Raw genomic sequence first — 57,847 nt, 5'->3', positions numbered from 1 at the left:
TCTCAAATGTACACGGGACATTCTTGAAGATAGACCACATGATAGGACACAAAGCAAGTCTCTACAAATTCAAGAAGATTGAAATCATATCAAGCATCTTCTCAGATCACAATGGCATGAAACTAGAAATCAATTACAGCAAAAACATTCAAACACATGGACGCTAAACAGCATGTTATTAAACAAAAAATGGGTTACCAAGGAGTTCAAGGAAGAAATTAAAAACTTCCTGGAAACCAATGAAAACGAACGAATACAACAACACAAAATCTATAGGATGCAGCAAAAGCAGTCCTGAGAGGGAAGTTCTTAGTACTACAGGCCTACCTCAAAAAACAAGAAAAATTCCCAATTGACTTTCTAACCCTACAACTTAAAGAACTAGAAAGTAAACAAAAATAAAAACCCCCGAGAAAGTAGAAGGAAAGAAATAGCAAAGATCAGAGCAGAAATAAACGACATAGAAACTAAAAAAAAAAAAAAAATCAAAAGATCAGTGAAACAAAGAGCTGGTTCTTAGAAAAGATGAACAAGATTGATGGACCCTTAGTCAGACTTACCAGGAAACAAACAGAGAGGACCCAAACAAACAAAATCAGAAATGAAAGAGAAGTAACGACTGACACTAAAAAATTACAGAGGATCATAAAAACATACTACAAACAATTATACACCAACAAATTGGATAATCTAGGCAAAATAGACAAATTTCTAGACACACACAGTCTCCCAAAACTGAACCAGGAAGAGAGAGAAAACTTGAACAGACTAATAACAACTACGGAAATTGAAGATGTAATCAAACCTCCCTGCAAACAAAAGCCCAGGCTCGAATGGCTTCATGGGGGAGTTTTATCTAACATTCAAAGAATATCTAACACCCATTCTCCTCAAACTATTCCAAAAAATCCAAGAAGATGGAAGAATTTCAAACTCATTTTATGAGGCCAACATAATCCTAATTCCACAACTGGATAAAGACACTACAAAGAAAGAAAACTACAGGCCAATATCCCTGATAAACACAGATGCCAAAATCCTTAACAAAATATTAGCAAATCAAATCCAGCAATACATAAAAAAATTATTCATCATGAACAAGTGGGATTCATCCCAGGGATGCAAGGATGGTACAATATTCGCAAATCAATAAATGTGATACACCACATAAACAAAATGAAAGATAAAAACCATATGATCTTATCAATAGATGCTGAAAAAGCATTAGACAAAATCCAGCACCCATTTCTGGTAAAAATGCTCAGCAACGTGGGAATAGAAGGATCATATCTTGACATAATAAAGGCCAAATATGAAAAACCTACAGCCAACATCATACTCAGTGGGCAAGGAGAAGTATATAATTTGAATAGACCCATATCTACTAGAAAATTAAATCAATAATTCATATTGTTTCAAAATGGAAAGCACTAGGTCACCCCATAGGTTCACTAGTAAATTTGCCATACATTTAAGAAAGAAATTTACACCAATTCTCTATAAGGTTTTCCTGAAAATAGAGGCCAACATTATCCTAATGCCAAATCCAGGGAGAAAAAATTACTAAAAAGGAAAACCAATGTCGCGTTGGTCTCATGAGTGACCAATATCGTTCATGAAATAGTTGTAAAAGTACTCAACAAAATATTAGCAAATCAGTGTATATAAAGAATTATACATCATAACCAAGTGAGCTCTGCTCCAGATGCAAAGCTATTTCAACGTTTGAAACCAATTTATTTTATTACATGCTAAATAGAAAAAATCATATGATCATATCAACAGATACAGAAAAGGCTTCTGACAAAATTCTACATCTATTCATGATAAAAACTCAGTAAACTAAGAATAGAGAGGAACATCCTCAGCTTAATAAAGAACATCTACAAAAAACTTACAGCTCCATCATATGTAATGGTAATAGACTAGATGCTTTCCCCCTTAAGATTAGGAACAAGGCAAGGAGTACCCCTTTTACCAGTCCTATTCAACATTGTACTAGAATTCCTTGCTAATGCAATAAGACAATAAATAGAAAGAAAGAAAACAGTCTTTGTTTGCAGATGACATAATTGTATATGAAGAAAGTCCTAATGAACCAACAAAATACCTCCTGGAACTAAGCAAATACAGTAAGGTTGCAGGATATATGACTAATATAAAGAAGTCTATTGCTGTCCTGTATATCAACAATGAACAATTGGAATGTGATATTAAAAACACAACACCATTTACATTAGCACCAAAAAATTAAATATTTAGGAATAATAAATGTGTACAAGATCTATATGAGGAAAACTACAAAACTATGATGAAGAAATCGATGAAGATCTAAATAAATGCAGAGAGGGTTTCGGGTCAAGATGGCAACATAGGTAAACTCGGTACTCACATCCTCCCACAACCACATCAAATTACAACTAAACTACAGAACAACCATCATTCAGAACTGCCTGACATAGAGCTGTAGTTCCACAACTACAAAATTAAAAGCAGCCATATCAAGATTGGTAGGAGGGACGGAGTTATGGACAGGCTGGTTCCACACCCACCTTTGGCAGATGAAAATCAGGAGGATACCTCAGCTGTGAAGTTCCTCCCTGAGGAGAGAGGGGTCCCTGTCCCACACCAGGCCCCCCAGCTCAGGGTTCCAGTGCCAGGAAGAGAAGACCCCATTACTTCGGATTGTAAAACCAGCAGGAAGTGAGGCTGAGGGAGGCTGAGGGTACTGGAGCCCCAAGCAATTCCTCTTAAAGGGCCTGCACATGAACTCACCCGGACTTGCTCCTTCTGGGCTCCAGCTTTGAGGAGGCAGCTTGAAAAGCACCAGAGACATATGGGGAAGAACTAAATTGTTTGGCACTGAGTTGGGAGCTGGAGGGGCAGCTTACTCCTGGACAGACTTGCTGTGGGAGGCCTTTGTTCCTTTGGTGAGACCTTCCCTAGGGCAGCAGATGGCAGCCATATCTGGGACTCCAACAACCTGGCTTACTCTGTTTGCCCCACCCTGGTGATTCCCTGAGGCCCCGCCCCACTCAACCGTCAGGCCCACCAAGCTTTTTCCAGTGGCTTTACCATAAGTTTGGCCACTGCTTCAGATTTTGGATCCTGCTTCAGATTTTCCTAAATCTCTGGTCTCAGCAAGCCCCATACCTCTTGTTAAGTGGCCCAACGCCTGGCACTAGAAGCAGCCGGCCTTGGTTCACAACTTGGCTTTTCCTGGACACTTCCAAGTACAGCACAAGAAACAGTGTCTGCAGATCACTTTGTAGCTTATGCCAGGTGGCCCCAGGTAGAACACAGGCAGAGATTAACCTTGCCCCAGAGCTAGCACACCCAGTGGACAGCTTTGACCACATCAAAGCACCACCACCCAACCACCTCTACAAGTGACACACTCAAGGAGTGGACTCAGTGGGTACCAGAGCCCTGCTGAAGTAAGTCTTGCTCTGTGTACTGGGCCCCTACACAACTGATCCTCCAAGGGAGTCAGAAGCCAGTGGTCATTGGGCACAGCCAGTCCTTGCAGCTGATCAGTCTGAGTAAATCACTCCCACTGATGTGCCAACAGCAATCAAGACTCAATTACAACAGAAGGGTGTACAGTCCACACTAGGTGTGCACCTCTGGGGCTCAGCTGGGGTGATCGGGGAGGCTGTGCCATTGGACCCTACAGGACACCTACAACAATAGGCCACCCTGCAGAGCCTAGGAGACATAGCAATTCTACTTAACATGTAGAAACAAACACCGGGAAGCAGCCAAAATGAGGAGACAAAGAAACATGTCCCAAGTGAAAGAACAGAACAAAATTCCAGGAAAAGAACTAAACAAAATGGAGATAAGCAATCAATCAGATGCAGAATTCAAAACACAGGTTATAAGGATGCTCAAGGAACTTGGTGAGACATTCAAGGAACTTAGTGAGACCTCCAAGGAACTTAGTGAGAACATCAACAACATCAAAAAGGACCAGTGAGGAATGAAGGATGCACTAACTGAAATAAAGAATAATTTACAGGGAATCAAAAGTAGAGTAGGTGAGTCCAAGAAGCAAACCATCGATTTGGAATATAATGAAGCAAAAAACACCCAATCAGAACAGCAAAAAGAATTCAAAGCAAAGAGGACAGTGTAAGGAGCCTCTGGGACAACTTCAAGTGTACCAACATTCACACCATGGGGGTGCCAGAAGAAAGAGAGAGAGAGCAAGAAATTGAAAACGGCCCTGGCCGGTTTGGCTCAGCGGTTAGAGCGTTGGCCTGCGGTCCAGAGAGACCCGGGTTCGGTTCCCGCTAAGGGCACATACCTCGGTTGCAGTTTGTCCCCGGCCCTGGTTGGTTGTGTGGGTGGCAGCCACTCGATGTGTACCTTCCACGTTGATGTTTCTCTCTCTCTCTCTCTCTTTCTCTCTCTCCCTCCCACTCTATCTGAACAAAAAAAAATGGGAAAATGTCCTCGGGTGAGGATAAAAAAATAATAATAAAAAAATAAAAAATAAAAAAATAAAATAAAAAGAAATTGAAAACGTATTTGAAAAAATAATGACAAAATTTTCCTAACTTGGTGAAGGAAACACATACAAGTTCAAGAAACACAGAGAGGGGCAAACAAGATGAACCTGAAGAGGTCCACACCAAGACACATCATCAACATGCCAAAGGTTGAAGATGCGGGAATCTTAAAAGCACCAAGAGAAAAGCAGTTCGTTATCTACAAAGGAGCTCCTATAAGACTGTCACCTGATTTCTCACAAGAAACTTTGCAGGCCAGACATGTGGGGCAAGAGATATTCAAGGTGATGAAAAGCAACGACCTACAACCAAGATTACTCTATCCTGCAAAGCTATCATTTAGAATCAATGGACATATAAAGAGTTTCCCAGAAAAGAAAAAGCTAAAGGAGTTCTCCACCACCAAACCAGTGTTATATGAAATATAAAGGGTCTTCTTGAAGGAGAAGAACAAAAATATGAACAATAAAATGGCAATAAATACATATATATTAACAATTCAATCTACAAATAAAATGAGAAAGCAAAACAAAAACGGACTCATAGATACAGTGAACTTTTTGTTGCTTGCCAAATGGGAGGGGACTGGGGGGATCGGTGAACAAGATGAAGGAATTAAGAAGTACAAATTTGTTGTTAGACTGATGAACCTCAAAGGGAAGAAAGGAGGGAAGGCAGGAAGAGACCAACCAAAGGACTTCTATGCATATATGCATAACCAATGAACAAAAACAGTAGGGTGGGGAAGATAGGAGGGGGGCTGGATTGGAAAAGAGGGGGTCAATGGGGGAAAAGGGGAGAATATCTGTAATACTTTCAACAATAAAGATAAGTTTTTTAAATAACTAAATAAATAAATGCAGAGATATTCTATGTTTCAATATTATCAGTTCTTCTCAATGAGATCTATCTCAGCAAGTTATTTTATGAATATGAGCAATCTAACTGTAAAGTTTATATGGAAAATTAAGAAATCCAGAATAGCCATTACAATATTTAAAAAGAAGAACAAAATTGGAAGACTGACAGTATCCAATTTAAAGATGTACTATAATGCCACTATCATTTAAAACATAGAATGAAAGTTTTGATTTTATAAATAGATCAACTTTCTAAAATATTTAACTTAATAAATGTATGATTTCTAATCCATACATTTTCTATTCTTGCTAGACATGTACCATATATAATATAAATATATTTGACTTTGATAACTCCATTAATTTTTTCTATAATTTAAAGTATACATACTAATGAATCTTTCTGTTTTAATGAACATTAACAACAGGGAATTTTTAAGGGAAAAAAAAGACACTATAATCAAGACAGTTTAGTATTAGTGAAAGAATAGACAAACAGATCAATGGAATAAAATAGAGAACCCAGAAATAGATCAACAGAATTATCTTTAATAAAGGAGCAGAGGAAGTTCAATAGACAAAACATATTCTGTTTAACAAATGATGCTGAAACACTGGACACATACATGCAAAAAATAAACATCCAAACTCAATTAATATAATACAGCACATTAATAAAGACAAAACTCGAGTTCTCATCTAATTAGTCACAGAGAAAACATTTAACCAAATAGAAAACTCATTCATAATAAAAGCTCTCAACAATGCAGGAATAGCCCTGGCCGGTTTGGCTCAGCGGTTAGAGCGTCCGCCTGCGGTCCGGAGAGACCCGGCTTCGGTTCCCGCTAAGGGCATGTACCTCGGTTGCAGTTTGTCCCCGGCCCTGGTTGGTCGTGCAGGTGGCAGCCACTCGATGTGTCCCTTTCACATCGATGTTTCCCTCTCTCTCTCTTCCGCTCTCTCCCTCCCACTCTGTCTGTACAAAAAATGGAAAAATGTCCTCGGATGAGGATTAAAAAAAAAAAAAAAAAAGACAAAAACAATGCAGGAATAGAAAGGAATTTTCACAGCCAATAGTAGGTATGTTTAACGGTGAAAGACTAAATGTTTTCCCTAGTACTGGGAACAATGTAAGAATTTCCATTATCACCTTTTTTATTCAAGACTTTTTTATTCATTATTGGAGGAGAATAATAAGTTCCAGTTTTCTGAGTTTTATGAATTTAACTTTGGTATTGCTTACTGAAAATGTGTGCTATAGACATATGTGCAATAATTAATGATAAACATATAATAAAAATAAGTAAAAGTGCCTAAGGTAGAGCCTATATAATGTAAATGATCATTATGAACCCTGACTGTGAGGATAATTTTATGTTGTAAGGGTAAACTCTCAATGAAGATATAATCTATATAAATCTTAAAAGTTCGCATAATTTAGCCTCAAACAATATAGCATAAAAACTGGTAGAAAAAAAGTATATGTATGCATATATGGCAGAATAGAAAAACATACACTTGTTAGGAGAGTTGTTGGGAGAATCTCACCCACCTCTCTTACAATGATACTTCATGTAAAGAATGTAGAATACATTATAACTGAATTAATACATATCTCTAGAACTTGACACCCCAGAATGTTTTATCAAGTTGGCAAACTAAACACAGCTTTGCCCTTCTGCCCCAAATCATAGAACTGTTATTACATATATTCTGTAATTGGAGTAGATTTTAAAAAATTGGTAATTTTTCTAAGACAGAAATTAAATAAGATAGAATTAAAGATGAAACCTCAAACACCAAAACTTTATTGCAATAAGTGAAAATAGCTTCAGGGTATCTTTTTTCTTTTAATCTTTACCTGAGGATATTTTTCTATTTATCTTCAGACAGAAGGGTAAGGAGGGAGAGAGAAAGAAACTTTGATGTGCTAAGGACAAATCGACTGGTTGCCTCCTACACGACCCAAACCAGGGCTGGAGACAAACCGCAGCCAAGGTATGTGCCCTTGACCAGAATGGAATCTGCGACTCTGGTTCACTGGCTGATGCTCTAACCACTGAACAAAACCAGCCAGGGCGTTGCAGGGTATCTTAAGTAGTATATTCAGGGTGGTACAAAAGTAGTTTTACAGGAGATTCCAAAAAGGTGGCGGAGTGAATGTAAGCTACACAGACAGTCTCCCATACTGGAATTACAACAAAAACAGACAAATCAACAGGAAAAAGCAACAGAAAAGCAGCTTGCGAGGAACATATAACCAGGGACACTGACTTGATCCTGGTAGGATTGCAAAGGTGCGAGAGGGGGGCTGGGAGCCTACAAACAGCAGCGGCCTTAACTGTGACCAGTGCCCTCGGGTTAAACTCCCAAGCGGTTCCACAGCGCAGAGCTGAGAGAGGCTAAAATAGCCACAGCCACTCGCCTTGGCAGAGGGAGGGCAGACTAGATGGGAACTGTGTGGGGACACTTGGGATTTGGAGGGTGCTCAGGGCTTTTGCTGAGTTGCAGCCACGCAGGACAGTGGCCATCTTACTTCTTCCCCAGGGCTCTGGGGAGAGGCAGCAGCCCCTCCCTTGGAGATTCAACCCCACCCTCTGGGCCACTGAAATGCAAATTGAGGTGCACTAACAACCAATATCTGCCCCACCCTGGGGAAATCCCCTTACGCTGAGCACCTGAGGGAGGTTTTCAATCAACTGACAACCCAAAACTCTTCAAGTAACCTTAACTGCTAGACTCCATGCAAAAAGCTAGAGGATAACAGTACCATTCCTGGGCTAGCAACTCTAACCAGGAAAGTAAGACTTCACAGTGGTGTTTAATGTGGGTTCTCCCTCGCTCATCTAAACTCAGGAGAGGGAGCCACAAACAGCAGAACACCAACACCCACAGGGAAAACTTGGGTGTCAAAGCCCACTGTGATAGCCAAAATGGTGAAACACAGAAACAAAAGCCAAATGAAAGAACAAGAAACCTCCACCAAAGATGAGATCAATGTGGAGCACTTAGGCAAGTTAACAGAGCTAGAATTCAGAGCCATGATCTTGAGGAAGCTCAAAAGCATGAGTAAGGACAGAGAGATGCTGAAAATAAGCCAATTGGAAATTAAAAATCATCAAGAAGGGATAAAAAATGACATATCAGAAATGAAAGACACGTTGAAGGTAGAGGAAGCTGAAGACCGGATCAGTCAATTAGAAGCCAGGGTGGAAAAAATCAACCAATCAGAAAACCAAAAGGAAAAAATGATTAAAAAACAGGAAGACAGCTTTAGAGAACTGTGGGACAACTGGAAACGTAATAATATTCGCATGATAGGAGTCCCTGAAGAAGAAGAAAATGAGCAAGAGTTAGAGAATATATTTGAAGAAATAGTCACAAAAAACTTCCCCAATTTGGTGAAGGAAGAAGGCATTCAAGTTCAAGAAGCACAGAGAGCCCCAAGTAAGAAGAACCCAAACAGGCCCACACCAAGACACATAGTAATTAAAATGCCAAAAGTTAAAGACAAAGAGAGAATCCTATAAGCAGCAAGACATAAGCAACAGGTTACCTACAAAGGAAACCCCATAAGGCTCTCAGCTGACTTCTCACAAGAAACACTACAGGCCAGAAGGGAATGGCATGAAGTAATCAAGGTCATGAAAAACAACGATCTGAATCCAAGACTACTCTACCCAGCAAGGCTATCATTCAAAATAGAAGGTCAAATAAAGAGCTTCCCAGACCAAAAAAAAGGCTAAGGGAATACATTAGCACCAAACCAGCACTGCAAGAAATGTTAAAAGGACTGCTGTAATTAGTAGAAGAAATAGGAAGAAAAATATAACCAAACTAAACAAAAATGGCAATGAATAAGTACCTATTAATACTCACCTTAAATGTAAATGGACTGAATGCACCCATAAAAAGACACAGAGTAGCTGATTGGATAAAAAAGCATGACTCATCTATATGTTGTTTACAAAGAGACCCACCTCACAACAAAAGACTCACATAGGTTGAAAGTGAAGAGATGGAAAAAAATGTTCCAAGGAAACGGAAAGCAAAAAACCTGGGGTAGCAATACTCATATCTGATAAAATAGATTTCAAAATGAAGGCCATAACTAGAGACAAAGAAGGCCACTACATAATATTGAAAGGATCTATCCAACAGGAAGATATAACCTTGATAAACATATATTCACCCAATATAGGAGCACCAAAATATATGAAAAATCTTCTGGAGGACTTCAAATGAGAAATCGACAGCTATACAATCATAGCAGGGGACTTCAACACCCCGTTGACACCACTAGATAGATCTTCTAGAAAAAATTAGCAAGGAAACAGACTCTAAATGAAGCACTAGACCAAATGGATTTAATAGATATCTACAGAGAATACACCCCAAAACTACAGAATTCACATTCTTCTCAAGTGCACATGGGACATTCTCAAAGATAAACCAAATGATAAAACACAAATTAATCTCTACAAGTTCAAGAATATTGAAATCATATCAAGCATCTTCTCAGATCACAGTGGCATGACACTAGAAATTGACTGCAACAAGAACATGCAAAGACATTTCAACACATAGAGGCTGAATAGCATGTTATTAAACAATGAATGGGTTACCAAGGAGATCAAGGAAGAAATTAAAAACTTCCTGGAAACCAATGAAAATGAACACACAACAACACAAAATCTATGGGATACAGCAAAAGCAGTTCTGAGAGGGAAGTTCATAGCAATACAGGCCTACCTCAAGAAACAAGAAAAATTTCTAATTGACTGTCTAACCTCACAACTTAAAGAATTAGAAAGCAAACAAAAAGAAAACCCCAGAGCAAGTAGAAGGAAGGAAATAATAAGATCAGAGCAGAAATAAATGACATAGAGACCAAAAAAACCATTCAAAGGATCAATGAAACAAAGCTGGTTTTCTGGGAGGATAAACAAGATTGATGGACCCTTAGCTAGACTCACCAAGCAACAAAGAGAGAGAACCCAAATACACAAAATCAGAAATGAAAGAGAAGACAACTAACAACTAACAACTAACACCACAGAAATACAAAAGATTGTTAACAGCTACTATAAACAATTATATGGCAACAAATTCGACAATCTAAACGACGTGGACAAATTTCTACAAACACACAGGCTCCCAAAACTGGACCAGAAAGAGATAGAAAACTTGAACAGACCAATAACAACTAAGGAAATTGAAGAGGTAATCAAGACTCTCCCAGCAAACAAAAGCCCAGGCCCAGATGGCTTCACGGGGGAGTTTTACCGAACATTCAAAAAAGAACACCCATTCTCCTCAAACTATTTCAAAAAATTCAAGAAGAAGGAAGACTTCCAAACACTTTCTATGAGGCCAGCAAAATTCTAACTCCAAAACCAGAAAAAGACACTACAAAGAAAGAAAACTACAGGCCAATATCCCTGATGAACATAGATGCCAAAATCCTGAACAAAATATTAGCAAATCGGATCCAGAAATATATCAAAAAAATGATTCACCATGACCAAGTGGGATTCATTCCAGGGATGCAAGGCTGGTACAATATTCGCAAATCAATAAATGTGATACATCACATAAACAAAGTGAAGAATAAAAACCACATGATCGTATCAATAGATGCTGAAAAAGCTTTGACAAAATCCAGCGTCCATTTCTGATAAAAACGCTCAGCAATGTGGGAATAGAGGGATCATATCTCAACATAATAAAGGCCATATATGAAAGACCTACAGCCAACATCATACTCAATGGGCAGAAACTAAAAACATTTCCATTAAGAACAGGAACAAGACAGGGATGTCCACTTTCGCCACTCTTATTTAACATTGTACTGGAAGTCTTAGCCACAGCAATCAGACATGAAGAAAAAATAAAAGGGATCCAAATTGGAAAGGGGGAAGTGAAACTGTCATTATTTGCAGATGACATGATATTATATATAGAAAACCCTAAAGACTCCATCAAAAATCTACTAGACTTAATAAACGAATTTGGCAAAGTAGCAGGATACAAAATTAACGTCAAGAAATCGACGGCATTCTTGTACACCAATGATGAACTCACAGAAAGAGAAACTGAAAAAACAATCCCATTTACCATGGTGCCAAAAAAATTAAGATACCTAGGAATAAACTTAAAAAAAGAAGTAAAGGACCTATTTGCAGAAAACTACAGGTCATTGAAAAAAGAAATAGAGGAAGATATAAAAACAGTGGAAGCACATACCCTGTTCATGGATTGGAAGAATTAACATCATTAAAATGTCCATACTATAAAATGTCCAGCGATCTATAGATTCAATGCAATCCCCATCAAAATACCAACGACATATTTCATAAAACTAAAACAAATACTTCAAAAGTTCATATGGAACCAAAAAAGACCCTGAATAGCCACAGCAATCTTGAAAAAGAAGAACAAAGTAGGTGGGATTACAATACCAGATATCAGGTTATACTACAAAGTGACTGTAACCAAAACAGCCTGGTACTGGCACAAGAACAGGCATATAGACCAGTGGAACAGAACTGAAAACCCAGAAATGGAGCCAAAGCAATACGCTCAATTAATATTTGACAAAGGTGGCAAGAGCGTACAGTGGAGTAAAGGCAGCCTCTTTAATAAATGGTGTTGGGAAAATTGGACAGCTACATGCAAAAAAAATGAAACTAGAACATCAACTTACACCATACACAAAAATAAACTCGAAATGGATAAAAGAGTTAAATGTGACCCGTGAATCCATAAAAATTCTAGAAGAAAATGTAGGCAACAAAATTTCGGACATCATACGGAGCAGAATTTTCATTGATACATCACCTAAGGCAATAGAAACAAAGGAAAAAATGAACACATGGGACTACATCAAACTAAAAAGCTTCTGCACAGCAAAAGAAACAATCATCAAAATGGAAAGGCAACCCACTGTATGGGAGAACATCGTTGCCAATGATGTATCAGATAAGGGGTTAATTTCCAATATATATAGAGTGCTCATACAACTCAACAAAAGGAAGACAATGAACCCAATTAAAAAATGGGCAGAGGAGCTAAATAGACACCTCTCCAAACAGGACATACAAATCGCCAAGAGACATATGAAGAAATGCTCAACATCACTAATCATCAGAGAGATGCAAATTAAAACAACAATGAGGTATCACCTCACACCTGTCAGAATGGCCGCCATCAACAAATCATCAAACAACAAGTGTTGGCGAGGGTGTGGAGAAAAGGGGACTCTAATACACTGCTGGTGGGAATGCAGACTGGTGCAGCCGCTGTGGAAAACAATATGGTGCTACCTCAAAAAAAATTAAAAATTGAACTGCCATTTGACCCAGTGATCCCACTTCTAGGAATATACCCTAAGAAACCTGAAACACCAATCAGGAAGAATATATGTACCCCCATGTTCATAGCAGCACTGTTTACAATAGCTAAGATCTGGAAACAGCCCAACTGTCCATCAGTAGATGAATGGATAAAAAAGTTGTGGTACATATACACAATGGAGTACTATGCAGCGGTAAGTAAGAGAGATCTCTTGTCCTTTGAGACGACATGGAGGGACCTGGAAGGTATTATCCTAAGTGAAATAAGCCAAGCAGAAAAAGACAAATACCACATGATGTCACTTATATACGGAATATAATGAACATAACAGTCTGAGGAATACAGTAGACCCATTAACATGGAAGTAGGGCACAGACTGACATCCCTCAGAAGAGGGGGCGGGGGGGTGGGAAGAGATAAACCACAGAACTTATATGCATGTATGCATGATCAATGGACTTGGACAACTAAGCCGGGGACGAGACGGGGGTGGGGTGGGGAGAGGGTGCCAATGGGGTAAAAAAGGTAAAATATCTGTAACAAAAAAATAAATAAAAAATTAAAAAAAAAAAAACTTGAATAATGAAAAAAGGCAAGAAAGGAAAAATAAACAAAGAATAAATAGGCCAAATAAAGAATAAGTAGGAAGATGGTAGCTATAAGCCCAACAATATTTGATATTTGATAATTACTTTAAATGAAAAAGGATTAAAAACTTTGACTAAAAAAAAAAAAAAAAATTTCAAGAAGAAGGAAGACTTCCAAACTTGTTCTATGAGGCCAGCATAATTCTAATTCCAAAACCAGAAAAATACACTACAAAGAAAGAAAACTACAGGCCAATATTCCTGATGAACATAGACGTCAAAATCCCATACAAAGTACTAGCAAATCGGATCCAGCAATACATCAAAAAAATTATTCACCATGACCAAGTGGGAGTCATTCCAGGGATGCAAGGCTGGTACAATATTCACATATCAATAAATGTGATACACCACATAAACAAAATGAAGAATAAAAACCACATGATCATATCAATAGATGCTGAAAAAGCATTTGACAAACTCCAGCACCCATTTCTGAATAAAACACTCAGCTATGTGGGAACAGAGGGATCATATCTCGACATAATAAAGGCCATATATGAAAGGCCTACAGCCAACATCATACACAATGGGCAGAAACTAAAATCATTTCCCTGAAGAACAGGAACAAGACAAGGATGTCCACTTTTGCCACTCTTATTTAACATTGTATTGGAAGTCTTAGCCACAGCAATCAGACAAGAAGAAAAAATAAAAGGGATCCAAATTGGAAAGGAGGGTGTGAAACTTATTATTTTCAGATGACATGATATTATACATAGAAAACCCTAAAGACTCCATCAAAAATCTACTAGACTTAATAAATGAATTTGGGAAAGTAGCAGGATACAAAATTAAGGTCAAGAAATCGACAGCATTCTCACACACCAATGATGAACTCACAGAAAGAGAAACTGAAAAAACAATCCCATTTACCATCGTGGCAAGAAAAAATAACATACCTAGGAATAAACTTAATCAAAGAAGTAAAGGACCTATTTGCAGAAAACTACAGGACATTGAAAAAAGAAATAGAGGAAGATATTAAAAAAGTGGAAGCACATACCCTGTTCATGGATTGGAAGAATTAACATCAATAAAATGTCCATATTATCCAAAGCAATCTATAGATTCAATGCAATCCCCATCAAAATACCAACGACATATTTCACAGAACTAGAACAAATACTTCAAAAGTTCACATGGAACCAAAAAACACCACGAATAGCCACCGCAATTTTGAAAAAGAAGAACAAAGTAGGTGGGATCACAATACCAGATATCAGGTTATACTACAAAGAGACTGTAATCAAAACAGGCTGGTACTGGCACAAGAACAGGCATGTAGACCAGTGGAACAGAACAGAGAACCCAGAAATGGACCCAAGGCAATATGCTCAATTAAGATTTGACAAAGGTGCCAAGACCATACAGTGGAGTAAAGACAGCCTCTTTAATAAATGGTGTTGGAAAAATTGGACAGCTACATGCATAAAAATAAAACTAGATCATCAACTTACACCGTACACAAAAATAAACTCAAAATGGATAAAAGAGTTAAATGTGACCCGTGAATCCATAAAAATCCTAGAAAAAAATGTAGGCAACAAAATTTCGGACATCATACACAGCAGAATTTTCACTGGTACATGCCTTAGATGATGTATCACCTAAGGCAACAGAAACAAAGAAAAAAATGAACACATGGGACTACATCAAACTAAAAGGCTTCTGCACAGCAAAAGAAACAACCATCGAGACTTCCGGTCAAGATGGTGGCGTATGTAAACGCGGTATCACGTCCTCCCACAACAACATCAAAGTTACAACTAAACTACAGAACAACCATCATTCAAAACTACCTGAAATCAAGTTGACTGGAAATCCTACAACTACGGAATTAAAGAAGCAGCCACATCCAGACTGGTAGGAGGGGCGGAGGCGTGAGGGGCGGGGCGGCGGCAGGGAGACGGGCTGGTCCCACACCCACGTGTGGCGGATAAAAATCAGGAGGACAGCTCGGCTGGGAAGGTCCTTCTTGAGGACTGAGGGGTCTCCATTCCACACCAGGTGCCCCACTCAGGGTTCCAGTGCCAAGAAGAGAAGTCCCCATAACTTCTGGCTGGAAAAACCAGCGGGAACTGAGGCTCAGGGAAGCTGAAGTGGCTGGAGCCCCAGGCAGCTCCCTAAAGGGCCCGCGCACGGACTTATCGGACTCTCTCCCTCTAAGCTCGGAGGGGAGGCAGCTCGAGGGGCGCCAGAGACACACAGGGAAGAACTGAGCTGTTTGGCATTGGAGCGAGGGCTGGAGAGGGGACTTTCTCCGGGACAAATGTGCTGTAAGAGGCCTTTGTTCCTTTGGTGAGCCCTTCCCTGGGGCAGCAGACAGTCGCCATATCTGGGACTCCAGCAACCTGGTTCACACTGGTAGCCCCGCCCTGCTGACTCCCTGAGGCCCTGCCCCGCCCCACCCAACTTTCAGGCCCACCCAAGCTGTTGTCACTTGCTTAACCATAGGATTGGCCAGTCTTGGATCCTCCTTCAGGTTTTTCCCAAATTCTTTCAAACGAGCAGCATCTGGTCTCAGATAGCCCTATACCTCTCGTTAAGTAATACACAGAAACAAACACAGGGAGGCAGCCAAAATGAGGAGACAAAGAAACAGGTCCCAAATGAAAGAACAGAACAAAACCCCAAGAAAAGAACTAAGCGAAATGGAGATAAGCAACCCAACAGATGCTGAGTTCAAAATGCTGCTTATAAGGATGCTCAATGAACTTAGTGAGGGCCTCAAGAGCATAAAAAAGGACCAGTCAGAAATTATGGATGCACAGTCAGAATTGAAGGAGGCATTAACTGAAATAAAGAATAATTTACACAGCTTGAATAGTAGAGTATGTAAATCCAAGGAGCAAACCATCAATTTGGAATATAAGGAAGCAAAAAATGCCCAATCAGAACAGCAAAAAGAAAAAAGAATCCAAAAAAATGAGGATAGTGTAAGGAGCCTCTGGGACAACTTCAAGCGTGCCAACATTCGCATCTTGGGGGTGCCAGAAGGAGAAGAGCGAGAACAAGAAATTGAAAACCTGTTTGAAACAATAATGGCAGAAAACTTTCCTAACTTGGTGAAGGAAACAGACATACAAGTCCAGGAAGCACAGAGAGTCCCTAACAAGATGAACCCCAAGAGGCCCACACCAAGACACATCATTATCAAAATGCAAAATGTTCAAGACAAAGAGAGAATCTTAAAAGCAGCAAGAGAAAGGCAGCTAGTTACCTACAAGGGAGTTCCCATTTGGCTGTCAGCTGATTTCTCAAAAGAAACTTTGCAGGCCAGAAGGGAGTGGCAAGAAATATTCAGAGTGATGAAAAGCAAGAACCTACAACCAAAATTACTCTATCCTGCAAAGCTGTCATTTAGAATCGATGGACATATAAAAACTTTCCCAGACAAGTGAAAGTTAAAGGAGTACATCACTACCAAACCGTTATTATATGAAATGATGAAGGGTCTTTTTGAAGAAAAAGATAAAATGTATGAACAAACAAAATGGCAATGAATACATATCTATCAACAATAGAATTTACAAACAAAATGAACAGGTAGAACAGAAACATTCTCATAGATACAGAGAACATTTCGTTGGTTGCCAGTTGGGAGGGGGTTTGGGAGAATGGGTGAAAAAGGTGAAGGGATTAAGAAGCACAAATTCATTGCTAGACTGACAAACCTCAAAGGGAAAGGGGTTGGGGTGGGTGGGAAGAAATAAGCCAAAGAACTTATATGCATAACCAATGGACACAGACAATAGTGTGGGGAAAGGTGGGAGGGGGGCGGGAGTGGGGAGGAGGGGTCAATGGGGGAAAAATGTGGAACATCTGTAATACATTTTACATTTAACATTAAAGATTTAAAAAAAAGAAAGAAACAACCATCAAAATGGAAAGGCAACCCACTGTATGGGAGAACATCGTTGCCAATGATACATCAGATAAGGGGTTAATTTCCAAAATATATACAAAAGGAAGACAAAGAACCCAATTAAAAAATGGGCAGAGGAGCTGAATAGACACCTCTCCAAACAGGACATACAAATCGCCAAGAGACATATAAAGAAATGCTCAACATCACTAATCATCAGAGAGATGCAAATCAAAACAACAATGAGGTATCACCTCACACCTGTCAGAATGGCCGCCATCAACAAATCATCAAACAACAAGTGTTGGCGAGGGTGTGGAGAAAAGGGGACTCTAATACACTGCTGGTGGGAATGCAAACTGGTGCAGCCACTATGGAAAACAATATGGTGTTACCTCAAAAAATTAAAAATTGAACTTCCATTTGACCCAGTGATCCTGCTTCTAGGAATACACCCTAAGAAGCCTAAAACACCAATCAGGAAGAATATATGTACCCCCATGTTCATAGCAGCACTATTTACAATCGCAAAGATCTGGAATCAGCCCAAGTGTCCATCAGAAGATGAATGTATAAAAAAGCAGTGGTACATATACACAATGGAGTACTATGCAGCTATAAGAAAGAAAAATCTCTTATCCTTTGAGGCGACAGGGAGGAACCTGGAAAGTATTATCCTAAGGGAAACAAGCCAAGCAGAAAAAGACAAATACCACAAATCTCACTTATATATGGAATATAATGAACATAACAGTCTGAGGAATAGGGTAGACCCAGAAACATGGAAGTAGGGTACAGACTGACAACTCTTAGAAGAGGGGGTGATGAGGGGTGGGAAGAGATAAACCACAAAACTTATATGCATGCATGTATGTATAATCAATGGACATTGACAACAAAGGGGATGGGGTGGCAGTGATGGGGAAGAGGGTGTCAATGGTGTAAAAAAGGAGAAACATCTGTAACAAAAATAAAATTTAATAAATAAATAAATAAACAAACAAAAGTAGTTTTACAGTTGTTCGTATGGAGAACAATACAATAATTAATAAATTATAATGCACGAATAAATTGAATTTCACATTCTCACTACTGTAAACCTACTTTTGCCACACCCTGTATATAGGGTAAAATCACCTTAGTAACAGATATACCAGTAAAATCAGAGTGGTTGCTAGTAGTTGCTTCAGAGAACCTCTCCCTACCATGTACCAAGCGGCAAGGAGTAACAAATGCAATAAATGCCCTGGTTGGTTTGGCTCAGCAGTTAGAGCATTGGCCCATGGACCAGAGAGACCCGGGTTCCCGCTAAGGGCATGTACCTCAGTTGCAGTTTGTCCCCAGCCCTGGTTGGGGTCATGTGGGTGGCAGCCAGTCAATGTGTCTCTCTCACATCGATGTTCCTTTCTCTCTCTTCTTCCCTCTCTCCCTCCCGCTCTATCTGAAGATAAATGCAAAAATGTCCTCGGGTGAGGAGGAAAAAAGATGCAATAAAGATGGATGCAGAAATTAATGAAATAAAAAATGCTACATAGTTATTAGTAACACAATAACATGACAGTTTGGATAATCCAATCCTTAGTCAACCATGATTAAGAAAAGGAGAGAAGAAAGTTTAAGAATGAAAAATATGATATAGCCGCAGCAATAAAAGAGGTAAAAATTGAGAAAAAAATTAGGTAAAATATTGTGAAAATACATTTAATGCTGCTATACAATTAGTTTTTAAGGGATATATTAATTACCAAAATTAGCTCAACGATAAGTATGAGGATATTTGTGTGAAAGAAATGCACCACACCTTCAAGGAAGTATACACAAACTTTTTAAAATAGAAGTTTTATATATTTTCTAGAACATGTTTTATTAAATTTTTCCAGTCCTGGCCAGTTTGGCTCAGCAGTTAAAGTGTCAACCTGCGGACCAAAGGGTCTCAGGTTTGATTCCCGGTCAAGGGCACATACCTAGGTTGCAGGTTTAATCACCAGCCCTGGCAGGGCTGTGTGGGAGGCAACCAATCAATGCTTCTCTCTCACATCGATGTTTCTCTCTCTCCCTCCCTCCCTTTCACTCTACCTAAAAATATCAATGGAAAAAATATTCCCGTGTGAGGAATATACACCCCCCACCTTTTTTTTTCCAAAGCAATGTGGTGCTAGAAAATTTTGTAAAGTAATATCTTAAAACAATAATTCATAATAAAAATTAGTGAGCTAATCTAAAATGGCAGTTCTTAGGCAATTACCCAGACAGTATCAAAGAAAGTCAAGGTTATTGAAACTGAGTAATAGTTAGAAAGACAGAGTGAGACAATCTGAAATACCTAAGCAGAGTTTTCTAGTTTCAGGATTGACTAGAAAAAATGAGACACTGCAGGTTTAGTTCCTTAGGAAGCTGTGTCTTAGACAAAGTTTAGCTTGAAGGGTGTTTATTAAGGAGTGCTTGTGGAATCAATTCCCACAAAAGGGAGTGAGATGTGGCAGGAATAGATAGAGAGAGAAGATGCCTGTGATTCAGGGCAAACAACAGCTACAGCTGATCCCCAGGGAGCTATTCTGGCCTTCAGAATTGCTCAGGCCTTTATAATCAGATATTGATCAGTCATTGGATGATGGCCACCCTGGGAAGGGGCGTGGCCTTAAAGCAATTTCTGAAGGGGCTGACAGCTGAAGGATGTCTGTCCACAGCATTCCCAAAAACTGTATGAACAGATTCTTCACCAAAGAGGAGGGAAGAGGCCCTAAGTAGCATATCACACCACACGGGAGAAAGGTATTAATTGAGGAAACATTAACTTCAGAATTCTTCAGAATTGAAGAAAAGTATGCAGCCCTAGGCCAGTTTGGCTCAGTGGTTAGAATGTCAGCCTGTGGACCAAAGGTTTGCGGGTTTGATTTCCAATCAAGGGCACATACCTGGGTTGCAGGTTCAATCCCCAGCCTTGGTCAGGGTCATGCAGGAGGCAACCAATCAGTCTCTCTCTCTCCCCCTCTCTCCCCCTCTCTCTCCCCCTCTCTCTCCCCCTCTCTCTCCCCCTCTCTCTCTCCCTCTCTCTCTCCCTCTCTCTCCCCTCCCTCCCTCCCTCCTTCTCTTTCACTCTGTCAAAAAATCAATGGAAAAATATCCTTGGCTGAAAATTAATAACAACAATCAAAAAGGCAGATTTAGTAAACACAAAAAGTATTGAGCGATTTAAATAAAAATAATTGTGCACTTAAACACATCATTTTGAAAGTGAAGATTACTAAAAGAAATGAAAAGTTCTTAAAAGCAGCCATAGAGAAAAGCCAATTACCTGAGAAAAATGTAAGATAACTACAAGTTTACATAACTAAAGATGGAAACCAAAGGATGGTAAAATAATATCTTCAAAATGTTGAAAGAAAATAACTGTAACTCACTAAGCTATCATTCAAGAAATGGGCCAAAATAAATAATTTCTGGATAAGCATAGCAGAGTTTACCTCCAACAGACTCCTCACTAAAGGAACTTCTAAAGCAGTAGTTCTTAATCTTGTGTGGTTATTGAAATTTCTGGGGTGGTGCCTAGGCATAAGTATATTTTAAAGCCCATTGAAATCAACAGAGAAGCTTTAAACATACTTATGCTAAGGTCACACCCCTGCAATTCTGATTCAATTAGTCTAGGCTGTAGCTGTAACAAGGTACACCTTCTCCTCCCCAACACGAAGGTGATGTCAGAAAAGATCAAATGGGGAGTTAGGACTTTCACCCACATATAGCATTAACAAGCTCCTCTTCTGTGGGTTTAACGGAAGCTACATGGAACTCCTCTCCCTCTTTGCTTGGATGTTGTCAAAGGAGACTTTCCACCTCCGTCCAATAGCAGTAAGATCCCTTTTCCTCCTATTCAGGGTGGTTTTGGCAGAGAACTAGTAGGAAACCTGAATTTCAACCCCCACTTGTCCATTACAAGGCAGTGTTTCTCAAATACAGTAGGGTCAAAGGAGACCTGCTAAAATAGAAAGTTTATATGCAGAGACTAATAATAAAATATCCAGAGAGTCATAATAGGCACCAACATTGATATGACTAATGTTGGAACTGTGAAAGATTGTAAAGAAGTCATCATAAAATGCTTCAACAAACCATACAAATACACCTGAAACAAATGAAAAACTAGAAACTCTCAGCAAAATGCAAAAGATATAAATAAAAACCAAATTAAATATTTAGAAAATTACAACCACCAAAATGAAAAACTCACTAAATGGGCTAAGAATCAGAATGTAGATGGCAGAGAAAAGAATTAGTAAACTTGTAGAATAGAATTTACCAAATCTAAACAACAGAGAGAAAATAAACTTTAAAATTTTTAACAGAGCCCCTCAGGAATCTATAGGATTATAACAAAACATCTAACATTCTTGTCATCATAGTCCTGGAAAAAAAAAAAAAGGAGAAAGGGGTTGAATAATATATTCAAAGAAATAATGGCTGAAAACTATCCCAATTTAGTAAAAGACATAAATCTGCAAATTAAAGAAGTAGAGCATCCTAGCTGGTGTGGCTCAGTGGTTGAGCATCAACCCATGCACCAAGAGGCCACCAAGAGGTTGGGTCAGGGCACATGCCCAGGTTATGGGCCAAATCCCCAGTGGGGGGCATGTAGAAAGTGGCCATTTGATGTTCTCTCTCATTGATATTTCTATCTCTCCCTCTCTCTTCCTCTCTCTCTAAAATCAATAAAGAAAAATAATTTATAAAAAAGAAGCAGAGCAAACCTCAAACAGGATAAAGCCAAAGAAATCTATATCAAGAAACATTATAGTCAAACTGCTGAAAACTAAAGACAAAGATAGAATTGTGAGAGCAGCAAGAAAGAAATGACACTTTGCCTGTAAGGGGATACAATTAGAATTACAACGGATTTCTTATCAGAAACTATGTAGGCCACAAAGAAGTGGCACAACATTTTTCAAATGCTCAAATAAAAGAACTTTCAGACTGGAATTCTATGTCCTGCAAAAATATCCTTCAGGAATGAAGGGTAAATTGACATTTTCAGGTGAAAAAAGAAACTTAGAGAATTTGTTATCAGCAGAACTATCTTCAAAGAATGACTAAGGAAGTTCTTAAAATGTAAAGGAAATGATAAAAGAAGAAATCAGGGACTATCTGGAAGGAGAAAAGAACAATGTAAAGAAGAGGAATATAGGTAAATGTTGTAGGCTTTACTGCTCCTCTGAGTTTTCCAAATTGTTTTTGAATAACATTGCCTGAATTGGTTCTCAAAGTATGTACATGACATATTTAAAATAATTATATGATAAATGAGAGAAGATAAAGGGAATTAAAGGTAGGTAACTTTTCTATACTTTACTTGAACTGATAAAATATCAACACCAATAGACTGTGATAAGATATGTATGTTTCATGTACCTAGAATCAGAAACGAGTAGCCCATAGGAACGCAGAAAAAAATGAAATAGAAAAATGAAGAACATAAGGAACAAGAAGAAAACAAAAATGTGGCAGATGTAAGCCCTAACATGTTGATAATTACATTAAATGTAAATGGCCTACATACAATTAAAGGGCAAAGATTGGTGACCTAATTTTTTAAATAAATGACTCATTATATGCTGTCTACAGAAAACTCACTTCAAATATAGTAGTATAGGTAGCTTGAAAATAAAAGGATGAAAAAATATACTATGCAAACAATAACCAACAGAAATCAGGACTGACTATATTAATATCAGATAAAGTAGATCTCAGAGCAAGAAATATATCAAGAATGAAGAATGACATTATATTACAACAAAAGAAGACATAGCAATCCCAAATGTGTATACACTAACCAACAGCTGAAAAATATGTGAAGCAAAAACTAACATAAATGAAATGAGAAATAGATGAATTCACAATTATAAGTTTATAATTAAAGACTGCAAAATCCCTCTCTCAACAGTTGATGAAAGGACTAGACATAAAGTCAGAAATAATATAGAACTCAATAACACTATCAACCAACAGGATTTAATCAGCATTTTAGAACACTCCTCTCAACAACAGAATATACATTCCTTTCAAGTACCAACAAAATATTTACCAAGATAGATCATATTCTGAAGGTCAGTCACAGAATCTAAACAAACTTAAAAGAATTGAAATTAGCCCTGATTGATTTGGCTCAGCAGTTGGAGCGTCAGGCTGCTGACCAGAGAGTCCCGGGTTCGGTTCCCACTAGGGGCACATACCAAAAAAAAAAAAAATTGAAATTATACTCTGTATAACCACAATGGACCTAAACTAGAAATCAATAACAGAAAAATAAGAGGAAAATTTCTAAACATTTGAAAATTACAAATACTTTATAAATAATCTGTGGGTCAAAGAAAAAAATTTTTTATTTATTAATTTGTTTTTGTTACAGATGTTTCTCATTTTTCCCCCCATTGACACTCTCCTCTCCCCCCCCCCCCCCATCCACAGCTTTGTCGTCTATGTTCATTGGTCTTGCATATATGCATGTAAGTTCTGTGGTTTATCTCTTCCCTCACAAAACACCCCTCCTCTGAGACTTGTACCCCACCTCTTTGTCTCTGGGTTAATTTTGTTCAGCAATTTGTTTAGTTCATTATATTCCACAAATAAGTGAGACCATGTGATATTTGTCTTTCTCTGCTTGGCTTGTTTCGCTTAGGATAATACTCTCCAGGTCCTTCCATGCCATCTCAAAGGATAAAATATTTTTCTTTATTTATTTTATTATTTTATTTTTTTATTTTTTATCCTCACCCGAGGACATTTTTCCATTTTTTGTACAGATAGAGTGGGAGGGAGAGAGAGAAACATCGACGTGAAAGAGACGCATCGGGTGGCTGCCACCCGCACGACCAACCAGGGCCGGGACAAACTGCAACCGAGGTACATGCCCTTAGCAGGAACCAAACCCAGGTCTCTCTGGACCACAGGCCAACGCTCTAACCGCTGAACCAAACCAGCCAGGGCAATTTTTCTTTCTTACAGATGCATAATATTCCATTGTGTATATGTACCACAGCTTTTTTATTTATTAATTTGTTTTTGTTACAGATGTTTCTCATTTTCCCCCCCATTGACACTCTCCTCTCCCCCCACCTTGGGTTGTTTCCAGATCTTATCTATTGTAAATAGTGCTGCTATGAACATAGGGATACATATATTCTTTCTGATTGGTGTTTCAGGTTTCTTAGTGTATATTCCTGGAAGTGGGATCACTGGGTCAAATGGCAGTTCAATTTTTAACTTTTTGAGGTAACACCATAGTGTTTTCCACAGTGGCTGCACCAGTCTGCATTCCCACCAGCAGTGTACTAGAGATCCCTTTTCTCCACACCCTCACCAACACTTGTTGGATGATTTGTTGATGGCGTCATTCTGACAGGTGTGAGGTGATACCTCATTGTTGTTTTAATTTGCATCTCTCTGATGATTAGTGATGTTGAGCATTTCTTTATATGTCTCTCGGCCATTTGTATGTCCTTTTTGGAGACATTTATATTTAGTTCCTCTGCCCATTTTTAAATTGGGTTTTTTGTCTTTCTTTTGTTGAGTTGTATGAACACTCTATATATTTTGGAAATTAACCCCTTATCTGATGCATCATTGACGATTATGGTCTCCCATATAGTGGGATCCCTTTCCGTTTTGATGTTGTTTCTTTTGCTGTGCAGAAGATTTTTAGTTTGATGTAGTCCCTTAGTCAAAGTAAATTTTAAAATACATTGAACTCAATGAAAGTGAAATATCCTGCCAACTCATTTCATAACTAGGTAATTAAAAGTTTAAAAATAACTTTCAAAACTCACAGTTTAGTTTTGAATTTGAATTTTGCTGTATTATTTTATTGATTCCAATTGCTACTGCTACTCTTTTTTTTATCCTCACCCAAGGACATTTTTCCCTTTTTTTTGTTGTTGTTGTTGTTGTTCAGATAGAGTGGGAGGGGGAGAGAGGAAGAGAGAGAAAAAGAAACATCGACGTGAAAGGGACACATCGAGTGGTTGCCACCCACACAACCCAACCAGGGCCAGGGACAAACTGCAACCAAGGTACGTGCCCCTATCAGGAACCGAACCTGGGTCTCTCTGGACCACAGGCCAACGCTCTAACTGCTGACCCAAACCGGCCAGGGCATTACTGCTACTCTTAAAAGTTTCTTAAAATAATCAGTGGACACAGGTTAGCAATTTTACTTGAAAGTGGGAAAGAAAATGTATTTTATAAAATAAATATATACAACTTATAAATTATTTATCTTTCTTGTATTACTCCTCTGTCCAAACCTCACTGGCCCATCAAGAGAATACTCAGACTTGCACAAAGTAGTAAAATTCCATCCACTTGGATATTTTGACAATTTTCTGTCATAAAAAACAGCTTTACATATATTTTTCATTTTTATTATGAACATGTATTTGTGAAAATAAGAGACACATATTTTTAATATATTTTTAATATATTTTTATTGAAAAAAAAATTTTTTAAGAGAGAGAGAAAAGGTGAGAGAGAGAAGCAGAAACATCGATGAGAGAGAAACATCCATTGGCTGCCTCCTGCATGTCCCCTATTGAGGATCAAGCCTACAACCTGGGCATGTGCCCTGGTCAGGAGTTGAACCAGTGATCTCTTGGTGCATGGCTTGATGTTCAACCACTGAGCCACACTGGCCGGACAAGAGGGGTGAACATATTTTATTTAACAAATTTCAATTTGATTTACAACTTTATTTTAGGATACATCTATAATTTTATTACAAAACCATTATTTTGGCATTAGTTGGTTACAGTGATAGATAGCAAGAGACTGTGAATGTAGCATAGCAGTTGTAACATAACAATTGCATTCCTTGCTTCCTGAACTGAAATTTAAGTTATCTCATGTCCATTACATACAAGTTATCTGTAATCATTAATGCTGCAAATTCTGATGCAGATATCATTTAGGGAGGAGCTGATACCAAGGGATTACAGTAAATGTCGACAAGACTACAAAAGTTTCTTTTGGGACTTTGTTTCTTCTCCCTCCCCCCCAAATTACTTTGCTTTAAAAGAATCAAGTCACTTAGAGCCAGTCTGAATGGCAGCAGCACCCAAGGAACATCGTACTTAGTTCTTGTTAAAAAGCAATACCTGTGCAATGCATGTTTTACACCACAGGCAAAGGGAATGATCACTCTAGTTTTAAACTCCTGCATTAGAGTCTCTTAAAAAAAATAGAAGCATTCTATCAAATTCTTCTAGATAGTATTATTGCTGTACATTTGCTGGTAGGTCACTTTCTGTGCTGTTTGTTTTGAAGAGATCTTCCAATATATCTCCAATATTCATTTCTTATAGTGTCCTTTTCTTTAGCTAGAATTTCACATAAGTCTAATAATTTATTAAGAATGTCTTCCTTGTTGTCACATTGATTTTCTAGCATATCTTCATAGATATTCACAAGAAAGGCAATTAGGTAGGGGGAACTGTGACTTGGATGCAAATCAAGTAATTGATTTAATAGATTGAATACTTAGAAAGACCACAATCCTGCAAAATCTCTTCTAAATAGTTCCATGCACTTTCATCATGTGGTCCTAGTTTGATAATTTCCAGAGTGTACTGGACTTCTCTTTCCAATATAGCATGATCACTGTAGCCAGTGGTGTTAGAAATTACAAAGTATCTTTGGTTCCACACAGAATTATTTCTCACATCCTCTTTAAGAAGTTGCTCTACATACTGCAGCTCATTATCCCAAAGTTTAAATTCCTGAATAACCCACTGTCAATGTTGCCAGGCATAATAATTTTTTGCATCCTATTTAAGAATATCAGTAATAAACTCAAGTTCCTGAGATGGATCTTTTAGCCTATGATGCCAAACTTGATAGTTTTGGGGCTGTTCTTCAATTGTTGCAGTGATGTAGTTCATTTCCTCATGTAGATTCTTTTGAAGTGATTTTAAGAGAACTCTCCAGAAATGCCACACTGTGTAATTGGCTACATTTAACTTAGTAGCATCTCTGGTTAATTTAAAAGCTCGTTCACTTCTTTCATTATGCTGCAGAACAGCCCGGAAATAATCATAAACATCTCTAAATTGTTCACTGTAAATGATTTGGACCACTGGATTAGGGCCATCGTTCTGTGTCACTGGATCTATATCAGCCCATTCCTTTCTGTCTCTGTACAGACCATAAGTCCGTGAGTGCAGGCTGAGGAACCCGTAGTCCATAGGAGATGCCACCGGTTCTCCAGCCTCAGCCACCATCACTTCTTCTTGCTGCTACTGCTGGAGCGGCTGGGGCTGACTGGGCTCCACTGTCCTGCGTAGCCTCCCCAACCCTCTCAGTAGCCACCATCTTGCCTACATTTTAAAAAATATGTTGTTTTCTTTATTGATTTGAGAGAGAGAGGAAGGGAGAGGGAGAGAGAGATGGAAACATTGATGAGAGAAAACATTGATTGGCCGCCTCCTGCATGCCTCACACTAGGGATGGGGCCCACAACCTGGGTATGTGCTCTGACCGGGACTCGAACTGGCGACCTTTTGGTGCATGGGTCCACGCTCAACCACTGGGGGAGGAGGGTGCTCAACTTTTTAAAAAATCCTCACTTGATGATATGTTTATTAATTTCAGAGAGATAAACATTGATGTGAGAGAGAAACATGATGTATAGGACGATGCTCCAACCAACCGAGCCACCCATCCAGGTTGACAACTTTTAAATATGAAAACACATAGTTAGGCTATTTCCAGTTTTTCTCTTGCCCTGGGCTCAGCAGGTGTTAGGGAGAGGCCTGATCCAAATTAACCTCCTTCATTCTCAACTTTCTTGTCCAAAAAGGTAAATAACACTCCTTAGTTCACGGAATTGGAATGAACTAGGTATCTGAGAAAATATGACTAATATAAGTTCCCTCTCCTGAGGAGGAATCCGTGTTCCAGGAGTGTCTTTGTTTTATTTTATTCCATTTTTTTTTTCTTTAAAATTAAAAATAATGGGGATGGGAGGGGATGCAGGACAGACGAACATGTTTGAGGCTCGTGGATAAAGATGGTGGAAGACTTCGAAGACAGAGATGTGTGATGAGGTGGGGTAGGATAGCTCCAAGGAATTGGCTTTGGCAGTGGGAATAAAGAAGAGGGATCCCCGTCCACCCTCGCAGGAAAGGCCCCTGTGGTCCAAGGTGTGTGTGCCTGTGTGTGAGGGAGGGAGTAACTCCGACTCCTGCAGACATCACCACCCATGACGAAGCTACTTCCCCTCATGCAGTACAAGGCGCACACGCGCGATTCATGGCCACGCCCGCACACACTCGATGAATACACAGGGCACCCTAAGGTCCGGTTGTCATGGCGAGCAGGAGCTCGTGAGTCCAGCCGCCCCTTAGCCCCCGGCAGAGCCCAGTCAGCTCCAGTTTTGATTGGCCGCTGCTTCCTCATTATGCAAATTATTTGCGTAGACTCCGCGGCCCCTCTGCTTGACGTCATAAATCACGGGGTCAGAAGCTCCGGGCTCAGCTCCGGGAAAGCTCGGGCAGGAGCCCAGAGAACGCAGCTCGAGGACCTCAAGCCGGACCCCAGCATCCCGCCGGCTCTGTCCGGGCCTGCCCCGCCCCCGGCCCCGCCCCCTTTTAGCCCGCTCCACTCCTTTTACGCCCCTCCACCAAGGACCCCGCCCCCTGTTCAGCGTCCCCGCCCCCTCCCTCCTGGCCCTCGCTAGCGGTCCAGGGAGGGGACGGCGGGACAGGCGGGACCGGTGGGACTGGCGGGAGGGCGGACCGGCCGGGGATATGGCCGCGGCGCCCGGAGGGTCAGCACCGCCCGCCGGCCCCGTCCCGCGCCTGGGTTTCAGCACCGCGGACAGCGGCGTAGGCATCAGCGGGCTAAACCCAGGTCCCGCCGTGCCCATGAAGGACCACGACGCCATCAAGCTCTTCGTGGGGCAGATCCCGCGGGGCTTAGACGAGCAGGACCTCAAGCCGCTGTTCGAGGAGTTCGGCCGCATCTACGAGCTGACGGTGCTGAAGGACCGGCTCACCGGCCTCCACAAAGGTGCGCGGGGTCAGCCCAGCCCAGCCCTACCCAGCCCTGCCCAGCCCTGCCCAGCCCTGCCCAGCCCAGTCCAGCCCTGCCCAGCCCTGCCCAGCCCAGTCCAGCCCTGCCCAGCCCTGCCCAGCCCAGTCCAGCCCTGCCCAGCCCTGCCCAGCCCAGTCCAGTCCAGCCCTGCCCAGCCCTGCCCAGCCCAGTCCAGCTCTGCTCAGCCCTGCCCAGCCCCAATCTGATTAGAGTTCGGCCCAGCCCAAACTCCAGCCTCAACCCTAGCCCTACCTAGAGCCAGTCCAACACCAGTCTAATACCAGCCTCACTTCAACCCAACATCCTCCTCAGACCACAGAGCCCCGACCCAGAATTTTATCTGACATGTTCCTTCTGATAATCACTCTGGTTCCCTGACATGTTCTGAACTCTAACCTCCAACTTCCTACCCTTCACCTCTTACATCCCAACAGTCCCCACCTTTCAGCTGGACCTCCTTCCATCCCTACCATTAGACATCCCACATTCTGGAATTTGGAAATTTATTCCACCTTCTAGGTCTCTAATGCCCTCAATTTCCTCAATGCTGGACTCAATCATTCCTGAACATCTTCATCTGGTGCCGCCTGACTCAGGCCTAACCATCCACACACATATCTTGGACTTGCATCCCTCATTTTGACCTCCAAGTCCAACCAACCTCTAGAGCCTTCTTTTCACTCAGACTGCCAAACTGAAATACCATAGATCCAAACTTGACCCTTCTTCAGAACCCAGGCCTACTTAACTCACAAAATCCAATTTCTTTCCCAGGAGGCTCTCAGCTCCAAATTCCACCCTCATGTTTAACAGTAAATCTCTCCTACTCCCTGCCAGAATCACAACATAGTGTGCCTCTTCTGATTTGAGACCAGAACCCTGACCTCAGGTTGGAACTCCTGCCACCTTATGTCCCCCTCCATCTCAGGTTTTCTCTCAGCTGAAACCACACTACTTTCATTCTCTAATCTCTCCAATCCTGTGCCTTATTTTTGCCCCTCCCCAATCCTCCTATAGCTTCCTGCCTTCCTTCCCTCACAAGCTAGTCCTGGACCAGAGTCTGTGGACCAAAGCCTTAGGGTGGGTCAGGTTGAAGAGGCAGAAAAGGGTCTTCTCCCTGCCCTAGCTGGAGAGATAGAGACAACATAGTCTTGTCCAGCCACACCCCTTTCTTCCTGTAGAGAGAGGGAGGAGGCTGTTTACATGCAGAAAAGTCTGGCCAGGCTAGCTGGAGTCAGAAAGCCAGAGTCACTTAGATGGGGGAAGAAAATGACTTGAAGAGAAACACCTTTATCCCTCCTTACCTTCACCATATGCAGTTTTAGGATTTGGCGAGAAGGGGGACAGGTTTACCTTCTATCCTCCATGATCTTTTTAGAAGAAAGGTGGTGGGCCCTGGGTAACAGCTAAAGGTACTTTCCCAAGGGCTAAGAGCTATAATCAGGCTGCCATCTCTTTTCCACTGGAAGGCTTTGGGAAGTTCCTAGACACAATAATACAGGAGCTTCAGGAAAATAAATGCCCATAGAAGATCTGGACCAGCTAGGTAGCAGTGCAACTTCTACCATTTGGGCTGAGATTGTATTAAATAGGGCATAAAAGAATAAGACTATACCATCCAGATTCCTTCTAATGCAGTCCAGCTTCCTGGCTGTCCATCCATCCACAGCAATTTGTTTTCTTATTTTCTAGACATTTATTTCAGTATATAAATTCAAGCTAATCTTTTTTGGGCCATCTTTACAGTAAGGGGAATGTATAGAATACCTTTAATTCTCACTCTTCTTACTCTTTTCACTATCAGAGTCACTAAACTATTTTCTCATCCTCTCTCTTCCTCCCTTCTTCCCTCCCTCCCTTTCTCCACTTAGCTCTAATTTTTTTTTTTTTTTTTTTTTTTTTTTTCATTCATCTGTCTTAACATGCTTCTCTGTCTTCCCATTCCTCCATTTTTTCATCTCCATCCCAGGTGGTTCACACAGGCTCCTTCAGGCCACAACTGGGCCCCTGAACCTTTCAGATAGGGCCCCAGCCCTATCCAGTTTTGATGTCAGTTGATATGGCATGGTGGCAGAAGATGGAGCAGAGATGTAAGATGAAGCAGGTGTTTGGTGATTTAGTTCTAAACTAACCCAAAACTCTCCAAGACAGGTTTGCCTTGCAAAATGATCAGGGAGGGTCTCCAAGTCAACACCTTTTCCATCCTCTCCCCAGCAACAGTGATGTCCAAAAGCCAGTGACTCATTTTCCTTTCGGTGGCTGGGTACAGAGGGAGGCAGCCACAGTGTTTTTGAAAACAACCTCAACCTCCTGCCACTAACACACTCTCTGAGCTTGTTTCCCTATTGATACAATAAGTTTTCTGAGGTTCCTTTCACACAACAAATGGCAGATATCCACCCACCTTAAGGGAGAACCCACATAGAAGACATGGGAGAAAATGTTCCCATTTGCCTTTCTAGTCTGCTGAGGTCTAAGTGGAAAACTGCACCAAGCTCCTTCCCACATCCACTTTCTCTCCCTTTAGTATTTCTCCTTTCTACACTCAAAGACTCTTTTTAGAAATAGATCTTACATCACAACCCTGCTTAAAACCCTTTAGTGGCTCTCCACTGCTCCTAGGAAAATAGTTCAAAATCCAGACTGAGGTGTACAAGGCTATATAGATGACCTGATCCTTGCATACCTAACTGGCCACTCTGCCCCCATTAGCAATCCCCAACTATATTAGCCTTTCATCCATTTTGTCAACATACTGAATTCTTGACTGAGTCTTCATGTGTGCTATTCCCTCTGTCTGAAATCACCACCCTTTTTGTCACCTGGTTAGACTCTGTTTATTATTGAGAACTCAATGTGTTCTTTGAGACATTACTCAATTCTTTGGACTCAGTTGCATGCCCTTCATGATCCTCTACATAATCCCCATGAGGACAGAGAATGTATCTGTCTTATTGCCACTTTATCCCCAAGCCCATCAAAATGCCCCAACAAAATAAGTAAGTATTCAATAAATATTTTCTAAGTGAGTACTCAATGCCTATTGAAAAGAAAGAGATCCCAACCTCAGTGCTTCCTAGAGGGATAGGATTGACCCTTTGGTTCAATTCAGACTCATTCTCTGCCCTACATCTACTGGCTCTTTTAATGAAGTCAGATATGAGGCACAATAACCCTTTAAGAAGCCATATCTTGAAGGCTTGGGAGAGCTAACTGATCAAGCTCCTTGGATAGGATGGGAGATCACTGGAAGTTTTTACCTACAGAAAGCCCTTAAACCAGCCTCATTTTCCAAGTCTCAAATTAACCCATTCCTCAGTTTCAAACTTGGAGGAAGTATTAAGAAGTTATGGGTTCCTGGACTTGGCTCCCAACCCTCCTCCTCCTCTCTGCCTCCTCCCATTGAAACTGAGTTGGGATACTCTATGAGTATGAATCCAAAAAGGAAAGGGATGGCTGAGGTTAAAGCTGAAGGCAAAGAGGATTATGGAGGTTTAACCCCAACAGGACTTACAGCTGGAGTGGTGAGGAGAGATGTGGGATTGTGTGAGCATGTGACTGGGTGTGAGTACACATGTTTCCTAGGCAGGAAGCCAAGAGAAAATGAGAGAGTCAGAGCCGGAAACATAAGCACATGAAGGCCCTCCCTTCAGAGAAGGTAGGAGGCAGAGAAGAAGCAGTGTCCTTGGTTAAAGGAGAATGGCCTTGAGTTTGTCAACTTAATGGGATCTTTCTAGGAAGAGTATTGGGGGTTTCAGGAAACCCCCTGAGCCAGCCTCTTCCTCCCCAGGCTGTGCCTTCCTCACCTACTGCGCCCGGGACTCTGCTCTCAAGGCCCAGAGTGCACTGCACGAGCAGAAGACCCTGCCAGGGGTAAGTCCAAAAGTGTTGGGGGGGTGGGAATCACCTCAAGCTGGGGACATGCTCTCCATGCATGGCAAAGCAGTATGTAGGAGCTGGATTGGAATCAGAAACTAGCAGCAGAATCATCTTTGTAGAAGAGGGCTTACTTGTGACCTGAACAGGTACAGGTTCTTTTTTATATTCAGTCTTCTGGCTCAGAGAAATGGGCTCAAGACGCTTGGGCCAAGTGTCACACCCCATCTTTTAGAATAGACATCAGTGTTGTGGACTATACAATCTTCCACCTTGGCTAAAATCATGGCTTCAAGTGTCATTTGTCACTGGTGTGAGCATGTATGCAGATACATAGGTTAGAGGCTCTGTTGGGCTGGTATCCCATTTTCTCTAGTTCTGGGGGACTTGATGGCATGTCCCTCTGGTCTTCTTCCTGTGATGTTTTTCAGGGTGCCTTGACTCACCAAGATTGCCTTTCCTCTATATCTTAAACATTTGGCTAAGGTATGAGAGACCTGATTCTACAGGCAGCTGGGCCATTATATATCAGTGGCACCTAGTATGGCCTTAGCTAATGGCTAATCAAAAGGCAAAGTGGAATCTACTGACCATGAGGCAGGAAGACAGTGGTAATTGTAAGGAACTAGCATAGGTTCACCAAGATCCAGTAGTCATACTACCCATCATCATTTTCTCTTGTCCAAAGAGTGATGTGTCTAGAGCAAAAGCACTATTGAAATGCCCTGGGCAGGTCAAACCTGGGACTATATCCAGTTCTAGGCCTCAGATTTAAGAGGGTCATTAGCCTACCATAAAGAGACCATGATGGGACATAAAATATATATGGTATGATAGTTTGAAGAAATTGGAGATATTTATCTGAGAAGACAGATTTTAGTGGGGGCTTTAATAGGGAGGCATCATAACATAATAATTAAGAGTACTAGTTTTCTAGTCTCAAAGACCTGGATTTGAATCCCAGCTCTGCCATTTACCAGTTCTGTGTCTCTGGATTACTTAGCCTCTTGATCTTCAATTTCCTCATCTATAAGGACTTGGTTATATTAACACTTAGCTCACTAGGCTATCATGAGGATTAACTGAGTCTTAGCAAGAGCCTGTCACAGAGTAGTATCTTGACAAACATTATTGTTTGGGGTGGGGTAACCACCTTCAGATTCAGAAAAGGGATTTGGTTTTCTATGAGTGGCCCCAGAGAGCAGGATCAGGATCAGGGGGTATAAAGAACAGACACACTAATTTCAGCTCAGTATGAAGAAGTCATCCCTTTCGATTGTATATGCCAAGCAATGGGACAAGCTTTGCTTAGAGCTGATCAAGCTGTTAATGGGGTGTCAGATCCTAGAACCTATCCTAGTAATTGAAGCAATTTGAGCCTCACTGTTGAAGATTCAGTATCAAGTAACACTAACTTGTCACCCTTACCAGTCCTCTGTATGCAGGCCCTGGAGTCAGGCAGACCTGGGTGTGGATCCAGACCCCACCACTCACTAACTCTGTGACATGAGCAAATCTTTATCTCTCTAAGCCTAAGTTTCCTCAGTTATAAGGTTGAACTCATAAGGCTATTATAAAAATTAAATAAACTAAGTCATGTAAAGTGCTTAACACAGTGCTTGGTAGACAATAAGCACTCAATAGTTAGCTGGTGGTGGTGGTAGTAGTAATAACAGCATTAGTAGGAGGAGGAGTAGAAGTCATCCTTCATCCAACCATAGGAGTAAATGACTTCTGCTGCTCAAATTAGAATTATCAACTGAGACAAACGAACATTTCATGTAGGAAACAGCATGGTAAAGGTGCAGAGACTAAAGGAACAAGATGGGTGTAAAATGAGGTTGGAAGTATGGGGGGAAGACTTATTAGAGAACGGGCCTGGCACAGAGAAGATCCACAGAGGGCAGTGGTTGAAGAGGAAACTTTGGAATTCAGTCTGAGGAGTTTGGACTTGATCCTGAAAGCAAATGAAAAGCACTGAAAAAAAATTCAAATGAACTTTGGGAGAACAAAACCCCTCCTCATCCAGTGACAGGGTTCCAAAAGAAAAGGGGCACCTAGAGGACTCTATGAGGCTGAGGGCACCTGACATCAAGGGTTTTAAGCCCTAGATTACTGGAATAATTTCTGGGGGAGAAAAGAGAAATAATATTGATTCTAGAACTTTAGATGTTCGAAGTCATTTAATCCTCTATGAAGAAGGTTTTGTTATTGGCATTCCCATTTTACAGGTGAAGAAATTGAGTCATAGAAAACAAGTGACTTGCCCAAGGTATGTAGCTACAAATATGAAGATCTGGGCATTGAGACCAGGTAATCTGGCTCCAGAATTCAATCACTGTCACCTGAACCAACCAGGTGACAGACAGGGTCAAAGGTTCCGGAAGTGTTGGTGACTGAAAACATTTGTGCTCCCCCCACTCCCAGCTTTCATCTGCAATCTTCCAATATAGACTGGCTTCTTCTGGCACTGCCAGGATTGGCTTTATTCACCCTCCCAGTTTAACAAAGTGAAAATTAATATTTAATTCTCCTAAATGAAAATCAATGGCTCTGTTGGCCAGCCCCAGCAATGTCCGTGCCATCAATCTTTCCTCTGGGCCTGCCAGGGGCAGCGGTAGCTTTAGTCACCTGGCCTCAAGCCCACCAGCATGGAGGGAGGAGGGTGCCCAGCTCCCTGCAAGTACTGGGTCTTGGGCACAGCTGCCATCTGCTGGAGAAGCAGGAATAAGATCAATCTGAGCTCCTGGAGACAGGAAGGTTTATCACTGGGACCAGGAGATGTTGGGTCAACTCCAAAGAGAAAGCCTAAATCCCTAAGGGAAATTTGATGGTAACTGCTGGACTGAAACCTCCTTTGTTCCCCTCCATCTGCCCCCTGCTAATTTTTGTCACCTGTCAAAGCTTGTCTCTTTATTCAAGACTTCCTTCAGACTTCAGTCATCTGTCCTATCTTCTGCAGCTTCTTCTCCATGAAATTGGAACCACTTTCTTCAGCCACACTTTAGGTTCCAGAATCTAGCTGAAGAAGGTAAAGCCCAACCTCTGCTCCACCTTCAGAAGGTGCCCTCTTAGTTGTCTCTCTCTCTGCCTATGACCTCCTTTCCCTTGGGCATCCAACCCTCAAACACTGTGAAGGAAACAGACATAATTGAGTACATTTGCTTTTGCAGGTTGTGCCCTGCACAAAACAGCTTGAGTAGAAAGAGCAAATAGGGGATAAAATCCAGCCATGCTCTACTGACCAAGCCATGCACATTGGCACAGGAATGTGTCAGTCCAGAGGATGGGGCACATTTTTTCTAACTCACACAAAGGCATTTGTATATAGCACCTACCCAGTGAGTGAGTCAGAGCCTTCGCCTTCAAGGAGCTTCCATCCCAGAAATAACTCATCGCACCTCAGTGGGTTTTACATCTGAGTGTGTAAAAGAAGTATCAGGAATGAAGAGGGAGGAGAAGCTTCATATAGGAGATGCTATCAGAGCTGAATTGTGATCATATATCATTATATTTGAGGTCCTAGAAACTTAAAAGACAACAACCACTTCTAGAATTCTGGGGACAGTGTGAGAATTGTCAGGGAAGGTGTGCAGAAAAGATGGCTAAGGCTCCATGTGAATGGAGAATATTGTGTATGCTGGGCAGCAGGAGAGGCTGAACTCACACGTTTTTTGGTTTTGTTTTGTTTTGTGTGTGTGTGTGTGTGTGTGTTTTCCTCACTCTAGGACATTTTTTTTATTTTTTGTTCAGATAGAGTGGGAGGGAGAGGGAAGAGAGAGAGAAAAACATTGACGTGAAAGGTCCACATCGAGTGGCTGTCACCTGCACAACCCAACCAGGGTGCACAACCCAACCAGGGCCGGGGACAAACTGCAACTGAGATACGTGCCCTTAGTGGGAACTGAACCCAGGTCTCTCTGGACCACAGTCCGATGCTCTACCCGCTGAGCCAAACCAGCCAGGGCAGAACTCACAAGTTTTGACTCTCCATCTTGGGATTGGGATCTTGGGCTTTACTGAGAGGCTTGCAATGGGGGAGCACTGGAATATTTCAAGCATGGAAGAGTGAGGGACTGGTTTTAAAAGATCACTCAGGCTATAGTGTGATAGTTGGGTTGGAGAGGAAGCAACATTGGAGGCAGGATGACTCTTTAGAACACTTGTTGCTTGAGTGCAGATGGATAATGACTCTGACCTGGAGCTGGGGATAGGGCAGGAATGGGAAGAAGAGGATGGACTTGAGGATATCCACATAGATTCTAGAACAAATGGAACTTGGTAGTAGATTAAATTAAGGGGGGGGGGGTGAGGAAGAACAAACTGCTGAAATGGTGACATTTGCTTTTTCTCTGCTTCACCCTTCCCTGCACCCATGACACCTCTCTTAGACTCACCATTGCTCCCTTCTTTGGAAAAGTTCTGATAAACATTCTTCCCGTGGTGGAGGAAGGGGCTGAGAGCATGAGTCCTGAGTGGAGGGAGAAGTTGGCATCAGGACAGACGAGTTTAAAGAGAGCAATACTGAGCCTAAAGGAAGAAATTTTAGGCAAGTCAGGAAGAAAGAAAGGGTAGTGTTGTCTTTCCTCTGTTAATGGGGGCAGAAGGACCAGGGCCTGTGTGTATCTGTGCTGCCATTTCATTGTCTGGAGTAGGTTTTTCTCTTCTCTTTCTGACATTGTCTCTTTTTTTTTTATCCTCACCCAAGGACATTTTTCCATTTTTTTGTTCAGACAGAGCAGGAGGGAGAGGGAGGGAGAGAGAGAGAGAAAAACATCGACGTGAAAGGGACACATCGAGTGACCACCACCCACACAACCCAACCAGGGCCGGGGATAAACTGCAACTGAGGCACGTGACCTTAGTGGGAACCGAACCCGGGTCTCTCTGGACTGCAGGCCAATGCTCTAACCACTGAGCAAAACCGGCCAGGGCTCTGACATTGTCTCTTGACTTCCCCTCTGAGTCTGGGTTCTGAAGGAGACAATGAGCTTGGACTCCACTTAAGAAACTTCAAGGAAGTAGGTGCTCAGCCAGGGGCAAGAGCTCACCTGAGGTCCCATGACAAGTTCTTGACCAAGGAGGCAATGCCTTTCTTTCTCCAAAGGAGAACCACGATTATCTCACCCCACTCCCACATCTGTCCTCTGGTTGTGGCAGAAACAAGACAGGGCAGGGTTGCCCAGGAAGTTTACGTGGGCAACCCTTTCCTCCAGCCACACAGAGTATACCTAAACCCCAGGTGTCCTCCCTAACCACTTCACAATGGAAACTGAAGGCTCAGAGCCCAATTCTGTCCTCATCCTCTTGGGCTCATCCCCTGTGGACTTCCCCAGCACATCCAAACTTCCAAACTGCCAACTTCCCCAACATCTAAGCCATAAACCTGAGAGTTATCCAACATTCACTCCTCTCCCTCAGGCTCCACACCCACCAGAATTTTAGTCCAGTTAATTCTTCCAAACATCTCTTGAATCTGTTCATTTCCTTCTGCCCTGCTCCAGGTCACCCTTGCCCTTAACCTGTATCACTGATTTTCCTGCCTCTAATCTTCCTCTTTCCAATCTTTTCTCTACATAGTGATGGCTCATGGGCTCTTTCATGAGATTATTCCCCTACTTAAACTCCTTCCCTGGATCCCGTTGCCTTTGAAATACAACAAAGTCAAAATTCCTTGTCATGGTTTTCACAACCTGTCCTGATCTGACCCCTGCCTGCCTACCTTTGTTTCATATTGTTCCTTTTGGGGGGAGGGGGGAAGCTCACATTACATCTGGTGCACCTACTAAGATCTAGCCATTGTCATTTTCACCACAACCCTGCAAAATAGGGTCATGATTCTCCGTTTTACTAATGTGGATACTGAGTTTCACAGACCTTAGAGAAGTTACCAGTGATGGAGCCAGGATTTAAATCCATGTCTACCTGATTCAAAAGTAATTTGTTCTATTTGTTCTATGCTGGCTACCTCCATGCTAGGTGCCCACCAGAACCCTTGCTCCTTATTCAGACTGGCAGCTCCCTCTCCATACCCAAAGTATCTGGGGTGCTCAGCTTCCAACCCTACTTCTCCCATTGCCTCCACATGGCCCAATGGCTCCAGTCTTGCAAATGATCCCCCAGGTCAAATCTGCCTCCTCCATGAAGTTTTCCCTGAGTCAGCCTCCCCAGCTCGAGTCAGCTTCTCCCAGAACACATTACCTTGCCCTCCTCCTAAGGCTGTGGTCCCTCTGTACCCCATTACTTGTGTCCATGTCTTAAGAACACAGTCAGGCAGCACAATACAAAAATTATCTACTTCAGTGTCAGAAAGAATGGGGGGGTGGGGGCGGAATTCCAGCTCAACTGCTTACCCACCATATAATCTTGGACAAATAATTATCCTCCCTCAGCCTCAGCTTTCTTGTGTATAATGTGGGATGATGGTATTACCTTGCAGAGAAGCTGGAAGAAATTTAGAGATGATGCATGTAAAGTGCCCAGGAAGGGCCTGGCACACACTAGGCTCTCAGCAAATGGTGGCATTATCTTCCCTTCTGTGAGACTTTAAGGACAGAGTTCCCATGGTCATTGCTGTCTCCCCTGAAGGGCCCAGCCTGGGGATCTTCAAAAAGTTCAGGGAATGCTGGTAGCATGCCAAAGTGGTGGAAAGCCTAGGTGCCCAGCCTCTGACTCCTGGACTCTGCCAGGTCCATGTAGGACATGTACATACTACCTAATGTCTACTCTCCATCAAAGGGTGGGGGAGTGGGAGAGGAGGAAAGGGATGTTTCCCAGAGCATCAGTGAGCTCTATTTCCCCCAAAAACCCAGCCTGGGGAGACAACTGCCATGGAAACAACTGCTGTCACATTGCTCGCCACTCTAGGCTCCAGGGAGAAATTCTCAGGATCTATTTAAGAGATCTATTTAATAAAATAACGATGGTCTTGCTCACCCTCATTGTCCCCCAACCCCAGGCTTCTACTCTTCTTTCCTTTTTTCCCTGCCACTCTCCTCCCTGCCTTTCCTTCCTGACCTGTTATCCACTTGTTTCTTACCCATCTCTACCAGTATTTCCCTTTCCTTGCCCCTTTCTAGATCTGTCTTTTACTGTCCCTCATCATATCTGTCTTTCCATGCCTCTTCATCTCTCCCTGTGCCTCTGCTCTCCATGGCTCTATCTCTTGGTCTCTCCTCCACAATCACAGGTGGCTATGCCCAGGGACAGGTCCTGTCCTCCTGGTCCCTGGTTTAGGCCAGTCCAGACCTGTCCAGCTCTCCCTGATCTGCTTGGACTGATCTGTCATGCTGTCTAGACTGCATCCTGAGTCCTGCTGCTATCTCAGTGCCCGCTCACAGTAGGGTACACTGCAGGTGCTCCACACAGCGGGGTGGGTGTGTCAGAGCAGATAAGAACCTGAGCCTTGGGTGAGAGGAAAACTGTACTGTTTCAGGCTTGGCCTGTTTTTCTTTCCTTTCTCTTTTTTAAATAAACCCTCCCCATTCCCTACCCTCAAATTTTATCCAAAAGAAGTTGCTCAACTGTGACTGCCAGGGCATTACCATGGTTACTGGGTAGCACTTGTGGCTATGGTAACAGGAAGCTGCCTGTTGTCTCGGCAACAAGCACATTGGTAGAGAATGAAGTGGCCCCTGACTGGTACAAAAACTGCATTTCCTGAGAGGAGGAGGTCAGATTATCATCTTCTCAGGCCAGATGGGCATCAGTACCCCTTCTTCATGACTGGGACAGCCTCTTCTTTCCTCCTGGCACTCAGATGTCTGCCCCCGACAATAATTTCTCACATCCTACGTACCCAGCCCTTGGCAGTTTACAAAGACCTTTGTGTTCCCCATTATCTCATGTGATCCCCACAACACCCATGAGAGGAAGGTGAGATGGGGATTCAGTCACAAATTCTCTCAGGGTGGTTGGGGGTTGGGAATGTGTGGGGTATAGTATATTTACATCACGTAGGAGCTTTCTTAAAATTATACAATTCCCCCAGCTTGAGAGTCTCATATAATTCCCAGGTGATTCTTATCCACCTCTGATCAGGGAACCCCTGAATTAGAAGGTAAAATAGGTTGGTGGGGGAGGGAATGGAGGAATGAGTCAAGCTGTTTTTCAGGTTTATAGCTTAGATGACTGGAAGAATCAGACTTGGGGGAAAAGATGAACTTTGGTTTGGGTTTGTCGAGTGAAAAGTGCCAGTGGGACTTTCTAGTGAGGATGTCGAGCAAGTAGCTGGGCACATGGGTCTCATGCCCAGAAGGGAGGGTGGACTGGATTTCTGAGTCATCCCTGTGGGGACAGTAGCTGAAGCTACTGGGTGTGGATGAAATTATCCAGGAAGAATGGGAGAAGTAGAATGAGCAGGCCAAGGATGATGCCCTAGAGAACTGCAACATCCTCAGGGGAAGGGGGACACAGGGAGGGGACTAAAAGGTGGACACTGTGGTGACACAGAAGCTTTGAGAAGGTTTTCTCCATTTAATAAGTTGAATGGGAGAGGGTGGCTTACTGGAAGTCATACAACCATTAAATGGCAGAGTTGGGGATAGACAGCACTAAGTCTGATTCCCAGATTGTTTAATCTAAATGACACCTAGAATCATATTCTATTTGAGGCACAAACCACAAATCTGCAATACCAATTCTACTCTCCCACCCAAAGCCTTTAAGGAAGTCCAGGAGCCAGAGGGACAGGCCTCACATGGTTCCTTTCCAGAGCCCAAGGCAAGAGAATCTCTTTAGCCTCAACAGTCTATCCTGAACTTGCCACTGAGTTTCCTATCACCCAACCCTTAAGGTTTTAAGCACCTTCTAAATGTCTTGGTTTAGGGAAGAAATCTTGGAGAAAATCTATAATCCCAGTGTGAGAGAGGTGGAGTGTGGGGTTCAAAAGATCCAGGGCTTAGATCCTGAAGAGTCCACAGATGGAGAAGCTGAGGGGTCCGAGAACCAGGCAGACATGCTGACTGGGTGTGTTGGTCCATTGTTTTTCAGATGAACCGTCCAATCCAAGTGAAGCCGGCTGCCAGTGAGGGCCGAGGAGGTAATGTCCTGCCTGACAAACCTCAGGGTATCACCCATGTAGGGTATGGTGGGTCCACTCCTGGAGCCAGTCCTATCCACAGTTTATTACTAGAACTTCCTTGGGTCAAGGGGCCACGTGGGGTCCAGAGTTGCACAGTATCAGAAACAGCTAAAGTATCCCAGCTCAGACTAAGAAGTAATGAGCCCAGGCTGTTGTAGCTCAGTTGGTTGGGCATCGTCCCATGCACCAAAGGTTGCCAGTTTGATTCCCAGTAAGGGTACATGCATTGGGTTGTGGGCTCAATCCCCAGTAGGGACATGCAGGAGGCAGACCATCTCTCTCTCTCTCTCTCTCTCTCTCTCTCTCTCTCTCTGTCTTTCTCTTTCTCTCTCTACCTTCCTCTCTTTCTAAAAATTAATTCTAAAATCTTTTTAAGGAAGGGATGAGGTCCCAGGGTTCCCAGACCCAGGGAATCAGGTAGAGCCTAAGCAGATGCTGGAGATAGAGGAATGGGGCTCTTGTCACCTTGTCCCTAGAGAAAATTCATTCCTGTTTTTCCAGGTTCTTCTTTGTTTGAAGAAAAAGGTGTTAACCTCCTTTTCCAGATTCTTCTGATTGCAGAGAACCCAGTCCACTCTGGGTTGGGCCACTCATTCCTTCACTGCAATTGTCTGGCTACTTACTCATGGTCAAAGATGAGACCAGAATAACAGACTTTGTAGACCATGTTAAGGAATTGACTCTATGCTGAAGACCATGGAAAGGCTGAAAGTTTTTTAGCTGCACTGTTTCCTGGTACAGAAAGACCAATGCTCCTTAAGAACAGGAGGGGTTGAGAGCCTGTGCTTTGTGACAACCAGCTGTGTTCTGACCAGCTTCCTTGCTAGAAAGGCAATGCTAGCATCTGGTGTCAGTTCTTGGTGTCTTTCTCACCCTTGGGTCTTACATCTGCCTATAGCCCTTCCTGATGTCTGCTGACTCTCTCCCTTAGATGAGACTCTGCCTGCTTTACCCAAGATCAACCATGGTTTCGTTAGGAGAAAGAAGCTTCCCAAGAGAGAAAATAGAATCCAATGGACAGATATTTATTGAACTAATTTTGCTTACCCTCTCAGACTTCATGCTCAGTACAAGGGGCTCTGGTAGCTCCATGGTTCTATTGAAGAGTTGGGTCTTCCAAGAAATCCCTTTTCATCCTTTTAGATTCTTGACATCTGGTATTTAATTCTCAGTTTATAGTCAAGATGTTATTATCTCTTTCTTTGCCTTGAAGAGATATTTCCAAGATTCCTTCCTCTCCTCCACACACATATTCTCCATTCCCATCTCATTCTTTCCAGACAGGTCTTTGAGAAGTTCCAGGCCACATACCAAACCTCTGGTTCACTTGTCCCAACAATTTCTGCTTGATATTCTGTTAGGCATCAAGGCCATTGTTGGCCATCTTCTGTGCTCTTCCCACAAACTCTAGACAGTCCTACAGCTGAGGGGCCAGCAGAAAGTACCTGAGTGAGCTAATAAGCAGACTGGCTGGATGGCAGTTTATTCAACCATCCAACCAACATCTTCTGAGTAACTTACTCCACATTAGAAATACAGATGTGAGTAAGGCAGACCTGGCACTTGGCTTCATGGAGCTCTGGAGTGATGAGGGGATATAGACAAGTAAACGATTGATTACAATTCAGTGTGATCCATGCTTTTCAAGTCCTGGGGATACAAACAAAGGGCACATAGCTTAGTCTGGAAGGTCAAGATGGACTCCCAGAGGTAGAGCTGAAACCTCAAGGATGAACAAGAAGTAGTTGATAGAAAAAGGAGGGGGTGGGGAGCCAGTGTTTCAGGCAAAGAGAATAACATGTCTAGAGCTGAGAAGAACATGATGCAACTTAGAGTCTGGTTCAGGAACTAAGTTCATTGTGCTGTGCTTTTTGGAGTCCAGCACAACTTGTCAGGGTGAGGGCAACTGCACGATGGAAGCCTCCATTCCAATAGTGCTTCTGCTTGGTCTAGCTAGTATGTCCTGGGCACCTGGACCCCAACCAGTGGCATCAGCCTGAGTTTTATCATTTTTCTCTTCTTTTTGTGTATGTAGCATCCTATCTCAATACCTGTTTATATTCAGAGCAGCTCAAGAGATCAGGAAAAGCAAATCTGGCTGAAAAGAGGTCTGCCTGACAGTAGAATTCATAATTTTAGTAGTTACATGTTACACAGATATTTTTTGACAAGTAATGAGTCTTAAGGAGAATATACTCCAAATGCATCCATGAATAATCCCTCTTGCAGGTTTGGATGACAAGATCCCTCAATTCCTTCCTGCTCCCACTCCAAGTTTCCAAGTGTTCCCTGCTACATATCTGAGAGAGAGGAGGCATAAGTTTGGGACCTTTATAATTTTTAAATACTTTATACCAACTGATCTATGTTAGATAATCTTGTTACTAATCAAAATGTGTTCATTTTCGTCAATGTTATCATATATCTCTTCTAAAGTGAGTTTAGCTCTCTGATGAATTTTAACAGACACTAATGCTCTAGGAACCCAACTTTTATTTTATCTTATTTTTTATTGATTTTTGAGAGAGAGAAAGGGAGAGTGAGAGAGAGATAGTTCAAACATCAATGAGAGAGAGACCTTGATTGGCTGACTCCTGCACACCTCCTACTAAGCATCAAGCCTGAAACCCAGGCATGTGCCTTGACCGGAAATTGAACTACCAGTGACCTCTTGGTGCATGGGTCAACACTCAACCACTGATCCACACCGGCAGGGCTAGACACCCAACTTTTAAAATGGTATTGGATTTTGCTATTGAAATGTAACATTTGACACTAATGTGGGATATCCTGCCCCATTCATGTCTTATCTCTATCATCCCAAACATTCTATAAACCTTCAGAGCAAATGGTTACAGCTGTCCTGATATATTTGAACCTGTGTGCCTGCATATTTTTTTTTTATCCTCACCCGAGGACATTTTTCCATTTTTTGTTTAGATACAGTGGGAGGGAGAGGGAGAGAGAGAGAGAAACATTGATGTGAAAGGGACACATCAAGTGGTTGCCACCTGCATGACCCAACCAGGATCGGGGACTAACTGCAACCGAGGTACACGCCCTTAGCGGGAACCGAAACCAGGTCTCTCTGGACCACAGGCCGAGGCTCTAACCGCTGAGCCAAACCGGCCAGGGCAAGCCTGTGTATTTTTATTATTCCTAAATTAAATCCCTTAGTTTACAGATTATTAATAATGATTTCTATATCTGATAAGAGTACTGATATTAAAGTAGACATAATTCAAGGGGTATCAAGGTAAGTATAATCTGCCAAAATTCTGCTGTTTTCTTCTGGAAGGGAGTATTAGATTTTTCTTCCTATAAAACAGGGATCACCAACTCAAATGCTATAGGAGTAAGGTAAGTAACCCTAAATGGGCAAGACTGTCATGATTTAATTAAAGTTTTACATTTTAATTATATTAAATGTTGGCAACTAACTCAATTTTTGTTGTTGTTGTTAATCCTCACCAGAAGATATTTTTCCATTGATTTTTTTTTTTTTTTTTTTTTTTTTAGATAGAGTGGAAGAGAGGGAGGGAGAGAGAAAGAGAGAAACATCAATGTAAGAGAGACACATCAAGTGGTTGCCTCACACGTGACCCCAACCAGGGCCAGGAATTGAACCTGCAACCCTTAGGTCCTGTGGAACAGTGCTCTAACTGCTGAGCCAAACCAGCCGGGGACTAACTCAATTTTTGTAATATGTTTTTATTGATCTTTCAAAGAAAGAGAGAGCTAGAAACATCAATGTGATCCCTCTACTGGGGATTGAGACTGTAACCCAGGTATGTGCCCTGACCGGGAATCTAACTGGGACCTCTCAGTTCATGGGACAATACTCAATCCACTGAGCCACACTGGCTGGGCCTAACTCAATTTTTAAAGTGAACCAGCACTATGAGTGTCTAACCAAACCTATCAGGTTTGCTTCTTTGGACCAAATACTTCCATTTTTTTTCATCTGCCATACGGGATTATTCTACTGTACACAAAAAATGGTTGCTTTACATTCTGTCTCTTGAATTGTTATGCCAATGCAACAGAGTAGTATTTCTCTTATTTTTAATAAATAGACATGAGGTTTGTGGTTGAAATAACCTTCATTTTAGCCCAGTGGTTAGAGCATCAGCCCATGGAACAAAGGGTCACAGATTTGATTCCCGGTCAAGGGACATGTACCTGGATTGCAGATAGTATCCCCACCTAAGTCAGATCCCCACCTTAGTTGGATCCCCACCCTAGTCGGGGTTGTGTGGGAGGCAACCAATTGATCTCTCTCTCTCTCTCCTTCCCTCCCTTCCACTCTAGCTAAAAAAAATCAATGAAAAAAATATTCTTAGCCCTGGCCGGTTTGGCTCAGCGGTTAGAACATCGACCTGTGGTCCAGAGACACCCGGGTTCTCTTCCCGCTAGGGGCACGTGCCTCGGTTGCAGTTTGTCCCTGGCGGGTGCCAGCCACTCAATGTGTCCCTTTCACATCGATGTTTCTCTCTCTCTCTCTCCCCCTCTCTCTCTCTTCCTCTCTCTCTCTCTTCCTCCCACTCTATCTGAACAAAAAATGGAAAAATGTCCTCGGGTGAGGATAAATATATATATATATATATATATATATATATATATATATATATATATATTCTCAGATAAAGAGTAACAAAAAAAGAAAGAAAACTATATTTTAACCACATTGTATATTGTATTACTTTTAGAAGATATCGGTAACATAAGTATCATTCAATGCTTACAATGCAATAATAGTAGCAACACAAAAGGATTTGCCTGATAGAAAGTGCTAGGGTGCCCTGACCGGTTTGGCTCAGCGGTTAGAGCATTGGCCTGCGGTCTGGAGAGACCCGGGTTTGGTTCCTGCTAAGGGCACAAACTTCCGTTGCAGTTTGTCCCCAGCCCTGGTTGGGTTGTGTGGGTGGCAACCACTCGATATGTCCCTTTCATGTCGATGTTTCTCTCTCTCTTTCTCCTTCCCACTCTATCTGAACAAAATATCGAAAAATATCTTTGGGTGAAGATAAAAGAAAAGAAAAGAAAGTGCAAGGGTTCTCTTCTTCCATGGACATCCCCAGCCTTGTAGTCATCCAGGTTTTTATGGACTATATTTAATATTTCCAAGCCAGTTGCCATAAATTCTGCAGCTAAATTCACAGTTCATATACTCCAAACTCCATTCTTATATTTTATATCCTGGGGCATTGAGTAGTATACTCTTAAAGGAAAATACATCAAATGTTCCTAAATAAAATTATCTCCTAATATACTGAAGACTCTCATTTCTACCATAAATATACATAGTGCTAAAATTTTTCCCTCGGCATTTGGGTTTATTTGAATGTAAACATCAAAATGTTGGCCTGCATAAAAATTCAAGGTTCATATATTTCAAAATGTTAACCTCAAATTATATGAGGTCAGAGCTAGAGACCCCAAATCTCTCAGACAATGGTAACTAAATAGGTCTATTTTATTTGCTCTTCAGCATGAAGACTATGGTTGATTTTTTCCCCTAACTTACAGTATTTCAACTATGGAAGTACTAAAAAAAATAAATGATAAGTACCAATCTCATAAGAAAAGCATTTTTCAGCCCTAAGACAAAATCTTCAAAAATCGTTGAACTCCAGTATATTCTTTTCTTTCTTTCACATTTCATAGCATAAAATCAATAAAGTCATAAATCACAACGGTGATTATTCTGCTTGTTCCATTCCCCAACTTTGCTATATTTTTTGCTCAGCAAATATGTCTGTATCCAAGATTTCTAAGGTTAACTAATCAATCCATGCACTCTTTTCACTTTTCTTAAAGACTTTTTATTGATTTTAAGAGAAAGGGGGAGAGAAACATCTATGTGAGAGCAGTGAGATATCAATCAGCTGCCTCCCATATGCCCCCCAGGGGGGCATCAAGCCGAAGCCTAGGCATATACCTTGACCTGGAATCGAACTGTCAATCCCTCAGTGCACAGGATGATACCCAACCAACTGAGCCACACCAGCCAGGGCTAAAATTTTATTTTTTAACTAAAATTTTAAACATTTTCTGAGGTGAGGCATCTCATTTTTAATTTTGAAATTTGTTTTAACTCGAAATCCAATTATTTATCTTCATATCAACCCATCCTATAATTGTTTAAGTAATTTCTGCCTGAATTTGCAAGGGCTTATTTAAATATTAGCTTATATTTTGAGTACTAAACATAAATTATTATCTAACTAGGTGAGCCATCTTTTCCAAATTTTCCTAGGATTCTATTTTATTCAGTGTTTAACAACTAAACTTTAAGTTCAAGTTAAATTTTGAGCTAGAATTTTTAGCATTTCGTTATAGTAGAACATGTCCTCTGACTGAAATCAAATATGAACCTTCACAACTACTATTCTATCAGTCAGTTCACATTGATATCTGTCTTTGATCCTTATACTTATTTAATTCTAAAAAGTGTTCTTCCGACTAAGACCTAGCTGGATAAGTTTCACAGTACCATTTAAGACTTGACTCAAGTTAACATTTCACTTCCTGAAATGCATTCTACCTCCAAAGGTAAAAAGAAGTGTTTCCTTCAGCTTGACTCAGACACCCAGAGCTGAGTGCTGTAACACTTTTAGGCCACTCTTACAAGCCCTTCAGGAACAGGTGTACAACCTACAAAAGAAAAGGCATCTTGGAAGCTGAGATCATTCTCTTTTTTATTTTTATTTTTCTTTATTGAATTTAGAGAGACAGGAAGGGAGAAGGAGAGATAGAAACATCAATGAGAGAGAATACTGATTGGCTGCTCACTGGGGGTTGGGCCCACAACCTGGGCATGTGCCCTAACTGGGAATCAAACCGGTGACCTCCTGGTGCATGGGTGGATGCTCAACCACTGAGCCACACCAGCCAGGAAAGATCATTCTCTTTTAAGGGAACCTAGATGCCATCCTGGGATTACCTTTCTTGTTCACCACCTGTTTCTCCTGGATTAGAATGATGACACAGTTCTTCCTTGTTCTAATTCCCTATTTCTTAGCCATCCTTAAAGCTCTTCTTTACCTTATTTTATTTTATTTTTTAATTGTGGTAAAAAAGATAACAAACTTCACTATCTTTACCTTCTTTAAAAATTATTTTTATTTTTTAATTGTGGTAAAAAAGAGATAACAAACTTTACTATCTTTACCTTTTTTTTTTTTTTAATCCTCACCCAAGGACACTTTTCCATTTTTTGTTCAGATAGAGTGGGAGGCTAGAGAGAGGAAGAGAAAGAGAGAAAAACATCGACGTGAAAGGGACACATTGAGTGGCTGCCTCCCACACAACCCAACCAGAACCGGGGACAAACTGCAACCAAGGTACATGCCCTTAGCAGGAACCGAACCTGGGTCTCTCTGGACTGCAGGCCGATGCTCTAACCACCAAGCCAAACTGGCCAGGGCAATCTTTACCATTTTTAAGTGTACAGTTCAGTAATATTAACTATATTCACATTGTGTGCAGCCAATCTTCAGAACTTTTCATCTTACAAAATTCAAACTTTGAACCCATTAAACAGTAACTCCTGTTCACCCTCCCTCAAGCCTCTGAGAACTATCATTCTACTTTCTGGTTTTACAAGTTTGACTACTCTGAATTCATTATATAGGTGGAATCATTCAGTATTTGTCTTTGTGATTGGCTTATTTCACTTAGCATAATGTCCTCAAGATTTATCGACATTGTGGCATATGTCAGAATTTCCTTCCTTTCTTTTTTTCAATTTTTATTAATTTATTTTTGTTACAGATGTTTCTTCTTTTTCCCCCTAGACACCTGCCTCCCCAGAATTTCCTTCCTTTTAAAGGCTGAATAATATTCCAATGTATGTATATACCACCTTTTGTTTATGCTTTTATTGGTTGATAGACATTTGGATTGCTTCCTATTATGAATAATGCTACAGCAAACATGAATGCACAAATATCTCTTTGAGATCTTGTTTTCAATTCTTTAGGGTATGTACCCAGACTGGTTTGCTAGATCACGATAGTTCTATATATTTTTTGAGGAACCACCCTACTGGTTTTCACAGCAACTATATCATTTTACATTCCCACTAACAGTGCACAAGGGTTGCAATTTCTCTACATCCTTGCCAACAACACTAGTTTTCTTGTTTTGTTTTTTATAACAGTCAGGTGGACATGTGCCCTGACCAGGAATCAAAATAGCAACTTTTTAGTGCAAGGGATAACACTCAACCGAGCACACTGATACAACTTGCTTCTTTTTCAAGATTGCTTTGGCTATTCAGTCTCTTGAGATGCCATATGAATTTTAGAATGGATTTTTCCTTCTGCAAGAAATGCCTTTGGGATTTTGATAGGGATTACATTAAATCTGTAGATCACTTTGGGTAGTGTTAACATCTAACAATATCAAGTCTTTCAATCCATAAACGGGCTGTCTTCCATTTATTTGTATCTTGTTTAATTTCTTTCAGCAACATTTTGTAGTTTTCAGGGTACGAGTCTTTTGCCTCCTTGGTTAAGTTCATTCCTAAGTATTTTATTCTTTTTGATACTACTATATGTGAATTATTTTCTTAATTTCCTTTTCAGATTGTTCACTACTGGTATATAGAAACACAACTGACTTTTGTTTGTTAATTTTGTATTCTGCAATTTTGCTTAATTTGTTTATTAGTTCTAGGAGGAATGTGTGTCTGTGCAATTAAAGCCCTTCTTGATGCTCATCAGATTTGGCCAGAAGACTGTTTGCCCTAGATGTTTCCTTCACATTCATTCCCAGTGTTCCTTGGCTCCTTTATGTTTCAGTTATCCCTAAAAACATTAGGAGAGAGTTGCTTTACTCCAAATGCTGCCACCAGCAGAACCTCCTGGGTTGGTCTTTGGAAGGAAAGGTAGATCAGTATTTTTAGGATGTATTTGGAGGTTGGTGGTTGGTATCCCAATGCTGAAACCTTGCCCCTACACTGTTTATACAATTGTGATATCCTACATAGAGGTGAATGAGCGTGAGGAACTCAGAATTCAGAAACTTCGGCACCTCAGGAATTCCTCTGGGACATCTTGAGGCAAGACCTCTTTCCTTGAATAGCATCTTGGTGCCATTCCTGAGGAAGATGGAGTGGACTGACCCTGTACTCTCAACCTCCTCATTTGCTGTATGACCAGCTTCATGGAGATGGGACTCTTGGGCCCAAAAAACTTGGTTTGGTTTCAAAAAAGTATTTGGTAGAAGAGCAAGGAGTACACATTGGTTGCCAACAGGAAAATGCAGTTATACCATTTAATTGTGTGTCTTTCTAACTCTGTCTCAGCTCCATGTTGATGCTATCTTTCAATTCCTCCCACTTCAGGAAGGTTGAGCCTCCCTATTTAATATTCCTGTCTTTCTAGGGACCTATCCTCCCACCACCCATGGGAGGCTTTTATTCAGATATTTCTGACCTACCTCTTACAAACTCCCCCCCCCCTTTATTTATTTATTTTTTTACCAAACTGGTGGAGTTTGACCTAGGGGAAATTGAATTATCTCAGCTAAATCACATCATTATCTCTCCCTGGGGTCATTGATCCGCCCTCCAAATCTTGAGGGCTATGGATTTGGGGACTGTTCTCAGGGGTCTAGCTTATACGTCTCTTTCACCAGGTCTCTTAAGAAATGTATCCCACCATTTCAGAATCACCTAAGGTTTACAGTGACTGTGACCCAGATCATCCTCCTGCCAAACACCATTCGGTTCCCTGTAAAATGGCAGAGAATACTAGGATTCAAGGTGATACCTAGGAAACAGGCAGCACAGAGCCCAGCCTGTACCCTAGCCTCATTTCAATTTCAAATTCTATACAGCCAGTAGCCCAGAACCATAGAGCCCATGCATTGTAATGGAAATGGAAATTTGTAACTTGAGAGACTCTCACTGGAAAAGAAAGATCATAGAATTTTGTTGTCTGTGACATGACCTTGAACTGACAACCATCTGCAGAAAAAACAAGAGGAAGAGCAGATGAAAGGTCAGACTACTGTCCACACAACTCTCTTTCCTATCCTGGGGGCTCTATCTTAGCCTTGACATCTCTTTCCCTACCTAGGACTATCTGAATGCTGGTCCATGTGGCATGACTTCTTACCTAGGTACAATCACTATCTTGTAGACCCTTCCCAAGGACACAGCTGCACTATAAATTAGGGCATCATGAAGCCCCTTTAAGCCTTAGGACTGTGGAGACCCTAGGATTTTCTCCAACCCCTCCTGGGCCTTCTGCAGCCACATGGGCACACTTAAGTGTCCTAACTCAGACCAATGACACAGTCTTCTGAGGTTTGATTCCCTGACCAAATGAGGCCTGTCCTCTGATGAAAAGGCAAAGCCACCAACATTATACTGTCAAAAGATTCATGAGACCTTTCCTGTTTTCTCAGGTTCCTAAATAAGATGATCACAGATCTCTTATACATCCTCTGGAACTCTGTTCTTTGTCTTTTAGGTCAGTAGTTTTCAAAGAAGTTTCCTTGAAGCTCTGTCTAGGGGGCACTAGGGGAAGATGAAGCAAGAGGAACTCCAGCACGCGCACGCACGCACACACACACACACACACACACACACACACACACCACATATTTCTGACTTTGTTCAAGAGCACTTTTGCTTTTCTCCTATATTTTGAATTTCATCCTAATATTTTATTAGAACAATGAATTCCACAGCTTTTTTTTTTTCTTTAATCCTCACCTAAGGATATTTTTTCATTTATCTTCAGACAGAATGAGAGGGAGAGGGAGAGGGAGAGGGACACCAATGTGAGAGAGACACATCGACTGGTTGCCTCCCACGCAATTCAACCGGGGGTTGGGGACCGACCGCAATAAAGGTATGTGCCCTTGACCGGAATTGAAACTGTGACTCTTTGGTCCATGGGCCGATACTCCAACTGCTGAGCCAAACCGGCCAGGGCTCCAGTTTTTTTAAAAGGTTGAGAAACCAGTGATATGTTCCAATGGCTAACACTCCCAGAAGTGAAGCACACTCACCAAATTGTATTCTCACCGCAGAAGGTCAGCGCCTCCTCTAGAATTCTTGCCACAAGTACATTATCCATCTCTTCTCCCTCAGGATGGCTGGGCAGTAATTCTCTGGAAAAATTCTACTGAAACACATTATGCCTATCCTACATAAACTGTAACCTCACCCTCCATACAGACATGGCATTGACAGACACCTCAGGGTACCCAGGGCATCCTAGGCTGAACCCCACACCATCTGGGTGAAATATAGACACATACATAGCCTTTGTTGAAAATTCCTTCCACTGCTAACTTCAGGCAGTCTGTACTTCCTTTTGACCCTCACCAGCCATGCTCCCTTGTGCCCAGGATCTAAGGACCCCCATCGGCTTAGCCATTCTTGTTAAGGAGTAAAGGAGTTTGGGATAGGTTTTCTTGGGCTCCAGGACCTTGAAGGTAAAGCCTGGAGCCAGATTCCCATCCACTTCTTCTTTCCCAACTTGTATCACCTAGAGAAAGCCCCCATCCCAAATTCAGAGCCTTACATTGATGCAGGAAAGAGCAGGGCTTTGACAGCAGGCCCTGTGGACTGGACCTCTCTACCCCAGGCTCCTGAATAGTGCTCCTGAGGCCTGACTTGCTGGATGTGCAGTTAAGCCCTGGTCTCCAGCCCCAGCTCTCTAGCTTTCTTCAAGGGACACAGGCCCAGCATGCAGTCCCTTTCCTGGCATCTCTGCCACTCGCAGAGGAAGGGTGGACACAGAGAGGTATCAGACCTGTTCTCAGGTAGCCATCCAGGTCTATCGGCAGAACTTGTTCTCCCTGGAGAGGGATCAGGGCAGGAGAACAGGGGAAGTCAGAAAGGAGGCAGCAGGGCTCAGTGAGGGCCCTGGCAGCTCAGTGAGGGAAGGAAGTGGTGGAGGTGGGAAGTAAGGAAAGGGGTCAGGGGAAGTGGTGGAGGTGGAAGTAAGGAAAGTGTAGTGGGAAAATGCTAATGCTGGAGGCTCAGGAACCCAAGCTTTCCGCCCTCTTTAGGTCTTTGGGGGCACCCAAATTGAGTTTAGTGCTGGGGTTGGGGAGTCATCATTCCAGAGCTCAGTGTCTGGGAATGAAGCACTATGACCAGACAACTGCTTCTGGTGCTTTTTGACCCAGAACCCTCAATCTGAGCAGGAAGGGACATTGATTCTACCCACTGCCATCAGGCTAACCCACAAGGGTATATTTCTCTTCTCCAGACCCAGTCTGAATACAAAGGCCTTCTCTGAGGCCCTGCTCCCTTAACAGGGCTGAAGTGATCCAAAATAGCCTTTCCCAAACTTTAAGAACAGAAAGGTCATATATAAAACATGCATACAGGGCTCTAACCCAACCAAAGATATCAACTGAATCAATTTCCACAAGAGCAACACTGAGTCTTTCTGGGTTTTGTCAGGAACCAAGGTTTCCTGATGGAAATCTGGGTTGAATTTGTTTCCTCCATATCTATCTGTAGGTCATCCTGCCCCTCAAAGAAACCCAGCCTTTTAGCCCCAGGACCTTCTCATCCCCTACATCTCTTCTGAGTTAGGCTGTAGATGGCTCCCTTTCTAAGTTCCTCTGGCTACTCTGGGGAGTCCAGGAAGACTTGGGGTCCCTAAATCACTCCTGGATTTGTCCCCAGAGGACCGAAAGCTGTTTGTGGGGATGCTGGGGAAGCAGCAGGGTGAGGAGGACGTCAGACGCCTGTTCCAGCCCTTTGGCCATATTGAGGAGTGCACTGTCTTGCGAGGCCCGGATGGCACCAGTAAAGGTGACTTGAGCTACCCTGGGATTTCCTGGTGAATCTGCCTCTCTCTGGGCCACATGACCCTTTGGCCCCTGTGGCCTGAGCTACCCAATCCCTCTATCCTGCCCCAGGCTGTGCCTTTGTGAAGTTTGGGAGTCAGGGGGAAGCTCAGGCGGCCATCCAGAGTCTGCACGGCAGCCGGACCATGGCGGTGAGGGCGGGCAAAGGGGCCGAGGGTGAGACCAGTGGGGTGGGGACGGGCTCCTCCTCCCCACTTACCGTCAGTGCCCTAGGAAAGGGCCTGATGCTCAAGGCACTCAGCCCAGGTCCAAGACTGGAGTCTGGACCGGTCACCGCGGCTTCTCCTGCCCTACTCAGGGTGCCTCATCCAGCCTCGTGGTCAAGCTGGCTGACACAGACCGGGAGCGCGCGCTGCGTCGGATGCAGCAGATGGCGGGCCAGCTCGGCGCCTTCCACCCCGCGCCGCTGCCTCTTGGGGCCTACGGAGCCTACACCACGGCGGTGGGTGCCCGGCCCCTGGAAGGCGCGGCGGACTGGCGGCGGGTGGGCCAGGCCGTGGGCCAGGCCGGGGTCGGGAGCTGGGGCAGCTGTCCGCCGCTGGGCCATCCATGGCTGCCCTTCTTCCCTCCCAAAGATCCTGCAGCACCAAGCGGCCCTGCTGGCGGCGGCACAGGGCCCAGGTCTAGGCCCTGTGGCCGCAGTGGCCGCTCAGATGCAACACGTGGCGGCCTTCAGCCTAGTAGCCGCGCCGCTGCTACCGGCGGCAGGTAGAGAGCAGGGGGCGGGGCCGCGGCGGGGAGGGGCAAGGTGGGGCGGGGAGGGGCAAGGTGGGGCGGGGAGGGGCAAGGTGGGGCGGGGAGGGGCAAGGTGGGGCGGGGAGGGAGACTGTGGCCTAAATCTGCCACCTCTTCCCCACCTGTAGCGAACTCCCCTCCCGGCGGCAGCCCGGGCACAATTTCGGGTCTCCCGGCACCCATCGGAGTCAATGGATTCGGCCCCCTAACTCCTCAGACCAGCGGGCAGCCGGGCTCCGACGCCCTCTACAATAATGGGCTGTCCCCTTACCCAGGTGGGCCCCCCCGCTCCGCCAACATCTCCCCGAAATGGAGTGGGGAGCGGGGGAAGCGGGGGGGGGGGGATTTCTTCTCTTTCCATGTTGCCTTTGACTCGACCCTGCCCACCAGCGGCCTTCATTGTGGCCTTTGCACCTCTTTCTCCCCAGCCCAGAGCCCCGGCTTGGCTGACCCCCTGCAGCAGGCCTACGCTGGAATGCACCAATATGCAGGTTTCACTGGACTCTACGCAGCCTGGGAGGGTTTGAAGGGTCCCAGAAAGGAATAGGGAAATGAGGGCGGGGGTGATCTTTTATAAGGAGGCAACCTTCCCATCCCCCAACCCCTGAGCCCAGAACCACCTCTCTAAGGGTGAGGGTTACCGTGAACTGGGCTGAACTGGTCAGTGGTGGCCAGGCAGATGTGGCCTTGCTTGAGGGGCTCCTGGGGTTCACTGCCCACTCCCACCTCTGTCTCCAGCAGCCTACCCGTCGGCCTATGCCCCAGTGAGCACAGCTTTCCCCCAGCAGCCTTCAGCCCTGCCCCAGCAACAAAGAGAAGGTGAGGGAAAGGGCTGGAGATCAGGGCCTGGTGGGGCTGGACTCAGGGTCCCTCTCCTGAACCAACTGCTACTGTTCCTGCAGGCCCTGAAGGCTGTAACCTGTTCATCTATCACCTGCCTCAGGAGTTTGGTGATGCAGAACTCATACAGACATTTCTGCCCTTTGGAGCTGTTGTCTCTGCCAAAGTCTTTGTGGATCGAGCCACCAATCAGAGCAAGTGTTTCGGTAAGCTGAGCCCTATCCCTGGGCCTCTCCCACTTCCAACTCTTACAGACCCTAAGATTATTCCTCCATAAGTCAATGATTCCCAAAGACTGAGCATATAGCACAAAGCAGGGTCACAGACCAGTGTGGGGCTAAGCCCAGACCAGCAACAAGTCTAGTTCAGGATTGTCTGGGAAGGTCAGGTATCTGGAAGATGTTTGACCAGGTCAGGCTTTAGAGTCTAGCCAAGACAGGTGGTGTCTGGGCCTGGGACCAGAGATCCCTTCCAACTCCAACTGCACTTCAGAGGACCAGAACGGGGGCTATGGAGGGAGAGAGTCAACCCATGCTAGGGAAAGACCAGGAGACACCCCAACCAACACACACACACTCCGAATTGCTTCCTGTTTTTCCAAGACTGACGCTTTTATATTATTCAGGCCATTTGCCCATGTAAGTATAAGTGTGTGTGTACGTGTACGTACCAACATTGGAGGGTGGATGGGGTAGATGTTTGATGTAACTGGTCTGAAGGGCAGGGAGAAGAAGTGGCTGGTCAGAGAGAAAGGAGGCCCTGCCAGGCAGAGTTCCCAGCTAACCTCTGTGCCCAAACCCCCAGGGTTTGTTAGCTTTGACAATCCAACCAGTGCCCAGACAGCTATTCAGGCCATGAATGGCTTTCAAATTGGCATGAAGAGGCTCAAGGTCCAGCTAAAGAGGCCCAAGGATGCCAACAGGCCTTACTGATCTGCTCTCACTGACCAGCCACAGAAAGGTGAGTCCTTGGTGGACCCCAGGCAGATGGGGTCTGAGTAATGGAGGCCCTCTCAGTTTTTTGTTCTTTTTGGGATGTTGGGGCATACATCTCTGAAAAAGTCTGGGAGAGAAGAGCAAGGAGTTAAGGGGAATCCTTCATTGGAGACTATGTTTTTCCTTCAATTCAAGGACTGAGAAAAATTA

At 42.7% G+C, this 57,847-nt stretch overlaps 1 protein-coding gene and 1 pseudogene across 6 annotated transcripts; one reads left to right on the top strand and one right to left on the bottom strand.

Moving 5' to 3' along the window:
* Window positions 1-26,502: 26,502 nt before the first annotated feature.
* On the bottom strand, window positions 26,503-27,525 carry LOC118618230 (annotated as a pseudogene).
* A 1,509-nt stretch (window positions 27,526-29,034) lies between these two features.
* On the top strand, window positions 29,035-57,634 carry CELF6 (CUGBP Elav-like family member 6). 6 transcript variants are annotated; one of them, XM_036257267.1, is made up of 12 exons: window positions 29,035-29,296; window positions 33,111-33,193; window positions 42,188-42,236; window positions 54,943-55,071; window positions 55,179-55,258; window positions 55,426-55,569; window positions 55,703-55,835; window positions 55,991-56,137; window positions 56,291-56,353; window positions 56,601-56,681; window positions 56,765-56,908; window positions 57,507-57,634. In XM_036257267.1, exons 1-12 carry the CDS (start codon window positions 29,035-29,037, stop codon window positions 57,632-57,634), a joined length of 1,443 nt encoding a protein of 480 aa, XP_036113160.1. The 6 variants fall into 6 exon arrangements, with proteins under 6 accessions (XP_036113160.1, XP_036113169.1, XP_036113177.1 ...); XM_036257297.1 differs by having other exon boundaries at window positions 29,152-29,296; window positions 55,703-55,818; window positions 55,953-56,137; window positions 56,604-56,681; XM_036257290.1 differs by having other exon boundaries at window positions 29,152-29,296; window positions 55,703-55,818; window positions 55,953-56,137.
* The last annotated feature ends 213 nt before the right edge of the window (window positions 57,635-57,847 follow it).

Source organism: Molossus molossus, unplaced genomic scaffold (genome assembly GCF_014108415.1).
Source record: "Molossus molossus isolate mMolMol1 unplaced genomic scaffold, mMolMol1.p scaffold_m16_p_1, whole genome shotgun sequence".
Classification (NCBI taxonomy): Eukaryota; Metazoa; Chordata; class Mammalia; order Chiroptera; family Molossidae; genus Molossus; species Molossus molossus.
This window is presented reverse-complemented; position numbering and strand designations above follow the sequence as displayed.

Bases quoted from the DNA above. Each gene is read 5' to 3' on its own strand.
- CELF6 (XM_036257267.1), top strand. From the start codon at position 29,035: ATGGCCGCGGCGCCCGGAGGGTCAGCACCGCCCGCCGGCCCCGTCCCG. The intron at 33,194-42,187 runs GTAAGTCCAAAA...ATTGTTTTTCAG, and splicing joins AGCAGAAGACCCTGCCAGGG to ATGAACCGTCCAATCCAAGT. The intron at 56,354-56,600 runs GTTTCACTGGAC...CTCTGTCTCCAG, and splicing joins TGGAATGCACCAATATGCAG to CAGCCTACCCGTCGGCCTAT.